The 70,539-nt window shown below is 48.5% G+C and overlaps 9 protein-coding genes across 9 annotated transcripts; 3 read left to right on the top strand and 6 right to left on the bottom strand.

The window, feature by feature from the left end:
• Positions 1-219: 219 nt before the first annotated feature.
• Positions 220-1,185, bottom strand: PtA15_5A590 (uncharacterized protein; the record flags this gene model as incomplete). The annotated part of the gene is made up of 1 exon (XM_053169368.1): positions 220-1,185. One exon carries the CDS (start codon positions 1,183-1,185, stop codon positions 220-222), a length of 966 nt encoding a protein of 321 aa, XP_053020572.1.
• Positions 1,186-5,005: 3,820 nt separating this feature from the next.
• Positions 5,006-5,506, top strand: PtA15_5A591 (uncharacterized protein; the record flags this gene model as incomplete). Its single annotated transcript, XM_053169369.1, has 3 exons — positions 5,006-5,045; positions 5,123-5,144; positions 5,239-5,506. 3 exons carry the CDS (start codon positions 5,006-5,008, stop codon positions 5,504-5,506), a joined length of 330 nt encoding a protein of 109 aa, XP_053020573.1.
• A 3,649-nt stretch (positions 5,507-9,155) lies between these two features.
• Positions 9,156-14,739, bottom strand: PtA15_5A592 (uncharacterized protein; the record flags this gene model as incomplete). Its single annotated transcript, XM_053169370.1, has 4 exons — positions 9,156-9,917; positions 9,996-10,067; positions 10,160-10,444; positions 14,716-14,739. 4 exons carry the CDS (start codon positions 14,737-14,739, stop codon positions 9,156-9,158), a joined length of 1,143 nt encoding a protein of 380 aa, XP_053020574.1.
• Positions 14,740-33,330: 18,591 nt separating this feature from the next.
• PtA15_5A594 (uncharacterized protein) lies at positions 33,331-33,948 on the top strand (the record flags this gene model as incomplete). Its single annotated transcript, XM_053169371.1, has 3 exons — positions 33,331-33,420; positions 33,501-33,580; positions 33,687-33,948. 3 exons carry the CDS (start codon positions 33,331-33,333, stop codon positions 33,946-33,948), a joined length of 432 nt encoding a protein of 143 aa, XP_053020575.1.
• Positions 33,949-36,955: 3,007 nt separating this feature from the next.
• PtA15_5A595 (uncharacterized protein) lies at positions 36,956-41,224 on the bottom strand (the record flags this gene model as incomplete). Its single annotated transcript, XM_053169372.1, has 11 exons — positions 36,956-37,018; positions 37,148-37,467; positions 37,557-37,685; positions 37,783-38,036; positions 38,118-38,587; positions 38,679-38,771; positions 38,855-39,019; positions 39,100-40,033; positions 40,108-40,661; positions 40,759-41,079; positions 41,168-41,224. The coding sequence occupies 11 exons, from the start codon at positions 41,222-41,224 to the stop codon at positions 36,956-36,958; spliced, it is 3,360 nt and encodes a 1,119-aa protein (XP_053020576.1).
• Positions 41,225-42,037: 813 nt separating this feature from the next.
• Positions 42,038-42,813, bottom strand: PtA15_5A596 (uncharacterized protein; the record flags this gene model as incomplete). The annotated part of the gene is made up of 4 exons (XM_053169373.1): positions 42,038-42,156; positions 42,268-42,558; positions 42,632-42,734; positions 42,808-42,813. 4 exons carry the CDS (start codon positions 42,811-42,813, stop codon positions 42,038-42,040), a joined length of 519 nt encoding a protein of 172 aa, XP_053020577.1.
• Positions 42,814-43,293: 480 nt separating this feature from the next.
• Positions 43,294-43,873, bottom strand: PtA15_5A597 (uncharacterized protein; the record flags this gene model as incomplete). Its single annotated transcript, XM_053169374.1, has 3 exons — positions 43,294-43,438; positions 43,537-43,729; positions 43,774-43,873. 3 exons carry the CDS (start codon positions 43,871-43,873, stop codon positions 43,294-43,296), a joined length of 438 nt encoding a protein of 145 aa, XP_053020578.1.
• A 1,652-nt stretch (positions 43,874-45,525) lies between these two features.
• Positions 45,526-47,597, bottom strand: PtA15_5A598 (uncharacterized protein; the record flags this gene model as incomplete). The annotated part of the gene is made up of 10 exons (XM_053169375.1): positions 45,526-45,768; positions 45,848-45,935; positions 45,997-46,163; positions 46,251-46,446; positions 46,535-46,808; positions 46,894-46,949; positions 47,019-47,092; positions 47,176-47,264; positions 47,381-47,492; positions 47,571-47,597. 10 exons carry the CDS (start codon positions 47,595-47,597, stop codon positions 45,526-45,528), a joined length of 1,326 nt encoding a protein of 441 aa, XP_053020579.1.
• A 76-nt stretch (positions 47,598-47,673) lies between these two features.
• PtA15_5A599 (uncharacterized protein) lies at positions 47,674-50,040 on the top strand (the record flags this gene model as incomplete). Its single annotated transcript, XM_053169376.1, has 5 exons — positions 47,674-47,751; positions 47,967-48,509; positions 48,580-49,075; positions 49,214-49,601; positions 49,872-50,040. The coding sequence occupies 5 exons, from the start codon at positions 47,674-47,676 to the stop codon at positions 50,038-50,040; spliced, it is 1,674 nt and encodes a 557-aa protein (XP_053020580.1).
• Between the last annotated feature and the right edge of the window lie 20,499 nt (positions 50,041-70,539).

Here is a 70,539-nt window from a genome sequence, read left to right on the forward strand (position 1 = left end):
GGGACTGAGCAGCACAGGAAACAGGAAACAAAGATCTACGCGAGCAATGAGATTGACATCACCTCAGCAAAAGTACAAAGTTGCGAGTTCCTAGATAGACCCCACTGCTTATAATGGCTGCTCATTCCCCCCTCCCTCGATTGCAGATGTTCCCACTTCATACCATCTCCCCCACCTTGTGCCCATTTATCGCATCCATCTCTATCGCCTCACGACCATCTATCGCACCTGTACCCTTGCAGCTAGAACCTTTGCCTCCTCAAGTAACCCAACCACTTCATAGCATCGCTCTTTGAAAGACGCTACCGAAAGCTCGTTTGAATTCGCCACAAACGCCTTCGAGTGCTTGTCGACCTTTAGCAACCCAAGTGTCTTCTTCAGTGCAGCCAGCGCGACTCCCTGCATCTCACTGATAATGACCCAAAGCTCCGCATTACTCAAGCGCAAAGTATCTCCCATCCCCAAAAAAACCGGCGGCAGCGTGTGGGGATGACCCTGTGACCGCTCTTCAACCAGGCGCAGAAGGGTATTGCATATGAGTTGAAAGTGATTCATTGTCGCCGGTGGTGTGACATCGGCCATTGCCTGTCTTGCCTTCTTCGTCTTCATCCCTTCAATCGCTTGTTTGAGAATCATCATCAAAGAGTTAAGTGCCTTTCCAACATTGCCGCTGAAATGAGGTTTCTTGGCGATAGCTGGACTGACGTTGGGGCTGGATGAGTGTGATAGGACATTGATGGAGTAAGCACCGTTACTGGTACCGGCCGTTGGCATTTCAATCTGTGGAGGACAAAGGTTCGGGTGCGATGTGCTGAAAGCAGGGATGGATGGCGCGTCAAAGCAGCCACGCTTCGAAACAATCGACTCTCGAGGTGAAAATACGAGAGAATTTCGTCTCTTGGGTCTCGGTCGCCCATTTGATACGACTTCAACGTCCGTATCACTCTCAACATAGATTGGATCGATGGGGTGTTGGTTACTAGGTGCCTCCTCGACAACCAACATGCGGTACTCTCGGGCCAGGTAATACATGTGTAAGCAACCACTGCCAACCCGAGTGAAATGGTCGCAGGTACAGTTCAGCAGTTGCGCTTTTGAAAGTCCGACTGCCGGCTTGAAGTTAACGTGATAAAACTGGGAGCCCGGGGCCGAAAAAGAAGAGACAACAAACTGTGCTTTGTACATTAGGAACTGTTGTATCAATCCATGTGCCGTTGTGGAACTCCGTCCGGTGCAGGCCGGCGGCAGTTAGTGGGAGGGATTGGGAAATTAGTTGAGATTTTAGCCCTCCGAAGTGGGATGGTCGAATGAGCTGTAGAGATCGGAAAGCGGTTGTTGAAATGTTTTACGACGGCGGTGAGAGCGCGTCGGCGGTTGTGTTGTAAGATGGAGCCAAGCAAACAGTTGGCTGAGAAGGAAGTGATCTTAGAGAGTTCAAGGAGGTGGGGAGGAATCCGTGAGGAGATCGGAGAACTCAATTTTGGGAAAGAGCGCCAAAGGATCAGGAAGGTTTGAACTGAGTTGATCGGAAGGATTGAACTGGGAGACTCCGAAGATATTGTCGCAGCCACAGTCTTTGAAAGGATCAGGGATAAGGATTGGTCAAGAATACAACGAGCTATTGATCGGAAAAATTTTTGATTCCCTCACTTGGATCAGAAAGGTCATGCCCCCCCCCTCCTTCGCCTAAGTTCTAACAGAACTTAGACTCCAGAGAGGCGCAGCAAGCTGCGGACCATCCATCATGCTCCGCGCGCACCCACACCCAACAAAGACAGCACAACTAAAAAAAAGGAAAAAAGGAAACAAACCGCTCGCCAAGGAAGAAAAAAAACAAAACCAACCCCACACCTTCATGCCCTACCAACGCGCGCAAACAGAAAGAAAAATAATGAGCCGCATCAAGCAAGAAAGAAGAAAAAAGAAAGAAAGAAAGAAAGATAGCACAAGAATCTTCAGAAACACAACCCAAGGAAGAAAAGAAAAGGGGGAGCCGCCACCAAATGGGAAAGAAAACCACGCCTGAGTGAGCTTGAAGACTGAGCCAGATCCTAGTCCCCTGCGCTGCCAGTACCATGCCGCGCACCACACCGTGCAATGCCAAAAAATACTCACATGTTCTGGGTGCCGGTGGATTTCGGCACCAATCAATGCCAAGTGTTCTTTGGAATACCCATCTGCGCGATCCTTCGACTTTTGCTGGTATAAATTGGCGCGTTGTCTTAGAAACCCGGTATCCACCTGGTAGAACTCACGACTGAAATATGGCTCGATGATGTCACAAAAGATTTGGGTTAGCTCATTGATTCGACGACGTTCGGGTGGCGGAATGAATTTTGACTTGAGTATAAGGTGCCATGCTTCCGTGTAGTTGTTGGTATGCATGTTCTGATGAGCGGTCTTTGGATGAAATAGATGATATTCAGTTTTGTTATGTTGTTGAATTGTGAGGGAAAATCAATTGCGCACCGTTCTGTAAAACATGGACCATTGCTTGATGTTTGTGGACCATTGTTTGTCCACATACTCAGCAAACGATTCGTCAATAGCCCGCCATTTACTCAGGAACACCATTGCTCGGCTTTTCGGGTACGTTGATGCATACATCAGCTTTTGGAAGTCGGTTACTGCCTCGGCCGCACAAACACCCAAGTAGATTCTCGCGTTTGCCTTTACCGCATTGATGACGTGGAAGATGCACCAATAGTGCCTTGGTGCTTCGTCCATAAGGTCACTAAAGGTTGAGGAGACTGCCGACTTGATTGCCAATGCGCAATCACTCATGACGGAATGAGGAACCAGCCCGGAGGTCCGCCTTAGCCATGTGAGAATCTGCTCTATTGGCTCACTAAATGGAAGAATGGGGAGGGTGGATGATCAGTTTTCTGGCCATAATGGCGACGACAAGGAGTAGGAAAATGACACTGACATTGCAAGCGATCCCGTGAAAGCCCAGCATACGGGCAAGCCTTTGCCGGTGACTGGATTGCGAATCATCACCGTATACAAACTCGCCTTCCGACCACCAGAAAGGAAGTGGCTTTTGACTGTATTGTGAGTTGCATCAACAAAAATCATAGTGGTCCCATGTGCAAGCATCATCTCGCGTTGCCACGGGGATTGAATCGCAAAGGTAAACATGTCGGAATCGGTGAGTGCCGGGGCAAAGGTGTGCCATCCAGCTCCGTCGAGGTACGATTTCCAGAGGGCCAGCGAGTTGAAGACATTTGGGTCCCGTCTTGCGGGAGCAATGAGGCGGGTGCGAATGAGGTTGTGGACAAGATCATACATGATGCGACGCCCCTCTGGAGCAGCATAAACACTCTTGCATAACTGATAACATACAATGGATTTGCATCAGTAAATTGTTCAGCATCTTGGTTGTACAAATGGAAGTTAGAATTACAGCATCAATATCCGGGGATGTCAGGAGCTTCTGAATTCCTTTCCACCCAATTCCTGAATCAACACGCTCAACAACCCAGTTGTGCACAGCCTCAGGGATGCGGGTGGCCTGCATGTCTTTGAGAGTGTTAATGTCGTGGCTGTGCTTCCAGTGCCACTCAACTCGCATTGTGTTGGTGGCGAGATGATGGGATATATTGAACCTGGCCTTGCAGCCACATTTTCTTCCGGAGGCTCCTTTGCGAGAATTAAGAGGTGCCACATGCAGGCCTTGGCGCGGACAGGCGTAAAATTGCTTGAAGTGGAACTCAGGTGGTCGGCCAGCTGAGCGAGTTGGAGAGGCAGCCGCGGCTGCAATAGCTTTATAGTTGTCATATCCGTGCTGGTATGTCCATCTAACCGTAGCTTGCATTGCTTTGACAAAGTCATACGCATCGGCTTGTGAATGGCCTGGTATCAAAAAACAGTAAGGGTTTTGAGGGAACGAAGGGCTTGCTCCACCTAACCAAAAAACCATTCGCATGGCCGAGGGGTGGACTTTGATGCCGTGCGGAGCTGGGATTTCTGAGGTGGTAGGTTTGGGGACAACGTCTTCAATATCGGCGATAAAAGGGTACGTCTTAGACATGATTTGGGGGCTGGTGAGATGGATCAAAGTGAAGGCGGCTGAAGTAGGGGGGGCGAGGTAGACTGGAGGGGAGACTGCTTGGGAAATCAGAGCTTGACAGCAAGGTGAAATTGCTTGGGAAATATTTATATGGATTGAAGCGCTGAGAGGGGGTTGACAAAAGGTTGAGCAAATCTGGTGGTGGTATTGAGTTGAGGGGAGGAGATATGGGGAGGAGTGTGAAGTTATGAAGATTGACAAGTACTTGTGTTAACGGAGTTGAATTTTATGCAAAGAAGTACAAAGCTTGAAGTCACTGATATTTTGCAAGCAGATAGCAGAGAAAAGAAAGATGTGATGGGAGGCGCCGGGCCTGACAGGAAAGTTACGAGTTGAAAATGGCTGGGGATGGATTATTTGATGAAGGAGCGGGCCCTTATATGAGTCTCTATGAATGCAAGCCTCTCCTTGGGAAGCTCTCACTTGCAAAGTAATTAGTGATAAAATGTCAAAATGCGCACGGGTGGACACGGCGTGGATGCTCATCATCCTAACCCAATCAGTATGAGCAGCTGTGTGACGTGCCATTGATCTCGCAGTTCCAGTAGCTATGGAGATTTCCTCCAAATGGGGAATTGTGTAGGTCGAATTCAACCCTCGGTACAAAGCTGTAAAAATTTTACGGGTTTCAAACAAGAGGTGCATGGAAAACTGTTATGAGGGCTCGTCAGTTGCTATAGAAAATACCAGGAGAGACGGCAAATCTTTGCCTGGCGGCTCCGGTTTCTGGAGTGGGTCCCTTGGTGCATGAAGCATTAGTGGCAAAGCAGATCATGGGGAGGGCCCAAGAAAGTTTATAATAGGAGCTCCCAATCCCCGGTTTGGTTCCACATCCTCATCACCCACCGCCCTTCAGCCTACAGATCACACCCAGTCATCTAACACATCCCTACAACAGTCCTTCATTTCAACCAGAAAAACTCGCCCGCCACGATGTTGTCCACCGTCTACGTTGCCTTCCTCTTTGCTGCCAGTGCGTCTAAACTTCCTTTCCGAAGCCTTTCACCACCTCCAAAAACTGACCCACTCTGCTTCTCCTCCGTCTCGCAGCTGCCCTTGCCACACCTGTCCGGTAAGTCCCCGCCGCACTTGCCGGTCTACCTGGCCTTGCGTACTGACCCTTGCCTTCTCCGCAACAGACACACACCCTGAACGTACTTTAACAGCCACTTGCAGGAAGCTGGACAAGCGGGTGAAAACCATTACCTCCAGGCCACGTCCAACCCATTGGGCAGCACCCTCAACCGCGGCGACTCCTCGAACTCCGCCTACAGCCGCCAAACCGGCACCACGTACGGCAGTGGCTACAACAATGGTTTACTCGCTTACCCCGGTGGGATTTTACCCCAGGCCGGCCCGGGTGCCACGTTCGACAGCGTTGGCACGGGCTACAACCCCACCGTCGGCAACAACGGGCCCTTCTACAAGAAATAGAGACGGTCTTCTGCTCTTTGTTTTGCCTCATGATCCCTATCTGATCCTTCACGCCTGTGTCGCTTTTTCGTGTACTTGGGCAGCTGTGCATCCTGCTCGCGTTTCTACATAGACTGGTTTTCGTTTTGTTTGGCTCCCTGATGATGTGCTTCATTCGCAATCTCACGTTACTTTCGTTTGTCCACCAAGTCGCCAAAAAAACAGGAGTACACTAGAGGAAATCGCGGCGTATCCGCCGCGAGCTTTGGGAAAGGGAAAGAAATGGGAATTGGTCCTGAGTGGAATGTACAATGCAATCTTTGGGAGAGCGCATAGGGTTGAGAATATTATGTACAAAGTGAAGAATGATGATTATAAGAGACAATGGGGAAGTTTGATCATTGGATGGGGACATGAGATTCACCGTGTGTGCCTACCTTTGGTTGGCTAGTAAGGTTCCGTCGCCTGCCCATCTGAGGATATCGAGATTGACAACGTTAGTCGCAGATGGGGCATCCATAGGCTCACAAACCATCCCAATCAACAAACCCGCGACGGGCGTTACCCGGGACAGGGCAACGTACAGTTGCCCGTGACTGAAAACCAGCCGTGGTAAATAGCGCCGCGCGATCAGTGATAGGAAAAGGGGTGAGGGTATGGATGAGAGCAACTGGGGTCAATTTGGCTCCAGGTCTTGGGCCCCCAAAGAAATAAATCATATAACATAGCATTGAAGGCCCATATTGTATATACATGTGCAAAGAATCCTGATCTCTGGTTCACTCAAGCTTGTGCTGGGTGAGTTGTGCGCCTCCTGATCACATCAAGGTTAAAAACATTGATTTTGAAATTGGGCTGTGTTGGCTGTGTGACAATCCCTATTGAGAGAGCCATGATGGATGTTACCTGGGAGAGGGCAACATACAGTTGGCCATGGCTGAAAACAGAGTATGGGTGGTACACCATGAACTTTACGCAAGTGATTGGCCCTGGGACTTGTTGATTGTGAGCGCAAATGCTATTGCAACCGGGAATCAGAACCAACTGAACAATACACCATTAGAGGCATTAGCTTTGTGGATAAGTTTGATCTTGGGGATGGTGCACGTAGAGCTGACATGCAATCTGGTAAGTATGGTACACTTCAGCCCACCAGGGGCAATCTCATCTATCAATAGTCTAGTCCCGCTCCCAGGTCAAGGTTGTGGAGCAGGATTATGGGCATGGCAAACTTGATTTGGAGGGTTGATTCTGGCAGGCCGGGGATCAAGAACATACCACAGGAAAAAAACAATGATCACTTGTCTGCAGGTGACACAGCAAAGTAAAAAGGGGCCTTTTTACCATTTCATGTCACTTGTAGGCAAGTGATTTTTTTTTTTTTTGCCTGGTGATGTGGGGGACTTCTGCTGTCACTGCTTCCTCTTCATTGATCACATTCATATTGGTGGCCATGGCGTCAATTGAGAGGAACTCCACAAATCTCCCGGGCAGGTGCCGGGAACAAACATCATTGATGGTTGAGCAACACCAAAATCACATGTGAGCCGTAATATTTGACGTTGGTGGCTCAATCTCGGGAGTGCAGAGGTGAACTGGGGTACATGGTGGTTATAAAATGATTGGGAACAGCTGTCTCAGTCAGGCTTGCATATACGTCTCCAAAGTCCAGTGTCTGGGGGGTATGATATTTGTGCTGCCTGGTACTGTTTCCAATGGTCAGTAGCCAGCGGTAGAATGAAGCATTCAGCTCTGTCAGTGCAGAGTCTGAACCACCACTCAGCCTCAATTTCTTGGTCAAGGAGAACTTGATAACATGGGCCCATAGAGATGAGGTGACCATGAAGGCTGTCTCCAGGTCAAAGATAGTCCCATTTTGCACAACCAATAGCATCTGTTGGAAATCCCCCCCTGCAAAATACGACTAACTTGCCACCAAAAGTTTGGCCATCTTGCATAAGATCTTGAAGAAAGCGGTCTGCAACCACCTCAACAGCATGTCATGTTGCATTGAAACCTTGTCTCATATGATCAATTCACACCTGCCTCTTTCAATACCTAAGCGCATTGAGGCCAAAGGGCCAACATGAAGGTGCTGGTTGAGTGGATTACTATTGGAAATTTGAGCCGGGAGTGGGCAGTGGCACCATTGACTGACATTAAGGAAGCAGCATCTGAGGATGAAACCACTACTGCGGGGATGTGCATGGCTTTCAGGGAATGGATAACAGTATTCATTGTGTAGATTTTGCCACACCCACCGGGCTCATCCACATATAGCATGCTGGCAGCATTTGCTTCCGCCAAATGCACTGCTAAGTCAACAATGATCCATTTTTTATGGTTCAGGGTTTGTCACATTTTTTGGAATAGGTCTGCACACTCCCCTCACTGGAGATCTTCTTCATGCATAGTGTTTTCAATAATTGCCCCTCCCCAGCAGCAGGGGTATGGAGTCCAACTGGCAAGAGTTTTTTCCACTCTTCTGAGGCTTCCTTGCCAGTAGGTAGTAGCAGAGCAAGATGTGAAGTTGATCTGAGGGGTTTTTGACCTGGTAGACCATTTGGAGTTGGTGCAGCAGGTCATCCAAGAGCTCAACAGCAATGTGGTTGAACAATTCTTGAGGGTTTGAGAGTGGGCTGTGGATAAGTAGGATGCAGAAAAAATGATGTAGGGCTTTGCCCGTCTGCCAGCCTGCGGTTTTGTGCCAGCATTGGCAGCAATGCAAGTCTGAGGACCTCTGCTGTTTTCCAGTAAGTGTCATAGGTCCCTCCATTGATTGTGTCCATGTCTTTGAAGCTAGTGATACCTTGTCAGTGTAACAGTAGCAGACAAAGGTAATATTTCTGGCCTTTATTGACAGTGGGAAAATATACCGGGCCCATCATTTTTGTGTCTTTTCCTTGCTTCAAACCTGTTGATACCTTTGACGTGGAATGTTGCAGGACCTTGTGATGGATTCCCCTGCTTGCCCGGAAGGCTTCCTCTTGGGCATAAAAATTACACCTGCTTGCCAAGGTCTGGGAATCATCTTGGGCAAGCGGGTACATGTACATATTACTTGGGGATTGTTCCGCTGGCGCATGATTCCAAGGAAGATTCCTCCAAGCAGTTAAAAATGGTAACTGCTTTCTGGGGGGGCTTTCCAAACGGGTACTCCTTTGTACTTGGCGGGATGGATTTTGTTCCATTCCCCCCATGACTTGTACCTGCTTGTTGAGGAAGATTTCTCAGCAAGGCGTACCTGAATGTAGCCTAAACAAAGATAAATGAATCTGGTTGCTGATTTGCGAAGAATGGGAAAAAAAAAAATGTACAACAAAAAAAAAGGCAATGAAGAAAAAAAAGATGTAATAACCATAACAACTGACAAATGAAATGAACGTAACCGTGACCAACAATCTGCAATAGCTACACTACGTAACAGAACAACTGTAACCAGGAGCAGTGAGCAGCGGGAGAGATAAGACCGACAACAACCGTAACCATACAAATGTAAGAATAAAAATGTACAAAGTCCGTGGTACCTTGATAGCTTGCCACACTTCTAAGGACAGACGCCTCCTCCCGTCCTATCCCCCATGGCCCATTTCCCCTGCATCCTTGCATGTATCGACCCGTCACATTGTACCTCACAGCTAATTTCACCTTCAATTAATGACCCATCACCTTATCGTACTTGCACCCTGGGCGCCAAAACTCCCGCCTCCTCGATAATACCCACAATCTCGTAACAACGTTCCTTGAATAAGTCCGTTGATGGTTCTGTCGAGCTTGCTACAAATGCCTTTGAATTCTTCGCTATCCGCAACAGCCCGTCCAACTGAGTCAATGCTTGCCGACCTACATCCTGAAGCTCTCCTACCAGGACAGCGACTTCCAAACCACTTATCCGACCGGTATTTTCAACACCCGGAAAAGACGGTGTAGTCGTGTGACGACGCCCAGGCAGCTGTTCCTCGACTGATTGTAACAGAGTATGCGATGTTACTTGAAACCAATTCATAATGGAAGCCGACAACCTATTAACCATCTCGAGTCGAGCCTTTTTCTTTTTTAGTGCGTTGATCGCACGCTTGAGAGCCACGGTTGCAGATTTGAGGCTGGCTGCTATGATCTCGTGAGGGGCCTGTGGTTCATTAGTTGGTACTGACGGTGCAGCTGTGCTGTCGGCCTCAGGCGCGATAGGTCTGACACCAGTGGGTAGGAAAGCCGGGTGAGCGGAGGTGAATTCAGTTGTGGGGAGGCGGATCCTCTTGAGGTCGCCAGTGTCACCCGGTGAAAAGGCCTCCGAGTTGGATCGCTTAAGTGTTGCTGGTAAGTTCGTGCTCGATTGATTGATAACTTCGATATCAGTCGCTGTTGATTTCAATAACAGCCTGTGTGTTTGAAGTCGTGTAAGGATGTGGCTGGTGGCTACTGGGGGCTCGCTCTACCACGAGATACCCGTGCTCTCGTGCCAAGTAGTACATGTGGATGCATGCACTACCACACCTGGAGAAATAGCCACAGTCGCAGGCAACCAATCGTCCTTCTGTGAGACCCATCGGCGGCACGAGTTCAACACGGTAGCCCCGCAGGCCTGGATTGGAAAATGAGTCAATCCAAAACTTCATAATCCAGTCAGTTAAACTCATACTATGTACGATCGATCGGCAACAATACTGAACTCACGTAATCATTGTGCTTGACAACCTTGACCCCGATTTGCTGCAAAAAGCCTTTGGTAAAACCCTTTGCGCGATCCTTGGGACGCTGTTGGAACTTGTTGGTGCGTTGTTTGAGGAAACCGGTGTTCACCTGGCGATCCTCCCTTCGGTACCAAGGCTCGACATTGTCGCAGAATACCTGAGTAAGCTCATCAATTCGGAGTCGTTCGGCGGGCAAAAGGTACTTCGTTTTCAATGTTTTGTGCCAGGCTTCCGTATAGTTATTTGTATTAGTCCCTTGATAGGCAGTCTGCAAGAGAAACAAAAAAGTTAACACTTGAACACATGTCATCAGAAAAAAAAAAAGACTTACAGTCCGATAGTACAATGACCAGTATTTTATGTTGCTGTACCATTGGTCGTCCACATAGTCCGCAAAGGCGGCCTTGATTTGCCCCCATTTGCTCAAGAAGAGCATCATGCGGCCCCTCGGGTAGTTAGCGGCATACAACATTGCTCGGAAGTCGGCGACGGCCTCAGGCGCTCGTTTTCCCAAGTGTATTATCGCGTTAGTCCGCAAAGCCTTCATAACGTGGAACAAGCACCAGTAGTGTCTCGGTGCTAGTTCCCCGAGGTCACCATATGCAAGCTGGACTGCCTTCTTGATTGCGAGCGCACAATCACTCATGACGACGTGGGGTACAAGTCCAGACGAACGCCGTAGCCACGATAGGATCTGTTCAACCGGCTCGCTGGAAATGCAAAGGTGATCAGTAAATTGTGTCGATGTTGCAGAGAGATATTTGAAGCGAACCACTTACATTGCAAGGGAGCCAGTGAAAGCCCAGCAGACAGGGAGGCCTTTGCCTGTGACAGGGTTGCGTATCATCACGGTGTATAAGCTAGCTTTTCGCCCTTGAGAAAGGAAATGATTCTTCACCGGGTTATGTGTTGCATCAATGAAGAGCATTGTTATCCCGTGTTCCAACATCATTTTCCGTTGCCAAGGGGATTGAATGAGAAACAAGAAACCGTCCGAGTCGGCGAGCATCGGAGAAAAAGTGTGCCAGCCAATGTGGTTCAGGTGAACTTACCAGAGAGCTAGAGAGACAAACACATCAGGATTCCGTCGAGCGAGTACAGTCCTGCGGCTTTTAATGAGGTTGTGGACTAAGTTGTAAAGAACACCGTCTCCCTCTGCCACCGCCACGCCAGTGTCACAAAGCTGGGTAGTTGGAAAGGGCAATAGTCAGCACTGCAACGTCTGCAAACAATCATGTGAATCAAATCACTTACAGTGTCGATGTCGGGGGATGTCAAAAGCTTTTCAATTTCTTTCCATCCAAGACCCTGGTCAACACGTTCAACTATCCAGTCGTGCACAGCTTTTGGAAGGCGGTTGTGCTGCATATCGTCTTTGGTGTTCAATTCATGCGAATGCTTCCAATACCAATCGATCCTCAGGGTATCAGTGGCGATGTGATGTGTAATCTCAAATCTGGCGTTGCATCCGCATTTCCAACTGGAGGCTGCTTTGCGGGATTTGATCGGAGCTTTGTGGTAGCCACGTCGGGGACAGGCAAAGTAGAGCTTAAAATAGTACTTGAACGGTGGGCCGCGTTTCTTTGGCTGGTTTGCAGTTGGGGGCTCGGGTACAACGTTGTGAAAGCAGTTTTGCATGGTCCAGCGAACTGTGGCCTTCATGGCTTCGGCAAAATAGTGGGCATCCCCCATGTTACGGCCAGGAATTGTAAAGCAAAAGGGGTAGCTATCAAAAGCGGGGGCAGCGCCACCAATCCAACGGACCATTCGCAAACTACATGGGGGAATTTTGGTGCCGTGCGGGACTGGAACCACGGAGGTGGCCGACTCGGGCACAACATCGTCAATGTCAGCAATAAGAGGATAGTTTTTGGCAGTTGGCTTTGAGGTGTGGGTCATTCCAGCTGAAAAGAGTTTGGCAGCTTCAGCAGATCAAAACGTCCAAGCTGTATAGGTGGCTTGATGAGATTGAGCGGTAAGAGATATGTAGGCTAGTTAGGTCGGGTAAGTTGAGGTGGGAGGGAGGAATGGTGGGCGGGTGGTGACAGGGATGCGGTGGGGGAGGAGGAGGGCGGCGGAGGCAGAGGATAGCGGATCTGAAGGAAAGCAGTGGGATATCAGGGGATGGGGTAGTGGAAGATAGCAAGTATGTTGAAGTGCGTCAAAGTAATGTAAACAATTGGTGAATCAGCTGAAACAATGAAAATAAACCTTGAGAAGCAATTGGGAAAAGGTTATATGGTCTTGGGTCAAGTTATGTTGATAAGGCAAGGTTATGACACATAAAGGTGATGGACAGAGTAATTAATTTGACGGATAGAAGAAAGATGTGAGGGAAAGAGGTAAGATGATGGCTCCGGGCCGTCAAGAAAGTAAGCTGTATGATTGAGGAGAAAGTATATTGTATTGGTGACCACAGCAGTCCCCTATATGTGTGGGGGTCTACTTGCGCGGTCTCCTTGGGAGGGTCAGACTTGGAAAGTTTTTCTCAAGTCGGAGGTCCGCGGCTAGGGATCGTGGGATGGTCTTCATGATTATCATTACACACATGCCCAAACAGGAAATACAAAAATTCTGGTTACAGCATACATATTTAATCTCTTATGTACACGTGCTGTTTTTTTGCATCTGGTGACCATGGGGATGGGGGAATTGTTTAGGCTGGATTCATCCCAGCCTCAGCAAGCAGGTGCAAGGTCCTCGGACATGAGGAATCCTCCCGGGCGAGTGGGGATCCGCTTGCCGGGGATTATTCCAACAGAGATTCCTCCCCAGCAAGCAGTGAAAAGACCCGCTCGCCGGAGCAGCCTCCTCCTTGGCGATGTTCTCGCCGTTGAGGACACCTTTCCACAGAGCAGCTACCCAGCACCTGCTTGCCAAGCAGGATTTTATTTGCTAAGCTGTTGTATGCACCAGCACGCCGGTGAAGAATCATGCTTGGTCGCTTGGCTCTGAGGGCCGGTGTCTTTAATGTATGGGCTCATCCTGGCTCTCTGGCTAGGGACAGTTGAAACTACGTGGTGTCAGACGCTTCGTGAATGACATTCCGCATAAGGTGGTGCGTGTGTTTCCTTTGTGGAAAAGCGCCGGGCTGAGATCGGCAGCCTGTGAATAAGTGCGAGCAGATGAGCGGACTCGCGGTCACTATCCAGATTGGGGGTCCTGGGGCTGATCGTGGCATGACTTCATCGGAGATGACCCCATGTTACCACTCCTGTGGGAGGACCGGGATAGAGCAGCTGCGCTGATTTTCTGATTTGCTTAAATAGGGCTCTTATTTTCACCACAAAATACCCCCGGTCTGCCAAGGATGCGGCGCATCAGCGAGAGCCTTCCTACCCATCTAGACTTGTTTGTGCGCATTGGCGTCTGAACCCAGAGCAACAGCTCAGTCCAAAACTTCTTCGAGCACCAGGCCTCGAGGGGCCGAGCATCAGCTCTACCCCGCCCCGCGGCTTCGCCGCAGAATTGCTGCTCCAACGGAGTGGGCGGCTTCGCCGCAAAATTGCTCCTCCTGCTGAGTGGGCGGCTCCGCCGCCAAACGCGGCTTCGCCGCGACCCAACTTGCGGCCCCAAGGGGCCAGGTTCTTGAAGAAACAGCAAGAGTAAATACTCCCCAGTAGCACTGAATTAAGGCGGTGTGTGTGTTTCCTGTGTGGAAAAGCGCCGGGCTGGAACCGGCAGCCCGTGACTTAGTGTGAGCAGATGGGCGGACTCGCGGTCACGACCCAGATTGAGAGTCCTGGGGTTTATCAAAGCATGACCTCATCGGAGATGGCCCCATGTTACCATTCCTGTGGGAGGACCGGGATACAGCAGCTGCGCGGATTTTCTGATTGGCTTAAATGGGGCTCTTACTTTCCCCACAAAATACCCCGGGTCTGCTAAGGCTGCAGCGCATCAGCGTAAGCCTGACTTGTTTGTGCGCATTGGCGTCTGAACCCAGAGCATCAGCTCAGTCCCAAACTTCTTCAAGCACCAGCCCTCAAGGGGCCGAGCATCAGCTCTACCCCGCCCAGCGGCTTCGCCGCAAAATTGCTGCTCTAACTGAGTGGGCGGCTTCGCCGCAAAATTGCTGCTCCAAATGAGTGGGCCGCTTCGCCGCAAAATTGCTCCTCCAAATGACTGGGCGGCTTCGCCGCAACCTAACTTGCGGCCCCAAGGGGCCAGGTTCTTGAAGAAACAGCAAGAGTTAATAATAATAATAATCAGGACCACCGTAAGCTCGCCATCTATTGTGGAACCAACTTTTTTCATCGTGCATCACTAACGATTCCCTGGGCACCTCCTGTAGTTTTGCGCTCCCCAGAGTCAGGTTCCCCGCGAATGGCATTGAGGAGTCTCCCAACAAGTCCACCATCTCTCCTTTTACTCCCAGCCCCTCAGCAAGCTTGCCTGGCCAGGAGATATCCATCCGATCCAACGGCAACCTCAGCTGAACTATCCCCTTCCTTCCCTCTGCCCCGGCCCCTGTCCAAATTGCTTCAACTTCTTAACTTCCTCATGAATACATTCTCACTCGGTAGTATGCCAGCTGACATCGGATGATGATAGTCCCTGCATGAGATCACAAATTTGTAACTCGTCTTTTGCTTACACAGAACTACATCTTTGTTTGGAAGTAAATATTTGCGTGTGACCTTTTTTATTTGAACTTCATGGCACACTAGTACCATGGCTGGGCGTGTTCCCCATGAGACTGGCTAAATTAGGTGAGCAGAAACCCGTTATCTGGGCAGGATTTGCTGAGCTCGGAGGTCAAACAAGCTCGACCCAAGCCCGATGCGCCGGGTGGCATACCTCACCGTTTTGTAGATATTTGAAAAGGTTTCTGAGTTGCCATCCGAAACCCCAGATCTTGGAGGATGGAGATTCAAGTCCGCGCCCAAGAGCTCAAAACTGAGGTGCACTTTGGGAAGCCGGGATGAGACACACATCCGTTGTCGCGAATGGATTGACCGAGCTCGGATATCCGAAAAGCTCTACCCGGGCCTGATGCGCCGGGTGACATCCTTTTCATTGTCCGTTGATGTTGCAAAGAATCAACTTCAACAGTACTTTATAATTCTCATTTGCCTCAATTCATCCCTCACTGTCACAATCAACCCTCTTGCCCCATCCCAATTCTGGTTGATTTGATATCCAATCAAGAATCCTTTAGCAAGATGTTTTTGCAAGCTTCTTGTTTCCCCTGATATTGATAGGTATCTGATATCCGTTTGCTTGGCTACAGGCCAATCCATTCATCCCTTATGTCGATCCGCCATTGTGTGACACTTCCATCGTACATCCGGCTTCCGGAGTCAGCTTCAGAAGCTTTTTTCAGCGTCAGCGCAGCGAAATTGCCGCTGCGAAAAAATTGGCCTGCGCAAAGCGCAGCAATTTTTTTTCTGCTTTCGCTACAATATAGCTAACTTAACACAAGTCCCTTTGTTTCGGCGGGCAAGCGGCTAGACCTAAAGCACCCGGGCTGCGCGGGCGCCCTCTGAAAGAGGGACTTGTAAATTAGGGGGGCTCACACTGCAAAAAAGCAATGCTGATTTTGTCTGCTCATGCACCTGTTAGTACGGTTTATGCATGGCAGATTGCTTCCAAAGGGGAGCTGCCCAGCCAAACCTTTTTGCTTTCTCAGGATTCTCAAAAGCTGCATCTGCTGGTTTTGGTGGCTGATTTCGAAATCAGCCTTACATGAACCCCCCTATTATTCCCTCTTTTTGGCTGAGACTGTATCAGTTTGACCCATTTGGCTGGGAGCTTTTTTCAAACAGATGTACTTTGCGCACTGCAGGGGGTGTCCACTCAACATCCCCGCCACAGTGCGCGGAAGCTCAAAACGCTTTGTGCATTGCAGATAATAAACCATGAAATTCTCATATTTTTTTTCTGCTAGCCGGCAGAGGGGATTTTTCTTGCCCCTCCTCTATTTACTTGGGGTATTTGGACCCCCCAGCATGACATAAAAAAAGGATGATAAAAAAATACAAAAAATAAGCAGAGCACCTCCCCCGGGATTTTCAACCTGCTAAAAAGCCATGGATTGGGTACACAGCCCCTCAAAAACAGAGTTCAAGGGGCAGAAGTACATACCCCATGACTTGACCGTGTGATTCCCAGCACAGGCTAGTCCCAGAGCGGAGTACAGGTACTTTGGATTGGTACCTGAGGCTCTGATTGCTCTGTATCCCATCCATGTTTGGTTCAATCCTGCATTGTGCACCCAACCAGGTCCAATCTCCGAGAATCCAAAGTACCAGCCATTCAAAAATGCCTTAGGAGAACTTGATGGGGTTTTTGTCCCTGCGCATGTACCTTTAGATCAACAAGCCAACTATCAAACACGGAAACACATCATTGCTCAAAACTTCCTCGCCATGGTCAATTTTAACTTTGAATTTGTTTATGTGCTGGTGGGTTGGGAGGGTAGTGCTCACAATACTTGTGTATTTACCAATGCGGCCTCAAAAGCCTTGAATCTACCTGGAAACAAATACTTTCTGGCTGATGCAGGATATGGACTCCAAAAGGGATTGATGTCACCCTACTGAGCGACACAATATCATCTTAAAGAGCAAGCTATTGCAGGCCTCCAACCGGAAACCAAGAAGGAACTGTACAATAGAGATGGCCAGTGGGTACCCGGAACCTGCCACTGCCCTATGAGTACCCGTCTGCAGGTGCTGTGTACGGTTTTGGGTATGCAATTTGGGCCAGAAAATCACCGGGTACCCGGGTACCAAACAGGTACCCGCCATTGTCAGCCACAGTTGTGCACTCCTGTCAGGCACGGTGATGCCAAGAGTGACTCTCTTCTAGCTACACCGGTGACTGCGCAGCGGTGCGGTGTGGCGCGCGGCAAAAAGCGCGGTAAAAAATATGAAATAACTAGGATATGTTATTTCTAATAGACCCAAAAGGGGGTTTAACAGAGGGGCCAGGAGCGCCTGGGGTATTTAAGTGCCCTCCGAAGAATCTTACAGGGCCTGCGCACGGGATGCGCAGGGGTATTTTAAGTCCTGTGGCGTCTGGGGCCCAGTTAAGGGGGTTTTTGAACGTTTGGAACGTTCCCAGGAGATGGTGGGGGATAGAATCCCGAAATAAAAAGAGAAACAGTGGACTTACTCGGCGAGGAAGTCCACAACAAAAAGACAGACGACTCAAAAGAACCGAGATCGAAGAACGGACAGGCTGGCGAACTGGTTGGGTAGACAAGGGCGAGGCTGGCGGTGCTGCAAAATGGTTGGTATGAATCTGGGGAGGCTTTTACTCACTCAAAAGCCTCCCCTTAAATATTCTTGCGGCAACCGGTAGGGTCGTCATTCTATTTTCAAATTCTTCGCGGCTGCTTGGTCGCGGGAAAGACTATTTTTTGACAGGAGTGATCGTGAGTCTTTGTGCTTTCGTCGCTCCTGTTCAATTTATCTCTTACTATTGGAACTCTTCCTCGGTCTGAGGAAGAGTTCTATTCTTCAGACCATTCTTGGTTGTTCATCTTCGGCCGGGGGAGAAGCAGTAGTTAACTTCTCCTCCGGCCGTTTCAAATAGAACAATCCATCTTCGGCCGGGGGGGAAGCTGTAGTTTACTCCTCCTCCGGCCGTATCTCATAGAACTATCTAGTGTAGTTTGGTTTTATTTTTATAATGTCAAACCCGTTCTCTTGGCCTGAGAACTGGTTTCTTGAACTATGGCCACGTTTCTTCTCCGGCCGATTCTATTGGCAAGAGTTATGTTAACAGTCTTATCTTCTCATTTCCGCAGTCAAGCGGATGCATAATGAATTTTCTCCTGAGCGGCGCTCTGCGCCGCACTTGGTGTTCAATAAGTTATTTATTGTTACATGTAATACAATTGGTTAGCCGGGCTCTAACTTATTGTAGTAGCCCGGCTGACAACTCCAGTGGATGGCCGGCTATCAACATGATCCAACTCAATGGCCGGCCATCAACATCATCCCACTCAATGGCTGGCTATTGAGTGGGGTACACACCCTGCTTGATGAACGGTGTGGTAGAAGGAAGTGGTTCTCCGTCATATAATGACCACAGCACCATTCCCTCCGCAAGATTCCCAAGTGTATCAAGGGTTCTCCAAACTCGGAGGCGTATAATTACTCCTGGAAACTCCACTCAAGATGAAAGCCACAAGAAAAGAAATGAGAACAGTCAAGGAAGTAATCCAGTAAGAGCCAATCAACATATCAATAACGCCATAAATAATCACAATAACCTCCTCTGCATTTGTAATCATAAAGAAGAAGTAAAATGCGTAAAGAAAAAACATGATCCCCTCATGATGATGGGGGGTAGAAAAACTCCCCCCCCCCCCCCCCCTAATAAGTAAGTAAACAAAACTCCTCCTCCTTCCGTCGTACAAAGAAACGCTCCCGTGAGAAACCTCCCACATTGAACTAAACTACACAACAGCAATAGAATAAAACAGATTCTCCTCCCATCCCACGCACGCCGTCACCGCCTTACCCACGCCGTTCCCTGCGCTTCTGTTGCTCGCTGTAAACAGCCGCCAAACTCCGCCGCATCCATCATCCATGCCCCTGCCTAGCCTCCAGAGGCTTGGGATCCTACTCGCCGCCTCCGCCCCAGCTGCAGCGGCTTCCCCCAGCTCCGCGCCACCACTAGACAGCCTGCTCCGCTCCGCCTCATCCGACCGCCGCTCCGCGCTCAAGTAATGCGCCCCACCTCCACAACTCTAATCCGCACCGCGCCTAGGGAATCCGCAGCACTGCACCCCCAGAAACCCCGCCGGCGGCTCTGGTGCCCCGCGCCCGTATTTGTCACGACACCGGAAATCAAGCGGAGTACACGCCCTGCTTCATGACCGGAGATCAAGCAGGATACACATCTCACTCAATGGCCGGTGCACTTCATGACCAGCCATTGAGTGGGATGCGCACTCAATGACCATTGACCAGTCACCAAGGACACACCCTGCTTGATGAATGGTCATTGAGTGGGGTACACACCCTTGATGAACCAAGAGGGGTACACACCCTTGATGAACCGAGAGGGTAACACACCCTTGATGAACCGAGAGGGGTACACACCCTTGATGAACCAAGAGGGGTACACACCCTCAATGATGTTAAGATTTCAGCTCTACAAGTGGAGGCGACGAAAAGGGGGGGGGGGCTATCTTGAGTTGAACAGATAGGACCAAGGAGCAGGGTTGAGGTTGTTGAAGCTCAGACTCAATAGTTTTTATTTCATTTCCAAGGAGCAGACTTTAACCAAACAACTAGAGAGCCCCCCAGCAAGATCCAAAGGGGGGCCTAACAGCAATGACAGGGTACAGGTGACAGGACTGGACAGGTAACTGAACAGGTGACATGGACAGGACAGGAACAGGAACAGGAACAGGAACAGGGTACTGGACAGTTAACTGAACAGGTGACAACAAGACAGGAACTGGAACTGGGACAGGAACTGGGGAGAGGAACAGGAAAAAAAAGAAATTCAGCGGACTAAGAGCTCAGATTCTGACAAATGACCGGCCATTGTTGAGCGGAGTACACACCCCCACGTCCCATGCAATGACCGGACATTGAGTGGAGTGATCACAATGGCCGGCCACTGAGCGGTGTGGTAAGCCAATCCTGATCTACCCAGAAAACCAGCAACCATCAATCACAATGCTGTCACACCTCAAGAATAAATCCCATACCTCTGGCCCCCTTGTCAGCAAAGCCCAAGCCCCTCAACATCCCCACTCAATGGACATACCCTGGATAATAGTATTCCCTCTTCCCACACTCTCCCTCTCTTGGATAAACCCTCTTCCTAGTCTCAAACATCTACCCAGATCACATTTTACCCCCTTCTTCTAGTGTTTCCTTAGAACCATGTGCTCAAAGATGTATAAGCACCCTTGAAACCCTTCACCCTCCAAACCCAACATGATACACATTATGCTAGACATAGCCCCAAACCCCACCTAGATTATTACTTCCTGAAACACTTCATGAAACACCTGACTCCTCCTATCTTAGATCCTTAGATTACTTCTTCCTGAAACACTTCCTGAAACTCATAACTCCTCCTATCTTAGATCATAGAATATTCTACCCCTTTTATGTCTCACATATCCCCTCCTCCAACTAGGAAGATTGCACCATAGCCCCCAGAAGATGGCATCATCCCCACCCACTATTACACCATCATGTGACTCCTTGAACCACTACTCTGACCACATGGCTGTTTCATCCTATAGAAGTAGAATGTTCTATGCTTCCCTGCAGGTTATCCTTGTTTCCTCATGGCTCCTCTTTCTTGTGTATATAAACTGGGTTGTTTTCCTCTTCATTTATTCCCCATCAGATCCTGTCAAAGTAATTCAGATCACTGGTCACCATTCACTAGCCTAGCTTATGCCATTAAATCAGAGTGGACAAGCTTGATAAGTCTATGCCAAATATATCAGGTTGGACAGACTTTACATTACCTTTAACTTGCTATTAGATTAGTAGAAAGTAAACCCTTAGACAAACCTCAAGAATCCTCTATAGCCACACCTTTCCATAAGAGTCCACACTCTTATATTCTTTTTCTTGTTCCCAGAGAGGCAGCCCATTAAAGCACCATTCCCTCTCCAGCTCTATTCATCCCAAGAGTAGTTCCACAGCAGGGTGTGTACTCTGTTTGATGACCGGCCTACACCCCCACTCAATGGCTGGTCATCTGGTTGAGTGTGCATCCCACTCAATGGCTGGTCATCAAGTGGGATGTGTACCCCGCTCAATGTGCAGTCATTGAGAGGGGTGTGTACTTCACTTGATGACTGGCCATTGAGAGGGGTGCGTACATACCCCACTCAATCAGTAACTTGCAAAACAGTGGTGGTAGTGTACCTGCAGGTACCCGTTGGCGGGTGCCGTGTCCGGGTCCGGGTGTCCAAAATTGGAGAAATTCACAGCAAGTACCTGCACCCATTGCGGGTACCAGGACCCATTTGACCATCTCTACTGTACAACTTACGACATGCAACACTTTCAAACTGTGTTGAGTGAATATTTGGATGCTTGAAGAAAAAGTTTCCAATTCTCAAGGTCCCTCCAGAAATAGAGTTGAAAAAACAAGTCCGTCTCATCTATGCCCTTGTGATGCTTTGGAATTTCATGAGGCAACATGAATTGGTCAAAGGGATGTTCAATGATTACTCCAAGGCCAATGCAGCTGCCAACGCAGCATCTACAGCTGATCCTGATGAAACTCCACCAACAACGGCCCAGGAAGACACCTACATGAAGTTTAGGTGTGATCATTTGGGCTCAAGACAAAGCTCACCTTCAGACCTGTGCTTAGATCCATCTTCCAGGACTTGTTTTCTCACTTCTATTCATACTTGTTTCTTCAATCTTCCCACTCATATTGTGTCACCTGTTAACAAGCAAGAAAATTAAGCTTTAACTTTTGAACAGGATTGAAATAAGTTGATGGATTATAGACAGTGTGGTGCTCCATTGGCGTGACAATGCCAAAAGCACATTCCAGAGGTATTGAGACAGCATAGATACAGCTATCATTCATTATAAGAGGAGGAAGTTATATATAATACAAGCAGTGTATGTGTTGATGGGAGGAATGGATTCATTACAGATACAGACAGATGGATGAGGGATAGTGTTAGCACGGACAGAACGGCAGACTAGGATCATGTAGGATGGACGGCGTGATCAGGGATGGAATGGAGGACCATGACTAGGTAGGATGGCAGGGAGGTGGAAGGATGTTATCAATAGAAGAGGTGGAAGGTATTGGGAGCACATGTCTCAACCAGGAATGGAAGGGAGGATGGTGTGGTGTATCAAGTAAGGCAGTGTTATAAGGGTATATTACTTGTGTAAGGGTATATTATCTTTATAAGGGTGGTATATTACTTTATAAGGGTGGTATATTACTTTATAAGGGTCTAGGATTCAGTATGATGGGATATGGATGTAAGTATTAATTAGGGAGGAGGAAGAAGGAAGGATGGAGCAAGGTGGGAGGAGAGGCTTTGACCCCCAATATTCTGGATGGAAGAAGGCAACAGCTGGACATGCAGGCATATGGTAGGTTACGGAAGGTTGTTTGGGTCACCTAACAACACATGATATCATGCAGTGCAGCATATGCAGGCAGATAAGGTGTTCAAGGAGCCTGCCTGCAGAATCAATTACATCATTCTTTGGCAGGCAGTGCAACACATGCATATATTGCTGTGCAACTGATATCCCCTCCTGCAGAATCCATTACCTAATTGTTTGGCAGGCAGTGCAACACATGCATATCTTGCTGTGCAACTGATATCCCCTGCAGAAAATAGCCCTCACAAGGAGTTCCCCTGGAGCTAAATTCCCTCACCCTTCAATATATAAGGAGGCCTCTTTCCCCCCCTCATCAGATCTTTTCCCCATCAGCCTACAGAGGTTTGGTCACAGTGGTTAGTTTAGTTACAGTGGTAGTTTAGTGGTATTTTAGTGGTAGTGGTAGTGGTAGTGGTAGTGTTAAGTTTGAGTCAGTAGTAGTAGTAGTAGTCAGGAGCTCTAGTAGTAATTAAAGTGCCTTATCAAGAGATTGTTAAGGAAGAGATTATTACCAACTTAATCAACAACAATTATAACAAGTAGTAGTAGTGTAGTAGCAACCAGGAGCTCTAGTATTGATTAAAGTGCCTTATCAAGAGATTGCTTAAGGAAGAGATCATTACCAACCTTCTCATCAACAACCCAACATCAACAACAATTGTATTTTACATAATTGATCCCACTGGATTACATTATCCCTCCAGCATCAGAAGTTGTAACAGATCTGCAAGAATAGTGATTTGAGGAATCTAGGTCTGATAGAGATTACTATACAAAAGTAAGATCTATCTTGGAATCAGCCACATCTTTATAAATATTGATTACAAGACTCTTAGTTATTTGCATAGTACCATTAGAGGGGCAGGTCTTTCAAACCACCCGTAAGTTGTAATAGCCTTTCAACCTATTAGCAATTTATTTCCCCCTCAGAGGATATTTTCACCAAATAAACATTTAAGTGTCCCACAAGAGTCCCTACAACGGTCAAGCGGGTCCGGGTACCCGCAACAGGTGCAGGTACTTGCTATGAATTTCTCCCATTTTGTAAACCCGGACCCAGACACGGCACCCGCCAACGGGTACCGGCGGTACTTGAGGCGGGTACCACCACTGTTTTGCAAGTGACCTATTGAGTGGGGTATGTACGCACCCCTCTCAATGGCCAGTCATTGAGCGCAGTACACACCCCTCTCAATGAACGCACATTGAGCGGGGTACACATCCCACTTGATGACCAGCCATTGAGTGGGATGCGCACTCAACCCAATGACCAGCTATTGAGTGGGGGTGTAGGCCAGTCATTGAGTGGAGTAAACACCCTGCTCAGTGCTCAGTGGCCGGCCATTGTGATGACCCCACTTGATGTCCGGTCACTGCATGGGATGTGGGGGTGTGTACTCAGCTCAACAATGGCCGGTCATTGAGGGTGTGTACCCCTCTCAGGTCATCAAGGGTGTGTACCCCACTTGATGACCTTTCATCAAGCAGGGTGTGTACTTGGTGACCAGTCAATGGTCATCAAGTGCGCATCCCACTCAATGCCTGGTCATGGAGTGCACCGGCCATCGAGTCAGATGTGTATCCCGCTTGATGTCCGGTCATCAAGCAGGATGTGTAATTTGCTTGATTTCCGGTCATCAAGCAGGGTGTGGACCCCACTCAATAGCCGGCCATTGAGTGGGATGATGTTGATGGCCGGCCATTGAGCTGGATCATGTTGATAGACGGCCATCCACTGGAGTGCACAACTGCGGCTGACAATGGTGGGTACCTGTTTGGTACCCGGGTACCCGGTGATTTTCTGGCCCAAATTGCATACCCGTACCCATACACAGCACCTGCGGACGGGTACTCAAAGGGCAGTGGCGGGTTCCAGGTACCCACTAGCCATCTCTATTGTACAGTTCCTTCTTGGTTTCCGGTTGGAGGCCTGCAATAGCTTGCTCTTTAAGATGATATTGCGTCGCTCAGTAGGGTGACATCAATCCCTTTTGGAGTCCATATCCTGCATCAGCCAGAAAGTATTTGTTTCCAGGTAGCTTCAAGGCTTTTGAGGCCGCATTGGTAAATACACAAGTATTGTGAGCACTACCCTCCCAACCCACCAGCACATAAAAAAATTCAAAGTTAAAATTGACCATGGCGAGGGAGTTTTGAGCAATGATGTGTTTCCGTGTTTGATAGTTGGCTTGTTGATCTAAAGGTACATGCGCAGGGACAAAAACCCCATCAAGTTCTCCTAAGGCATTTTTGAATGGCTGGTACTTTGGATTCTCGGAGATTGGACCTGGTTGGGTGCACAATGCAGGATTGAACCAAACATGGATGGGATACAGAGCAACCAGGGCCTCAGGTACCAATCCAAAGTACCTGTACTCCGCTGCGGGACTAGCCTGTGCTGGGAATCACACGGTCAAGTCATGGGGTATGTACTTCTGCCCCTTGAACTCTGTTTTTGAGGGGCTGTGTACCCGATCCATGGCTTTTTAGCAGGTTGAAAATCCCGGGGGAGGTGCTCTGCTTATTTTTTGTATTTTTTATCATCCTTCTAAAATACATCCTCATCCAAGTGAGGGGGAATAATTTTCATTGCAGATCTTTTCAGTCAAAAAACCCATAACATCATACCATGCAACATAATTCTGAAATGTTGCAACTTTGGAGGACCAGTCAACTGGCTGATGAATCCTTGCAGCATATTTCTTCCATGCAGATTCCCTATATTAAACTGGAAAGAAAGTGGTTTGCCATCAACTTTCTATTCTTCAAGTATCAATCAGTGTCAGAGCAAGGAAAACCTGTGTAACATGCAATTTTCCTCCCATAAATATGAAATGTGAAAATACTGGAGTCAATTTCACCTACCATTTTTTACAAGGGATGAACCAGAAAACAATGTTGAATTGTGAATTTTGAAGAGTTGTCAATTTGGGAATATACACCTTGCCTAATACATGACTACACACTGTACAATTTTTGTAAAGTGAAATACAAATCAAAATGACGACATGGGACAAATTTGAGGCAACATCAAAATTCTTCCGTAGTCAAGCCCAACTGCTCCTCCTTGCAATCTTCAATTGGGAGAAAGCATACCGCCAGATCCCAACAACCAAGGATCAATGGTGCTACCTCATGGTCAAGGATTTCAACGGTGGAATCCTAATTGACACATGAATTGCCTTTGGCGGGGTAGCGGGATGCAGATTTTTTGGCAGACCGGCAGACGCGTGGAAGGAGCTCATGCAGAAAGAGTGTGACCTCATCAACATTTTCCAATGGTTCAATGACAATTTATTCATCAAGACCGCCCAATCAATGGTGGAAATGGATCATATAGTTGCACAATCAGAGCAGCTAGGTGTCAAAACAAACACAAGAAGATTCTCCCCCTTCAAAGAGGAGCAGAAGTACATTGGCTTTTTCTGGAATGCCACAAATAAGACCGTCTGGCTCCCAGACAATAAGAAGTATCAGAGGGTACAACAAGGGAAAGCGTTCCTCATCCCCAAAACCAAGTTCACCTTCACACAGGTCAAACAGCTGGCAGGTTGACTAAATCACGTCTCATACATCCTCCCACAGTTACAATGCTATCTCAAAAGCCTGTACCAATGGATGAATGGTTGGATCCACCAGAGGATGGACCGCACGCTCCCGGAACTTGGAAGACACCAAAGTTGACCTCAATTACTGGCTATTGACGCTCCTCCAATATAAGGAGACCAGGATGATCCAAAACCCTGACCCAATTGAAATTGGGTGGGTGGGCAACACCTCCACCAACTTTGGAATCAGAATCCTTGTTGGTAAGAGGTGGGCCCAATTTCAACTGGCCCAAGGCTGGGACAAATGACCAAAACCAAAAAGGGACATAGCATGGCTGGAGACGGTTGCAATTTGCCTCGGCCTCCTCCTCCTCAAAGAACTAGGAATCCGGCTGGGGAAAACACTGATAGTATGGACAGACAACACCACCACCAAGAAAGTGATCTGACAGCGGAAATCCAAACACCCAGCTGTCAACAAGGAATGAAAGATCATCCAAAAGATGCTGGTTGACATGGAGATAGATATGTTTTCCCAACACGTCACATCAGAGGAAAACCGGGCTGACGCTCTGTCACATGGAGACAGATCCAGACACAGAAAACAGTTGCAGGTGGCAGTGGTAGTTCCGTGGGACCTGGAGCCAAGACTGTTTCAAGTGTAGATTTCATCCCGGGCTTGCCCGCATGTTTCATCCTATCCATATTTTTCCCTCTTGTTGCTCCCCCATCATCCATGCAATAAAATCCCCCTCTTTCCGTGCCACACTCTCAAAAAGATAACTATCAGAGAGCAAGCCCACCTCCAAGCATGTCATCCGCGGGGAAGCTAGCGGGTCTGACAACCCTTTCCAGAAGAGGATCTCCCTCCAGAGAACTCACAACTCAAGGAAAACATTTCCTCCTTGGCTATCAGTGGAACACCCTGGCATGCTACAACTCCACAATCAAGAAGTATCTCAAATTCACTGAGAGTACCAACTGGATCCCATTCCAGCTCCCTCTGTTAGCCAAAGATATATACAGCTTCTGCTGTTAGGCTGGCAGGACCTTTGACTGCCAAGCCACCCACAAGCTATCTTCTGTTACCTTAACAAAGTACCTGGCCGGGATCCAGATGTGAAACACAATGCACAACACACCTTAGAGCATCTCCAACGGTCCAGGGGGCAGTTGCCCTGCGTTCCCCGGCCCGCGAGCACATGTCACAGCAGTCGCGGCTCAGCTCCAATTATGGACTGGCAGTTCAAGCCGCAATCCAACAGACAGATCACTCCTCCAGCACCACCCACCACCCTCGTTCCGGTCATCAATAGGAGTATGGCATACTCCCCTCAATGACCGGAACGTTCTGGTCATCGTGAGGCATGTACATCGATGACCAGAACATTCTGGTCATTGGGACGCAGTATCTCGATGACCGGAGCAAACAAAGGAAAAACTCCTCTCAATAACCCAAGCGGACCAGTTATTGAGAGGGGTCATCTTATATTATACTCCTCTTCAATGACCGGAGAGAACCGTCCAGTCATTGAGCGGAGTTGTTTATTACTCCTCTCAATGACTGGAGAGGAAGGACCACACAGGTATATCGATGACCGGAGCAAACCCGGTCATCAAGAGGAGGAAACACTCCTCTCAATTACCCAAGCGGCCCAGTCATCAAGGGGAGTTATCTTAAATTGTACTCTTCTCGATGACAGGAACGGGCCCGGTCATTGAGGATGTACAAGTGTTTACTCCTCTCAATGAACGGAGAGAACCGGTCATTGAGGTGATTGTTTACCCCTCTTGATGACTGGCCGAGAGAACCAGTAATCAAGAGGAGTACATATTTGCTCCGCTCAGTGACCGGAACAGACCCGGTTATCGAGAGGAGTCTTGACGTTGATCCAATGCAGACATTTTTTTTCTGTCTTGGGGAGCTTCAAGTAGGAGTTGGGGTGTGCTGTGGACCATCTTTGCTGATGAAGTCGAGTGGATGAAGGTGTGTGGTCAATTGCGGCTGGGAGGCGACCCGCAGAAGTCAGCAGGTGATCGCGGGTTTGACTGCCCCCGGCAGTGTTCCCAGGGTCGTTCTGCGGGTCCGTTAGCGCGCAAGAAAGGAACCCGGGCAGCCAAAGTTTGCCCCCAAACGCCCAGTTGCGGCTCCGTTAGAGATGCTCTTACCGGCACAAGACAAAGAACAAGGTCACCACTCTTTTAAGGTCCTCTGCTTACATGAACACAGACCAGTCCTCAAGGCCCAAGAAAAGTGCAGTCCTCATCCAACAATTGGTGATGCTCACCTCTGCTTGGATAAAGGGGACCAAGTTCCAAAAGGCACTCCTAGAATTATGCCTTGTGGCGTTCATGGGTCTGGCCCGTCTTGGAGAGCTTACCTACAACAACAGATTGGGACCCCTCCGCCAGTCAGTGTCTGTCCTAGTAAGCAATGTTCAGATCAAGGAGGTTGGCGTCAAGAGGAGAGCAACCATAGCCATTTGCAGAGCCAAAACAGCCGGCCCTGGCGTAACCCAAGAACTCCACCTCTCATCAGTGAAACTTATGATCTGCCCAATCCTGGCACTCAAAAGACATATCTGGAATGCTGCCAGCCAAGACACCTTGTTGTTTGGGTACTGGGAGGCGGGATCAAGAGTCCACATCACTGTGTCTACCACATGCCAAGCCTTGACTCAATTCTGGAACAACGACGGCTGCACCAGTATCTCCAGACACTCCTTCAGGGTGGGAGGAACTTCTTTCTTCAGTACGTAAGGAGGACCTTTGCTGGCTTGGATGGTGGGAATTGGACTGCTTCAAACTGTACATCAGAGAATACACCAACAAAGAAAGCTCTGACACCAGCAGTTTTCTCAAAGAGCTCCAGAAGTGCTGATCAGCTAGCCCCCTCCATTCCTCCTGGGAGTAATGCAGCTGTATCCCCCCCTTTTTTTCTTTCCCACCTGTTTGGGCAGGAGCAGAATCTGCTTAGGCACATGGCTCTGAGCTCTCCCAAGCCAGAGTGATGGGTCTAGTGCCTTTGCCCTCACACCCTCCGGGTACTTTCTGCTCTGGGAGGATCTGGTCCACTGCCTTCTCATCCCTCAGGAACTTCTCCCTGTCAAGTCCCCCCTCCCGGGGGACTTCAACAAAGAGAAGCACCACAAGAGCGCAGCACAAAGGATTGGGGACTAATCCTCCCCCGACCCACACACAAGAGTCTGGGGAAGTCACTTACTGACTTCCAGGACTCTCACCAGTGAGCAGACGGCTGTGCCAGCACATCTACACCACGGGTTCATTTTTTGAGATGCAGTGTGCTGGCTCAACTGTGGAGTCTGAAAAAGGGTGGACTTGAGTCTGCTTGACCTGTCTGCCCTTTATCTGACAGTGGAGGTTGGTCAAGGGCAGCAATGAGTCATGTGTACGTTGGTCTGACCCATCTGACCCAAGTGTAATGCCAACCCTGCTGACCATTACATTGGCATTGCACTTGGGTTGACCGGGGTAATCCAACTTACCCAACCAACATGAGGTGGCCTCAGTAGGCAGGCCAACAACCTCATCTGGTTGGGCCAGCCTGAGGGACTTGTTGGCTTGACCAGTTGGTCAAGTGCAAGTCCACCAGGACTTGCCAGCCGGCCAGGGCTTACCCAGCTGAGGAAGCCAACGTCAAGCCAACCAAAAAAAAAAATCAAATAGGTTCTCTGTGCCTGTTTCCATGTAAGGAAAAAGGCTAAATAGGAGAGAAATCACAAAAAAAATAAAAACAAAAGTGAGGTCTTGAGAAGAATGAGAGTGTCTGCTTTGCTCATAATACTCAGTAAACCCTGGATTCAAGAGATATAGTGCATATCACTGTGTTCTACTTTTAAAAAGTCTGCCATGGTCTAGTGGCCATCATTGATGTCTGGACTCAAGTGCTGATCAAGATGAGCTGGTCATCATGGGTTCAAGCCCCAGGGAAAAAGTACTTTTTGCAAGTTGCCCTCAGGTCTCTTGACCCAATCCTGACTGCGGCACCTACGGCAGACCAACATTGGATGCAGGGCTGACAGCAGTGCACCAACGTCAAACCGGTGTGGGGAGTTTGCTTGACCGTGGGCTGACAGAGTGGTTTGACACCAACCCTACGCTGGCAGTCAAGCCAACTGCGGGTGCCATCTTTTCCCGCCCAAATATCTGACGGGACGCGGGAGGGTTGGCCCAACCCCAATTTTTGTGTTGAGACACAGTCAACTGCACTCTGTGGTGTAGACTAAGAGAGAGCGTTGTAAAGCTCAAAAGTGTTTCTGAGAACCTTTTGCTGAGTGCAGAAAGGGATGTATGAGGAAACCTCTGCCTTTCCTGGTTCACTAGACACTAAAACAAGCCCACCAATCTCAGATTGGCAGGTTTAATTTAGTGATATTAGAGTGTTATCAAAAAGATAACTGTTGTTATAAAGTGGGTGCAATGAAGTTGCTAAAATGTGTTATGAGTGAGGAGTCTGGACTTCAACCAGGTGATAGTTGGTCAAAGAGGACCCCTCAGAGGTTTGTGTTATGTAATGTGAGTGTTGTGTAGATTTGTTATTTTGTGTGTAAGTGTTTTGTAATGTGTGTAAAACCAAAATTTAGGGTGACTGATATATTGTGGAGTGAGCAGTTGTGTACTTTGTTATAGGGGAAACTGAGTGCAGGTAGTCTGCTGGGGGGCAAAGTTACAACAGGGGAGGAGAGCCTCCTTTTATAGACAACAGTGAGGGATTTTAGCTCCAGAGGAGCTCCACATGAGAGATTTTAGCTAGGTACATGAGGGTTTTTGGCTAGTACACATGCTGAATGGGTGAATGTGATTGGTCAGGACAGTACAGGTGATTATGGGTTATGACATGCAGGCTGAATCAGGAGGTGTGATTGGTCAGGACAGAATGTTAGTGTAGTCATGCTGTAACCAGGTCACCTGCTGTCATTATGCAACAAAAATCCACTAGCGCATGCAGCTAGTGCATGCAGCTATCACATGCATTTAGCACCTGCATGTGTACACTGTATGTATGTAAGTAATGATGCAGCTATGTGTAAATATGTATGTAGCTATTTATGTAACTGGGTATGTAACTAAGTGTTGTAAATGTGGATTGTGTAACTGTTTGGGGTTGTAAGGGGTATTGTGAGTGTATAAGAGTATGTAACTTCTGAGTGTTCTGTAAGGCAAGACTAGGGGTGAATTTGTCCCTAGAGACTGAATTTTGAGGAATATTAAGTGATTGATAAGAGGAAAAGGGAGATTAAGAGTAAAACTAATAGAAATAAGAAAGAAAAGCAGAAAATTTTGATTTTGGTATATGGGATACCATAAAGCATACCACAGTGTTAGCGTCAACCAAGGCGCAGCAGTGCGTTGAGCCACACGCAACCGGCAAGGGACCACATGCCGGAAACCCCCTGCCAGACCTCCCTGCGGCATGTAGGTAGGAATTGTCAAGACTCGGGCTTGGGCCCAGAGCACAGGTCGCGCAAGGAACAGAACCCTAACCCCGCAAGGGGGATTGGTGAGTCCGCGCTTCCCTCAGGCACATGCATATGCATGATGCTCCCAGGCAGAAGGATTAAGCTAACGCTAATCCTCTGCTCCCAACTAGCCACGTCATCAAACGACGAAGTGCCTCAGCGATACCAGCAAACTCAACCATCAACAAGGTAAGAGAATTGCGGTATCGTCACAGCTAGGTCAAGCAGTGCTGACAGGAACTCTTCTCTGTTACAGCACGCTTGCTACCGACGCCAACCCAGACCGCAAAGGTCCCAGCCTCAGCGACAGAATAACTGAACCCACCACAGGTGGTAAGTACTTCGCTGTAGAGCCTAACAAACTCAAGCAGAGATCTTACCGTGAGCTTAATGATGAAGCAGATACCATCAGCTCCGGAAGTCTCGCGAGTCGAATCGGCCCGTGTTGAGCGCTCTGCCGTTCGATCTTAACTGAATCAAACAGACGCTTCCGTCCGAATCACGAACACATGATTCCAGCTGCATTGCCCATACCAGAGTTGGTCAAGATCCGCTCTTAGGTACCTTTTATTTCTCTCTTTGTATTTCTTTCTCTAAGTCTCTGGATATGCCAGATAGACCTCTCTAATCAAGAAATACAATGCTCTTAGTTCTGTGAATCTCTACAGGAATGGAGGGTCCGGTTAGGACAGACAACAGATTCTAGCCACTTTGGTGGTTGATCTTACTTGCACTGCAACTGCTGCTGGGGGCCCAAGCGTTTGTACAACAAACAGATTGGTTTGACTGCATCAAATTTGGTCTACATGGATTGAAAGGCCAAGGTGAGCATGATAAGTTGTATGAGAATTTGGGTTGAACTTGTGAAGTCCCTCTTCTGCGGGGGGGCAGGCAGCCCACAGAGGAGAATGGTGTGGACCTCCTCATCCAATTTTCAAAGGAAAATATTGAAAATTGGACCAGCAGGAATTTTTGCAAGATCACAAAAATCTGAAAATCTGACTCTTCAAGATTGAACTGAAGTTGATTCTTGGCTTCTCAATCAGCATTCCTCCTTCATAAAAGTCCTCCAAAAATTTTCTATTCATTGTCTTTAGCAAAAAGCTTGGACCTTTTCCGCCTTGACTTGGTATTTGTTTAAGACATACTGTCTTTTTTTTGCTGGGTTTTATCCTGACATCTGTCAGACAAGGCCAAAGCCAAAAATCACCCCCAGAGCCACCATTCTCCAGTACATGATCTTGGAGTACAGCTAGTGAGAATCTGAGTTCATATTTGGAACCAGGGCAACTTGTAGACCCTATAGCCCACCCATAACAATTATCACCCACTCCCCTCTGCCCCAACGGATGGGCCAACCAACAACCCAGCCGCTTTCTGATCTGAGAGGGAGCATGGCAGCTGTGGGATGTCCAAGGCAGAAACTGATTTCAAATAGCTAGAGGACTAGTGATATATCCATACAAAAAGCGGACAGAGGTCCAAGCTTTTTGTTAAAGACAATACCATCCTGGGATGACAGTCTTGTCCTCTATTGATTACATAAGGAATGGTTTGTTTTAAAGAAGAAAAAAAAAGTCATGTTGGACTAAAATTGGCTTGTAAAAAATCCTACACATACAATTTTTGAAAAATTCAAAATCCTTCTTGATGGGGATGAAGACCCCCATCTTGGGCACACCCTGCCCAACACTATTATCCACTGGGTGGTTGTGTGTATTTTACATGATTTTTACAAACAAAAAGGACCTCAGAAGCCCAACCGTGAGACGCGAGCATGCGCGTTTTAGACACAAGGCTCTCCCGCACTTCGTGCGGTCGACGGAGAGGCTGTACAAGCTCGCATTTGGGTGAGTGCATACCTTTCCTGCTCTGCAGTTGAGACAGGCCTTGTTCCGGTGCTTGCGGTTGGTGGTCATGCTGGTCCGCGGAGAAGGCCGACTCGCGAGCAGAGGCCGGCCCGGTGGTCGGGTTCAGGTGCGGGGGATTAGCAGTTTACAGTGTCCTCAGGCGAGGGCCGAGCATTCTTGGAAAACTTTCGGTATTGCAATGGCCAGCAACACGAATAACCCGACTGACAGTAACGGCCTCCAAAAAGACAAGCAGGCCAATCAAGTGCGGTTCGAGGAAGACTTGGAAGTTGAGTATCCTCTCCTTTCGAGTTCAAACAGGGACAGCACAATCAGAAACTGATGACAATGCTGCGCGCTGCTTTGTAGTTTGTGCAATCCCTCGCCAACCCCCATTTCGTCCAAGAGTTAACATTAAATGGGGCCCTTCGCTCTGAGACAATGATCAAGTGAGTCCCCCATCTCCACCATTCACTTTTTAATCTGCCGACAAGTATACTCCTCAAAAATTTTATCCTGTGGTTATCACATTGACCTGTGTATGACCTTGAGAAGTTATTTGGAATATCTCAAATACTTCCATCAGCCGGATTATGCCAGATTCGTCCGATACCCAAACGCATTGAAGATTCTTGATCTCCTCAACAGCTCGGAGCAGTTCCGAACGATGATCGAAACCCAGGAACATGCCCAACTGTTGACTGACAAGTTTATCCAAAACTGGATCTCACTCAGCGGCCGCTTGAATAAGATCGGTCCTGCGGTTGTCAAAGAAGTGACTGGGGAGACCCCAGGAGAACATTTTCCTCAGCTCTAAATTATTAGCCTCTGATTGATCCTTTTTCTCCCACTTTCTTCGCCTCTTTGACATTGGAGGACTTCCCTTCGATTTACACAGCTGTGCAAAGTCAGATCTGACACATGTAAAGTCAGATCTGACTCACCTTGTAATTTTTAGCTTTAGAAGCTTTTCCGCAGGCTTGAGATGCCAGAATACCTGCCAGATTTACAACCCCAGGTATTCCAGCAACTCGGGCCTCATCCCTCATTGTTAAACCGGTCATCGAGAGTACACAGCCCTCTCGATGACCGGTATAGACCGGTCATCGAGAGGACACAGCCCACTCGATGACCGGCCTGTACCTTGAGAGGACACATCCCTCTCGATGGCCGGTACAGACCGGTCATCGAGAGTACAGACCCCTCTCGATCGCCGGTACGGACCGGTCATTGAGAGGGTACAGTGTCCTCTCGATGCCCGGTACAGATGTGTCCTCTGTACCAGTCATCGAGAGGACACATGCCTCTCGATGACCGGTGGGTAGGACATCAAGAGGACACAACGCGGGTCATCGAGAGGACTCAAGCCTCTCGATGGCCGGTACAGATGTACCCCCTCGATGACCGGCACAGATCTGCCAGAGGGTGGTGCCCTCTCTCTCGATGGCCGGTCTGTACCGGCCATCGAGAGGGATGTGTCCTCTCGAGGTACAGGCCGGTCATCGAGTGGGCTATGTCCTCGCGATGACCGGTCTATACCGGCCATCGAGAGGGTGTACTCTCGATGGCCGGTCTCGACCGGGCATCTAGAGGGTTGCGTCGACCCTCTCGATGACCGGTCTGTACCAGCCATCGAGAGGGATGTTCTGGTTTGATCTAGCCGCTGAAAAGTGCGTGTAAAACCAGGGTGTAAAAATCTGGCTTTACAAGTGCCAAATCTAACTTTACACGGCCGTGTAAATCGAAGGGAAGTCCTCCATTGAACAAACCCAACAGGTTCATGCAATATTAAGGCACTCAGTCCAAGTCCCAACGAGAACTCTGCGTACTCATAGATCGAGGTGTGGCATAGTTTACACGGTGACTGCAATAATGAGTTGAATATACTTTTGCTAGCAGTCAATGTATTTCTGAATAGGACAATCGCAATAAGGAAAAGAAATGAGGTAACAAGCGCAAGCTATGGATGACGAGGAGCACTAGATTACATTTGTGTTGTGTGTGATTTATTCAAGTACAAAGTTGATAAGATGAGGCTGCAGCACCATTTCATGTGGCCTGCTGTCGTTACGAGTCTTGCAGCTGACCTGCACAAGGAACAAAGATCAAGTTGTTGGTTAGCAGATCGTCGATCGTCAAGGAACTGTAAGAAAGGGGGTCGTTTGCGAATGGTAATCGTCAGGGACTACGCTATAGCGTATATATATTAATTGAGCGAGCCCAGGGATGTTTTCAGCGAGTGAACGCTTGACTGGTGCCAGTATATCATTCATCATTCCGATTCCAATTCGAACGAGAGGAGGGAAGAAGAGTGAGTTGAAACACTGACCTGCTACGTACTACTTCTTTCGACGGCGTCGTTGTGGGCTATCTGCGCCACCAACCTCTGACCGTGCTTTTTATAGGTGTGGAATACATCGGTAAGCTTGTGGGTACGTTTCTGCGCAAACGCAGCATCGCAGTAAACCTTCCGAAACGACCGCTCTGCCGCGCAGGTCATGATGCTCCGGGAAAAGAAATGCCATATCAGCCAAATTATTGAAAAATCGTTCTGGCGGGCCACCCAAAGTTAAACCCTCATCGTCAAAATAACAAAGCAGGAATGGTCTCATACTGGGCCCAGGATGATCTTCCTGAGGTCCTCAGTCTCAGATAGAATAGAGGACTTCCCTTCGCCCAAATGGCTAGATTTAGCAGGAGGCGCTAAACCTTGTTTGCTGGTGAAAACTGTTAGAATGCGGGGTGGACAAACTCACACAATAGTCCTTGAGCACAAGTTCCTCAAGGAGGGCCGCTACAAATCTGATATGCTTCTGCTTCCATGTCACATTTTTCCCAACACAATGGAGGACTTCCCATTGGCTCTTACTGGCTGGTGAAAATTGATTGATGTGGAGTTTTCACCAGCAAACAAGTTTTAGCGGCCTCCTCTAAATCAAGCCTTTTGGGTGACGGGAAGTCCCACATTGGGCCTTGACCAGCAAATTTTTAATTACAATCAACTGCATTTGACATCATTTTTTGCCAAAAGTCCAATTCCCATGGCCATTTTAAGGCATTATAAGCTTCCTATTTTATCAATCAGCAACATCATTTCTAGTGGGGGACATAAAACACCCAACCGGGCTAATTGATAGATGTTGATGATTGCTTGTCTTTTAGAGAATTGGCCTATTCTATTGTGGGGCTCCACTTCTGTTTTTGAGATTACTAATATTTAAGCTAAGAGGAGCATGTGAGTGTTGAGTGTTTCACAAAGTAAAATCACTGATTCAAGCTCTAATATGTATGGATGAAAAAAAACTTAGGTTGGGTATCTTGGCTAAACTGTTACTTTTCTAGCCAAATTTGGGTGGTTAAATGAAGCCTGAGGTGCATCCAGATCAATGCTGACCTGGATTGTACACAAACAATAAAATTGTTGACCAGGGTTTCGTTGAGACTTGGATTATGATTTTGAGGGTCTCTTGCGACCTCAGGATATTTTTTTATTCTTGGAGCAAAGCAGTTCTACATACTAGACACCACAACAAGTAGGACAGTCCAGTCACTAGACCGTCAGTTGATCTATCTCTCTTCCTAATGAAATAATAATAATCACTTTACATGCATTCCTTTCAGTCTACTCAATCGGAAAATGTGCGGATTAGAATCATTGTAAAGTTTGCCATGTGTATCAAGAAAATATATAGGAAACATCAAGATTTAGATGTAAATGCGTGTGGAAGGGGATTGTTCAATCTAATGTCCAGGGCTTTCGCCGTTGGTAGAGATAATGATTGAAATGCGTTTGTCGAAGAAAAGAAAAACTATATTCAAGATCCTTATCGCTTCATAGTTCTCTGTTTTTCTGCATGTTGAACAATTTTCTTCTCAACAAACATTCCCTACAGAAAGATATTCCATTGTTAGTGTTTGAAAAATAGGTGATATGAGGCAAAGACTCTTTGATGTTTTTCTTTGACTTATTGAAAATATGACATCAAAGTGATGAAAGAAAGAAAAAGGTAATTTACTTTACGCTTTCTAACTTGATCCATATACTTTCTGGCTAAGTTTTCTTTATCAGCAATCGAGCCAAAGTCTTCTAATTCTTCCTCAGTGTTAGGGATCCAGAATGGATCCTGATCAAACAAGATTTCAAATCCGTCAAAGATCAGTTGAGGTAGAGCGATCCCCGATGTTTTCTTCATCAATTCATCATTGAAACCGAAGGATTCGATGATCGGCAATTTCGCCCCAATCGTATAGAACGTCGTCCCATCTTTGATCTCTTCGGATTTGATGATCCCTTTTCTTCGGGCGATTACTCCATACACTTTTCCTAACACTTCGGCTAGAAATCATCATCATCATCAAGCAATTCAATATTGGCGGTGATCTGATTGACTAGGAGCGCAACTATTTTCGCTCAGTTTTACTTACTGGTTGCTTGAATCTCACAAGTATACATTGCCAACATTAATCGAGGGGACCAATCAAGGAAGGCACTTCTGAAAGCTTCCTGTGCCGATGAAATCAATTCTCCCGTAAGTTGCGACCATTTCGAGCGAACTGCATGTCCCAGGCCACGATGACAAAGATAATCATCCAAATCAGTATGTAGCAAGACCCAAAGATCGAGCATGCAAGATAGCTGAGGATAACTGACTGGTTTCCACCGATGCCGGTAGATCATTACTATCAATGTCTAATGCCTCGATTGAGAAACACATTCCTGACATCGGCTCAGCGCATAAAGGTCCTTTGAAGGTAGCCAGTTGGAAGGCGGTTTCGATGGAATCATCAAAGTCCCTGATCGATATCAACTGGGTTGAATCACTCTCGATTGTGTGATCTGACTTGGACCCTTCCTCCAGGTCTTTTACCACCGGCCGAGAATTGGATTTGTCAGGCTTTCTTAACCTGCACAAAGGAATGACATGGTGGTTGCCCGAAATTCAGTTTGAAGCTTCCAGGATTTTCAGAATCCTTGAATTAACTCACGATCGTATTGATCCGGGAAGTTTGTCTAATAGCAGATTTGGGCCACTCCTTTTGGGCCCAAAGGCCCAAATCGAATCTACCAATTTTGTGACATCGATCTCGTTTCCAGGCGCATTCGTAGAACTTTTGCAAACGTCTTCCAGACCGGCCCAAAAGGCAGAATCATAATCATTCGAAGCTTGTCCAATATCGGCGTTCTGCTCATCCTGAGCCTCGTTCATCAAAGCTTCTGAATCCTTGTTGTTTGAGGAAAGTTCAGCACCCGCCGAGTCGGACATACTGGTCATTGGATTAAGCTTGCGCTCCTGACGCAAGGAAATCTTTCTCATCATGTCGGGATGCTTGGCTAAATAATTCGTGATCGTTTCAGGCAAGGGGATAGCGCGAACAGTAAACGAAATCAAGCCGCCCAATACAGAGCCACTGATCGTGCCTCGAGGTTGGTCTTTAGTCTTAGGGGGGTGGCATGTCTTGATATTGGCAAGCGGTGAAATCCACGCCTCAAAAAGATCAGTATTTTGTTTATTCTGCGATTTGATGAGACACTTAGAGCTTACCAACGCCACGAACAGCAGTCTCACGAAACGGTACGATCGGTTTGGAAGCTTGAATCCGGATTTTTGCAAACCTTTCCCTCAGATCTCTTAAGCATCGCTGATCCCCTCAAAAGAAGGAAAAAAATAGTCAGCCTTGCGTGACTCAAACTTGCCCCCACGGCTCTTAGAAAAAAGACTTACCTCTAGATGCAGTTCACCCGCGGTTAAGATAACATGCTCACCGGTGTCTTGAATCAGAGTTTCGACACAGGGATCAGACTGATTCAGCAGTTTTAATCCTTCTACTAGTTTAGGCATGTCTGAAGGTTGTTTGGGTTCGAGTGAAACACGGACGATCGGTGCGGACTGCAAGCAAAAATTTCCATTAGGACCATCCAAGAAAAATGCGATGTGTGCCCAGGATACCAGGATTTCAGAGCGCTTACCGTAAGTTGGACCCCGGCCAAGTTGATTAGCTCAGACAATTGAATATTCGCCTCATCGTCATTTCCCTTGGAAGCCGGTGGCCCACACAGCGTCGCGTTCCTCAGAACCTTACCAGCAAGACCACCGATACCAAACACGTGTCCAGCTCTGACTTCTGATGTCTCGACCAAAGACCTTCCCATGATGATGTAAAGGTTTTCGATGGTTACTGACTTGAAATGAGCAGCGCTAGCTTCTGTAGAATTTTTCGAATTGTACTTGGGTAGGACGCATGTTAATTTCTGGTTGACTTTGACTGTACCGGAGTATATTCGAGCAAATCCTATCAGAGCTTCTCCTTCTTCAGGGGGAGGTTCCTCCGCCACATTTGCCGGTTCTTCTGGCTGAGTCAATTCTCCATCAGGAGGAGGAGTAGGGCTTGTCGATGGCAATTCAGAACGTGGTTCAGGAACGGGAGCAGCCTCATCGACGATTTTTGCTGAAGCTGTGATGTCCAGGGGGACAGCGTCATGAGTAGCTTGGGTGCGAACCCGAGCAGCTCTGCCCATTTCCCTCATTTCTTCAGCGGTGAGCTGTTTCCGCTGAAACTGGGGCAATTCGCTGATTGGTACGGCAAACATCTTACTGACATAAATGACAATATGGCTGGAATCGTCTGATTTGCCTGCGTAGAGGTCGCGTTCGATGTTGCTGTGAGGGAGAGCTTGGGTCAAGTCCGGAAGGTAAGGATATAGCATTTTCGGGAGCCGTGTAGATTGAGAGGTGATCGGATCAGGAACTTTGGCAACGATCGTGCGAAAGGTGGTGTTTGATATCGGAAGCCACTGCGAACAAATCGCGAGCAACAGATTTTTGGAGTCCTTCGACCTGAGATCTTGAAGTCTAATCTTCAGACCCAGACTCTGGATAATCTTTTCAGTTTTCATAGCATCCCTGGGAAAAAAAACAAAAGTGTCAGTACCTAAGTCTCTGGCGTAAATATTCAAATATGGATGGTTGAGACTGACGGATTGAGGACGACAGAATCGTAAACCGCCCATAGGTTATCAAGTACGAACTGAACAAACATTGGTTTGAGTGTACCTTTTTGGCTGGCTTGCTTCTTGTTTAAAACCTTTTTGGACTTGGGATCGAAAAAGAAATCGCCCCATAGACACTTTTCAAGTTTGGCTTGCTCGATACCGAGTTTTTTTGACCACATGGCGGCAAAGCTAGCGATATTGAAAGACCAATTGTCGATTGCAGATGAGAAGATCACGTCGCCCTTGGTTGGATCGAAGTAGATATCCTTATCGTCGGTCTCTGTGAATTGTTTATCGGGGATTGAGCTGGATTGCAGTTCTGATTTTTCAGCCGCCTCTCTCCACCTGAGATCTTGTTCCATCCGATCGGTAAAAAAGAATGATCCCATGATTGCATTCACCTGTTCGACTAATCTAACTAGATGATAGTAGGCCTCAGTAGGTGATAACCTTAGTTCGACAATCAGACGATCAACTTTGTTAATTACGAGAATAGGTTTTAGTTGTTCGTTCCAAACCTGCCGAAGTACCGAGATGGTCTGGGAGAATCAAGTAAAAGATGAGGAATTAGGAACTGGAGGAGACTTTTTCAGCTTGATGCAAATAATTTGAACGATGTCATACTTGCGTGCAAACTCCTTCGACCACGTCAACCAAGACCAAAGCGCCATCACACAAACGACTAGCAGTTGAAACTTCGGTTGTGAAATCGACATGACCGGGTGTATCGATGAGATTGATCCTGAATTGTTCCAGTTGTTCTACGCCATCGCCATCCAACCGAAGAGTGGCATATGAAAGAGAGACGACACTTGATTTCATCGTAATCCCACGTTCCTGTTCGTCCGGTCGCGAGTCCAAGTAACGCAGCTTGCCGGCCATCTTGGGGGTAATTATGTTATTCGCAGCCAGGAGAGAGTCTGCATAGCTGGACTTGCCATGGTCCACATGAGCTAACTGGAAGCAAAAAGAAACGTAAAATCAGCTGTTGTTATATACCTTAGGATTGGAGGTCATCACAGATAGTAGGTATGAACGAACTCACGATGCAGACGTTCCTGATCCGATGATGAGGGATGGCCGAGGCTGAAGTTGACGCCATCGTTGGTGGTTGCTCGAGAGAATAATTCCCTTCGGAGAAAACCCAAGGAACTCCCAGGGCAAAGATAAAAGTGCATTACATGTATGCATATACAAAATTATCCCATTCGAAACTGCATTCATTTCTAGAACACGAAAATGAGATGCTCTTTTTCGTTAAGATCAAATTCAAAAAGTTCATTCATGGGTCACTTGAGTCTTGGCCAACCAAAATGAAGCTGTCAAGTTTGGAGGGGTTAAACTCTCCTTCCAAGATCAACAGTGATCATAATCAGTTTGGTTACTAAATAGCTACAGCATCAAAAAACAAATTCATACCATCCCGAAACATTCATATACAGTGACGGTCTGGTAAGATCATCTCTCCAGCATATACACAGCTTTGTCATACTTGTAGAAAAAAACGTAATTCTTCTGTTTTTTAATCATGGAGAAACATTCAATACATTCAATCATAAATTCACAGGCAAGGCGATCTAAGTACAAGGAAGTAGTATTTGAGAAAAAGATGCATATAAAGCAGCATGGAATACTCCGAAAAGGCCAGGCTAAAAGTGTTCAGTGAGAATCAGCGCAGGGTTTTGTTTTTTTGCTGAGGGAGTCTGTTTCTTTGCTTCTCTTGGTTTTAAGACAAGCTTTTCCCCATGAATTTCCTCCTACGAAATCGTGGTAGAACAGAAGTAATGTTTGATGGTGGTTGGTACGGGAGTTTTCATTAGAGAGATGTTCCGAGGTACGATGTGTTCAGAAAAAAAGAAAGGTCAACAGGTCAGTAAATAAAGCATCTGTTTCCCATTTAGTTTGTCAGTTGTGCTTACTTCTGGAAACACATCCACCATTTACTAGGTTTTCCATCGGGCGTATTGTAAACTTTTTCGATCAATCGGATCGAACATTCTTGCCTGATCTGAGTGAGATATTGTTTCAGAAGATCTACAGGTCGTTTGATCACGACAGAGTCAGAACGATGGATGTGGTGAGTGATACGTTTTGAAATCGAATAGAAAAAGCTACTACAAGAGGATGACAGGGAAAGTGACTAACCAGCCTCGAATTTATCCTTAGGAGGGGCATAGATACCGTTCATAGGGAAGCCTGGTTCGCCGGGTAAGTAAAAGTTATCCAAGCTGTAGGTCAAGAGTTGTTTGCTAGCCTCGTTCTTATTATTCTGGTGAGGTTTGAGTTGGCTGATCCGATTGAGACAGTCTGAGATGAAGAGGATCAAGTAGATCAACACTCGGTCTGCGAATCCCTTGATCTCGAAGTTCCTGAATAAACAGTTCGATTTGAATAGGTCTAGGGCTTCGTCCACGATATCCATGTCGCTCGTGTTGGCTGTGGGTAGACGTAGAACAACTGATCGATCAATATTTCTTCCCTTTATCATTAGTGGTTTCATGAAACTGACCTAGAGGTGGTGCTGGTCCACGAATCTTGGAACGAACAGGTAGGATGACCATGTTGGCGACTGGTCGATAATCGGTTGCATCGTTATAAGTCGAATGGTAGGCCTGGAAATCCCAATCGCAGGGGTCTGGATCAGTACCCCCAGGCTTGAAAGGTTGGAGTCAGCGCTCAACTCACGGGCATTGTGGGTCGAGTTGGGATATGTGTATGATGTTGAGGTGGAGGTGGAGGCTGATGACGCGGTTGAGCGGACAGCAGGCAAAATGTCCAACACCCCGAGACTGTACAATCACCCGACAACCTCACATCTCAAGGACATCGAACTGGAAGCTTGTTTGACCTCCGAGCTCAGCAAATCCTGCCCAGATAACGGGTTTCTGCTCACCTAATTTAGCCAGTCTCATGGGGAACACGCCCAGCCATGGTACTAGTGTGCCATGAAGTTCAAATAAAAATGATCACAGGCAAATGTGTACTTCCAAACAAAGATGTAGTTCTGTGTAAGCAAAAGACGAGTTACAAATTTGTGATCTCATGCGGGGACTATCATCATCCGATGTCAGCTGGCATACTACCGAGTGATAATGTATTCATGAGGAAGTTAAGAAGTTGAAGCAGTTTGAACACAACAGGGGCCGGGGCAGAGGGAAGGAAGGGGATAGTTCAGCTGAGGTTGCCGTTGGATCGAATGGATGTCTCCTGGCCAGGTAAGCGTGCTGAGGGGCTGGGAGTAAAAGGAAAGATGGTGGACTCGTTGGGGGGTTCCTTGATGCCATTCGCGGGGAACCTGACTCTGGGGAGCGCAAAACTACAGGAGGTGCCCAGGGAATCGTGAGCAATGCACGATGAAAAAAGTTGGTTCCACAATAGATGGCGAGCTTACGGTGGTCATGGTCTGTCTCTAACAGTTCTGGGGATCGGGGCAGCTGTGGGTGGGATTCGGTCTGCCTGCTGGGGGTGTTCCAGCTGGTGCGACGATGGCGCCCATGAGAGACGCGACCGTCATCACAAACATGAACATCTTCATCTTGTGTGGTGGATTGAGGTGGATGGTGGTTTGATGGATAAGGTTTGGCGGTTGAGTGGAGGGTTTGCTGTTCTGGGATCAGTGGATGGGCGGGTGATGGCTCCCTTTATAAATACGTTCCAATATCAAATTGGTCCTGGCGGCGGAGGCAAGGAAGGTGGCCAGACGGCCAGTGGCCTGTGTCCGGACACCGCCGCAACAGGCCGCAACGGCCATCCTGCCAGAAAGACAAGTACTGTACATAAGGGATGGACCATGGTCACACGCGGTTGTTTGTAATGGCCGTGTTAAAACACGAAGGACAGGATGTCTTGGAAGGTCACACTCTCACAAAAACATGGGAAAGTCCCATGTCTACGGTAAGTCATGACAGTATGACTTACCCTGTGTTGTAGTGCGGAGACGTAATATGACATTACGTCCCATACTACAGTGGTCGACGTAAGTCATGGTGTCATGACTTACCATAGACATGGGACTATCCCATGTTACTCGACTCGACTGCTGTTTGTATTTACATAATCCATGTATATAAATACAAACCTTGTTCTCTCTTTTTGTGTATTCTCATTTTCCATTCTCTGTCTTCATTTCACTCGTAATACACATAGTCCCACTGTCAAGCTCCAATACCCTGGACATTTAGGATGCAACGTAATGACACATTACGTAACAGACTACAACATTGTTGATGGGTGCCAATCACCAGGGTGTCGATGAGCAGTGCTGGTGACGGCCGGCACCGCCCATCCCGGGAAGCCCAACGGTGCCGGCCATTGGGAGAGCTGCGTCGCGCTTTTCCTCCATTGAGTTTTGGGACAGCAAGAGTTTTTACACATGCCCGACCGAGCTCGTGCGCTCTTGTTGGCCGGTGCCAATCACCAGTGTGTCGATGAGCAGTGCTGGCGACGACCGGCACCGCCCATTTGCTGCTTCAGTTGACGGACCTCTGCTGTCTGTGTTGTAGCCTGTTACATAATGTACCATTACGTTACATCCTACACTGTCAGGGTAAGTCATACTGTCATGACTTACCACAGACACGGGACTTTCCTATGCTTTTCCTCGACTTGACAGCGCTACTCCATTCCATACATACATATATATATATAGCCTATGTTTCCACACTTGTTGTATTTCTCATTCATTCTCATTGTTCATTACTTTGAAATACATCTTTCCCATTGTCAGGCTCTATTAGTCTGCACTGATGCCCGTGAGGAAACGCAAAACTTGGAACCAAATTCCGCCGGTACTTGAAGATGATCTCTCAGCAAGTCCCTCTTTGTGGAGGGGGGGGACGCCGTCCCGCAGGGACCCTCCGCCTCCACCGGAGGTCGCTTCGCTCCCCCGCAGGGCGACGGGGCCGCCCATGAACCCTAGTTGCATTTAACCAGAAAAAGTAACTCATTCGAGTACAAGGGAAAAGAAAACATAAAGGTGTTGCATTGCCAAGAGGCAGAAGGAAGGGAACAAATAGAGGGCCTCTGCAAGCCTCCATCGCGGATCCAGTGGGGGCCACAGGCTTCCCACGCGGTGGTCTTGCGGTTGAGCTTTTGTGGCTCTTGCAGGAGTTTGTGGGTTACGGGTGGACTAGGAATGAGCGGACCAGAGAAGAAACCCTCTTTCCAGTGGAGCTAAACTCAAAGATCGAGTACTGCAAAAAAAAAAAAAACATGAGCTAAAGAGACAAAGAGCAACTGGAATTCTAAGTAGGAGGACTGGATTGGGCCTATTTCCGGGGACGAGTACGAATAAGATATTTGTATAAAAGATAAGAGTACAAAATGATGGAAAGCGCTGCACCTTGAGCGACAGAAAGACGAGACAAGATATGGGTACAAATGGAAGCGACGAGTAAGACAAGATCAAGCCCCATCGGCCCCAGATTCATTGGTGAACTCCAGATGTCGCTTGATATCTTCCTCTCTAACTGTTGGCGAAGTATTACGTAGAGCTCGGAGGAAATCAGGCAGAGTGAGGGCAGGCTCGAGCAGCTCTGTAGCCTCGACTTCGTTCCAGCTCTTCTCGATTGCCGACGGATCTCCGGGCGAACAGGGTGTCAATTTCTTGACCGAAATCGTTGCGTCTTCTGTGCTCGGAACCATCACCTACAGCCACGCAAGATAGTCAGAAAGATTATGGCTTTTGAGTCAAAAGGCTGAGCTCGCCGACCGGGCGGGGACTTACGGGTCTGAAATGGGTGGCACTTAATACTTTCCTCACTGGTTGCATCAGCGCGTCTCGGACGACGACTGCAATATCTGATCCAGAGTAGCTGGCGAAGAGCGAGGAGTCAGTGTGTGACTTTAAAGGCAGCGGAGACCAAAGTGCCTCACCCTTGCGATTGTGATGCCAGTTCACGATAATCCTGTTGTGTCAACGTGCAGGGCGTTGTGCCTACGTTCAGTTCAAAGATTCGCTTCCTAGCTTCCGGATCAGGCAGGGGTATGAATATCCGCTTTTCGAACCGCCGCTGGATGGCAATATCTAACTGCCAAGGGATCTATCCTCGGCATTGATCAAGCCGGCAATGTCGATCAGCACGGGGGAGGCCCACAAGGGCATAGACTTGAGTCAAAAGCCGACAGACGTTGGTGGCTCCGAGGACCAAGACCCCCTCGGCATCATTCCCGACACCGTTCATTTGGACCAGGAATTCGGTCTTGATTCTCCGAGCCGCCTCCGATTCGCCCTCGCCTCTCGTCCCACACAGCGAATCGACTTCGTCGATAAAAATGATTGCGGGCTTGTTTTCTCGGGCCATTGTAAACAGCTGCTTGACCAAGCTATTCGAATTATAAATGTGAGTGTCACTCGGTTCATGGAGATCTAGTGGTAAGAAATCGTTGCTTAGAGAGGTAAACCAAAACGCACCGCTCACTTTCGCCCATCCATTTGCTAACCAGATCACTACTGCTAACTGAAAAGAAAGTGCTCTTTGCTTCTGTCGCGACTGCCTTGGCCAGATAGCTCTTTCCTGTACCAGGGGGACCATACATCAGAATGCCCCTCCACGGAGTTCGTTTGCCGGTGAACAGATGGGGGAACTTGATGGGTAAGATCACCGCTTCTTTCAGAGATTCTTTCGCTCCTTCCAGCCCAGCCACATCGTCCCAACTGACGTTCGGTGTTTCCGCCAGGATCGCACCTGACGGAGGGTTTCAAGATCAGAGTCTTTGGATTCACCACCTACCGCCACATATATACATATATAAGCCTCGATTGCGGCTTACTTGAAAGAGCTCCTCTTAGCTTTTTCGTGTCCGCGTCATCTCCATCTGCGTTGGCTCTGGACCACAAGCAGGTGACGAGAATCAGCTTCTTGATCACCACATGGGGAAAACAAAGTTGGCCTCACCCGGAGCCTCCTTCGCCATTAGTACCTTTTCCATTAGCACCCACAGCTTGTCGGCCACGCTTGTCGTCTGGTGTCTTGAGATGGAATGCAATCGAGATACGTAAGCCTTTAAGTTTCTGCTTGAGTGTTGATGAAGCTAGCATGGGGGTTGCTTTACCTGGACGTGTGTTTTGAGTTTCTCGGCTCTGTCTAGGTATTCTTCCATCTTACTGCGAATGAGATCTTTCAGTTTCGGGTTTTTCTCATCTGCATCATATTTGTTGGGAACAAGAGGATGGTCAGTTAATCCGGAAGAACACGCGAGAGACCGCGGAAAAGAAAGGAGAGCGTTGAATGATGGGCGACGAAAGGCGGCGACGAACATTTGTAGGCCATGTGGAAGTAATCGAGGGCGTTCTTGTACAGCTTCAAGCTTTCCTCCCAGTTCTGTTTGACGTCTTCATCAATAGCCTGTCGAACGATCTCGCATGCTCTCTATCCAGACCGGGAAGAAACGCAGGTGTGAGTTCCGGAGGCCTGTGCAAGGTTGAACAGAAGAATCGGTGGGCTGACATCTAAGAAATTGCTCTGTCCTGACATCGTGGCTGGCTTTGGTTCGTGGGTGGTGGCCGTGGCCGGTTGGTTCGTGAGGGAGAGTCTTGAATCTGTGCCCCGAATGCCGCACCCCGGGCCACCCCGGGTGTTTCCCCGGGGAGTCCCTCTCGAGCCGCCCACGATCGGAACGCCGGCCGCCGCCAGCAGCCGCGGACCATGGCCGACGCACAGGACAGCCAGCCCAGCCCAGCCGACTTCTTCTACCAGCAGCAGCTCTACTGCCAGCCATACTACAGCCCCATCTACTACTACCCCGCCAGCTACCCCACCTACTGCCTCGGCCTGGAGGAGCAGCAGCAGCAGCACCCCTTCTACGACCCATTCTCACCAGGCTTCACCTTCACCTATCCCCAGCAGAACCACACGTTTTTCTACGACCACGAACGACTCCCAGATGAGATCCACCAAGCATCCCAGCTGTCCCAGCTCTCGACCGTCCCCGAGTACCAGTACTCGAGCCAGGCGAAACAGGTCCTCGGGACGAGCACCCGCGACAAGGCGCTCCACCCGCTGGACATCAGACGGTGCTTCAACTGTGGAGAGCCCAGCCATACCCTCCTCGGCTGTCCCGCCAAGCGCAACGAGCCGCTCATCCGCCTCACCAAGCAGATCTTCCAGGCCCACAACAGCCCGGCCGGCCAGGAAGACGCGAACCGCGACGATGGCCATGCTCAGCCCCTGGACATCAATCGCAGCTTGAAGGACATCGGCTCACAGGAATCCATCCAGCAGGCACTCGACCGCCGCAGAGCCCTCGCCTCAACCCTCCGCCCCGGCAAGATCTCGCCCCCCCTCAGAGAAGCCGTCTTCTGGGAACCCTTCCGCGGCCTGCCCGACGAGAACCATTTGGACCCTTATCGCCCGATGCCATGGTTTCAAGCCATGGAAAAATGGGGTGTATGTCCCCAACTCAGACTTTTTTGAATACAAAAAAACATTAACCATGTGTGTTGTGACCCTTTCACAGTATCCGCCGGGTTATGCAATCCCATTAAACGCTCAACGTAATCCATTCAAAATGGTCATCGCACGTATCGACGAATCAAATAAAGATCACGCCTGGGAATCCGCCGAAATCCTCGAGATGCATCGGGGGCGCTCGCCCGGAGCAGAAGAGCGGAGCGATGATGACGAAGGAGACGAGGAAGAGGTCCTCAGACTACTGGTGCCCGGCTACGAGGCTCTCAGCAAACTGCCGGTCCCCCTGCCTCCACCAGCCCCTCCTATCGACAACGCCGCCTTCGCCCACCCCGCCCTCCTGCCTCCTCTACCCAACAGTCCTCCGCCTCCATCCCCACCACCCCCGCCGCCGGCCAACCTCCCCCTCAAACGGCTCGTCAAATACAGGGGCGGCAACTTCTCGAGCGACCGGCTGCCGGTCTACAACGGCCAGATGATCTCTACCCAATCCTATCTCGACTATCACGCCGGCCACTCTTTCTCCTTCAAAGACCCTTCAAGCCGTCCCCAAAATCACTCAAAACGGAAAACCCCGCCCTGGAAGAACCCACACTTGAGCCATCAACACCACCACCACCACCACCACCACCAGCAGCAGCAGCCACAGACACAGTATTATCAGTATCCGAAGTATTATCCAGACCACAGCTCATCAGTCCAGCGCAGTCTTTCAAATTCATCCGGCTCCCAGACCTCCTCGACAACCTCCTCACCCACCTCCAAGCTGCCCCACTCACCGAGCTCGACCAGCCAGGATTTATCAGCGATCCCGAACGGCCAGAGGCGGGGCAAGGAGGGCGCCAGCAAGCCGACGAAGAACCCCAGCAAGATCATCAAGCAGAGGTGGAAGGACGCCGCGCTCACCTTCGCCGCCACCAAGGCCCACCCTAACCCCTCCCCCCTCGTCATCCTCCCCCCCGAGACCCATCTCCACCCCGCACCAAAACCCACCCTCGACCTGCTCCCGACCCCCTCCTCCCTCTCCGCTCCGAGGAAAGCGTCCCCCTCGAGAAAAGCCCCGCCCTCGAAGTACTACTTCGATAGCGACCAGCCACCCGCCTCTCTCGACCGCTCCTTCCTCTCTAATGACCATCGCCTCAACTACGACGACGACGACGACGAGCACGACAACGACGAGCACGCGTCTGTCGTCGACGATCGCCACGACGCGCTCGACCCCCACGCTCACCACCGCCGCGCTTCCCCCCGTCCGTCGTCCTCGGCCGCCGTCCCCCATCGCCATCCTGCCTCCGCCCATCCTCGCAAACGGCTAAGGAGCACCAACTATGCTCTCCTCAGAATCAACCGCAATGCCCATCCTCGCCCCTCTGAATCCTCCCTCGGCTCGCATCATGCCGCCGCCGGCCCTCACATGCGCGGCAGGAAACGCAAACGCAAACTCTTCAATGAGGGCTCCGGGCCTCCCATCCGTCCATCCGCCCTTCCCAACCCTAATCACATTCCCTGAACCCCTCTCTTGAATTAATCCTCTTCATCTTTCCTCTCTCTTCTCTTCTCTCCATCTCGTCTCATGTGTCCAAACAACCCCCCCGAACCCACCCTCTTTGTTCGGCCCTTTTGCGATTGATCTTGTTGTTCTTGCTGTCCAGTTGAGCGAAAGCGTTCGTGTGTGTGTGTTGAGGCTTGCTGTTGTACTTTTTTTCTTTATTAGTTTGGCGTGGAGGAGCGGGATAGGAGAAGGCGGGCTTTCGCGGGAGCCGGCAGACGGAGGACGCGTGGCTCAGGGGCGCGGGAGACGAGATGGGCGGCGGGGGTCGCTGGAGACGACGCGAGGGAAAGGGAACGGACGAAGAATATGTACCCGGCTCCCAGCACGTCCTCCCGTTCTTTCAGCCGCCTCGATGGTCGCTGCGGACACTCATTGGCTCCAACCACCCACCAGACGCCGCTCACGAAAGGCTTCCTCATCACGAGAAGACGTGCCATGGCATGTACGGGCGACTGCACCACCATCGACACGGACTGTGATGGTTTTCTTTCTTTCTTTTCTCGAGAAAAGACCTGGCCGGTCTTCAGTCGTGTACATCCTGGTGCTTTTTTTCAGAGGAGGACAGCTGTTGTCACATCCAGCAGCGTGTTCGTAAGAGTTTTAGACATGTGATTGGAATGCGGTTGGGTGATCCGGCGGGCAAAATGTCCACGGAGGAAGGAGAGAAGAAGGCACTCTGGTTGACACTTGACCTAACTTAACCAAGTCCCCCCTATGCGGGGCTGAGTGGTGAACGAAGTGCCGCCGACCGCAGGGAGGGACTTAGGACTAAAGTGGGGGTCGTGGCGCGTAGGCCATTGCGGGAATGGGTGGTTCAACTTACACAGGCTGTAGCCCACTCGGTTTGCGAGCTACATATGAGGCCCCGGCTAACTTAACACAAGTCCCCCCTGGTGGGAGCGCTGTGGCTGGCGGCGAAGCCGCCCCTCCCGCAGGGAGGGACTTGTGCATTATCCCAAATTTTACGCGGGAGCAGAAAGTTCATTTGGCTGAGAGGTTTTTAAAATTTTTATAGCTCCTCCCCCAGCCTCTCCACCAATATGCCCTATCTGTACCCTATGCTACTTTTCTTTCTCTACATTTTGGTCTACTCAGATTTTTTCTATCTCAATCTGCTGACCTTTTCAAAAGATCAAAAATGCACAAGTCTTCCAAATGAGGCTCCACTTGTTTGGGACTCCAGGAGTTGTTTTTCTGGCTACAAGATAGATAAGTGGCTCAAATTGATTGCAAGAACAGAGCCTACAGCTCTGTGTATTCAGTTTTTCCATATTGGTTGGGATTTTTAGTGTAGCAGATCCTTTCTGCTCCTGCTTAAATCAAGACATAACTCATAAGCCTCTCCTGCGGAGAGCCCTCCGGGCGGGGTCCCCTGGACCCTCCGTTCAAGAGGCTTAGTTAAGCTAGAGGCCCCGGGCATCGATAGATACCCTGGCATCATGGCTATTGTTCTGTCTGCTCCGAATTCTGATACATCTCGTCAAACAAAAAAGAAACAATGAAGAAGCCAGACAAAATCTGGGTGTGCTCGGACCCCCGGACTCAAGCACCGCGCCAGATGAGGGTCGTTCTGGCTTGCCTTGACTCATTTCAAAAATCCACCAAAAATAGTCCGGTGGGTTGATTGATGGGGGGAGAGCTCTAAAAATTGGCACCATGGAGGAGCTTCTAAGTTCCGGTAGCTGGAATGGCCAGCGTTGAAACTACAGGCTGCAAAACTCGAAGACTGCATTTCTGCCACTTTTTGGTGGGTGGCCTACGCGCCACGACCCCCACATTAGGCCTAAGTCCCCCCTGCGGGAGGGGTGGCTTCGCCACCAGCCAAACTTAAGCTCCACCCAAATGAGCTACCACCCGAACCACCACCCGAACTCCGAACTCCGACCTCCCGCATAGGGAGGGACTTTGATAAGTTAGACACTTGACCAGAAACCAATCACCAAACACGCAGATGTGTGGGCCACTTCTCTACTGGCCTTGGTCTTCATTTCCGGGACCACCCAAGCTGTCCCCATATCTCCATGTTTCTCCTGTGGGGAGTCCGAACTTAGTCAGTCCCTCTTCTGAGGGGCGGGCAGGGGCCCCTGGAGGGACTTGGGACTAAGCGGCAAAATTTGGCGTGAGTCCTGAGTACAGCTTTCACCCATTTGGCTGGTGTGAAAGTTTGGCACCACTTTTCTATAGCATCCTGGTGGCCAAATGGGCCGCCCAGGTGCCAAATTGAAGGTCTGCATCTGGCCTTCAAGACTACGTAGGCCACATGTTGATGCCTTGAATGGCCTTAAAGCTACAAGGATGTAAAGTCATGGAATCATGATTCCAGGATTGATCTTACACCATACTGTTGGGTTTTCATTTTCCTTCTGCCTCATTTTCCGTGACTGTCTCTTAATCACTTCTTATGCCCGCTCTTCACTTGTAGTTTCTCTGGTCATACTATCCTGTCTTCTCAGCCAAGTGACATCGATCCTGCCTGTATTTGCCTGCTAGTTTTCCATATGTCTCACTCGTGTGCGCGCTCTTTTTGTGATAGCTTGTATGTCACCTTTCTCTCATCCTAAGATTCCATCAGGTTCCATTCCTTTCTATTCATTTTCTTCTCATATTCATTGTGTCTCAACCATATGTCAGCCCTGTGTATCTAGTCTATTTTAGCCTAGCCTAGCACAGAGCAATAACATCATCGGTTCTTCTCCTCCTCAATCCGTGCCGTACCTTGAGCCGCATCCGGTGAGCTCCACATCCTCACTGCCCTCCTTCTCGAGCTTCACAGCTCTTCTTTGTGCCTTGGCTTTGAGTCTTCGTGTCCTGAATCTAAATTCTAACACGATTAACAGTCGAACTCCGCTCCAACTTTTCTCATCAATCAATTCTCAACATGTCATCTGAAGCTCTCATTTGAGAAACCAAGATCCTTCTCACCAACAAGAACTATCCTCTTTGGCTACTTCCAATCAAAGCCAAACTTCACAAGGCAAAGTCACTCAATGTCGTCACCGGTGCGATCCCAATGCCTGATGCGGAAAAAGACAAGGACAACTTTAAACTCTACGTCAAATACAACAAAGATGCCTACTCCAATATTGTTTAACTGCTCAGTCAAGAAGTTCTCGCCTTCATCAGTTCTTCCTTACCCAAAACCAATAAATTCAACGGTCTCAAGTTATGGATTCTTCTCAAATCCAAGTTTGCTGGCGACAATCTCACTGCGAAAACGACCGCGCTCAAGCAATTCCTCGCTGTCAACTTTGATTCCTTTATCTCGTTTATGCCATCAATCCGATTGGCCAACCAGAAGATCAATCTCTCTTGTCTTGTCCTGGACAATCAAGTACAAACCATCCTCATGCTTGACAAGTTACCTCAAGAGTTCCACTCCTTCAAGACCAACATTTTGATGAATTTTGAAACGATTCCCTTCGATCAGGTCCTCAAGAAGCTTGAAGACTACGCCGCTCAAAACCAATTGAATTCAAAAACGTTGATAGGACCTGCTCCTCAAACCTCTCTTCACACTCAAGCATCCGGTCCGATCTGCCCTCACTTCAAGAAACCCGGACACCAAGCAACCAACTGCTGGGTCAAGTTCCCTGAGAAAGCTCCTGGTCTGAAGACCGAATCCTCTCATTTGACCGTTGACTCTCAACAATCCTCCGACTCTTCACATGGTTCCGCACTCCAGACGGCAATCAATACAACATCAATGATGTTAAGTTCAAGAACGTCCAGTATCATTGAACTTTATTCTCAGTTTTTTGATTGATTGACAACCCATGCACTCTCTCTCATTGATGCTCCCCAATCAACTCCCCTTCTGTTCACCTCTTCTTTACTCCTTTTCACATATTCCAACCTCTCATCACCTTGCTACTACGTTCAATCTCTCTGCAATTTTGACTTTTTTCAATCCCAGGTTATTCGGCATCAGGAACGGGGGGTGTTGGGTTTTCATTTTCCTTCTGCCTCATTTTCCGTGAATGTCTCTTTATCACTTCTTATGCCTGCTCTTCACTTGTAGTTTCTCTGGTCATACTATCCTGTCTTCTCAGCCAAGTGACATTGATCTTGCCTGTCACCAGGGGGGAATCTGTGGCACTCTCCAGGGAGTGCCAGGCTGTAACTTTATCAGTCAAATGGTCTGAATTCATTTCAATGTCAGTGTGCAACTTTTGTTTGATTGTTTTTATAACTCATTAGAAACTATTTCATGTTAGTATGATGATTTGATATGTTGAATAGTTTGAACTCAAAATTCACTCCTCATGGATTTTTGTTCAACTGTAGTCTATGTTACTCATAAGTCTAGATTTTATTGTCTTTCATATTGTGATTTGGCAGAGCATGACAATGACTGAGGTTCAATTCCCTCTCCATAAGCATTGAGTTTTTTCTGTTGACCAAGAGCATCTGCAATAATTATGTTCAAATGGGTATGTTGTGTGTTTAAGCCAACTGGTGATCACTCATCCAAGCCATTTTGAGATGAAGTGTATACACAGTTTTATCTGCAAGTCACAATAGTCTCTTATCTTCTTTTTTCTGGCAGGGTTGGCTTTGTCCAACAATTTTGCTGCATAGTCTATGTTTAGTTGGAGGCACAGGAACCAGCCTATTGGGAAGTAAAGCCCCTGCCAATGATTCTTTTGTACCGGTTTTTTGAGGAGAGTAAAAACTCCTCTGGAAGACCTGTTAGTACCCGCTGGATTTGTAACTCCCCTTGATGACTGGTAAAGTTGGTCATTGAGGGGAGTAAAATTTAAAACTCCTCCTGGTGACTGGTCTGTATCAGTCTTTGGGAGGAGTTGTAACTCCCCTTGATGACCGGTACAGTCATTGAGGGGAGACTTGGAGTGACAACTCCTCCTGATTACTGGTTTGTACCTGTCATCCATCAGGGTTAATGTAACTCCCCTTGGTGACCAGTATGACCGGCCATCAAGGGTAAGATCATCAGGGGTAATGTAACTCCCCTTGATGACCAGTACTGACCTATCAAGGGGAAGTTGCACCTCCTATCTGGTCATCAAGGAGTGGTGACTCCCTTTGATGTCCATCTGTACTGGTCATTGAGGGGAGTTACACCTCCTCTTGAGGACCGGTCTTGGCTGGCCCTTGTAAGTCTTGCAGCTCCTCTCGATGACCGGACAGACAAGTCATTGAGGCAAGGTTTAACCCTTCTCAACGACCAGTCTGTGCTGGTCATTGAGGGGAGTAACAACTACTCCCGATGACCAGTACAGATCAGTCATCAGGAGGAGTTGTACATCCTCTTGATGACCTACTATACCAGTCATCGAGAGGAGTTACAACTCATCCCGATGACCAGTATGGTTGTTCATTGATAGGAGTTGCTACTCCCTTTGATGACCAGTACAGGATTTGATCGAGGGGAGTTACAACTCTTCCGGATGACCGGTCAGCAAGAGGAGTTGTAACTCCCTTCAATGAAATCCAGTACTGGTCATTGGGGAGTTACACATTTTCTTGATGACCAATTGGGGCCGGTCGTCGAGCAGAGTGACAGTTCCTCTTGATGACCGGTTGGTTCTGGTCATTGAGCAGAGTGTCAGCTCCTCTCGATGGCCAGCTGTACTAGTCATCGAGGGGAGTAACACCTCCTCTCAATGACCCACTTTACCGCTCATCAGGATGAGTTCTAACTCCCCTTGATGAACGGTACCAACCCGTCATCAAGAGGAGCTTCCACTCCGCTCGATGACCAGCACCAGTACCCGTCATTGACAGGAGCTACCCTCTTGATAACTAGCACCTGTACTGGCCTTTTATTACCGTTACAGCTGGTCATTGAGATTTTTTATTCCCCTTGATGACCAGGTGTGATTATTACAAGGTCATGCCCTGATGTTCGGCCAAGCATCAGGGTGTACACCAGTTTGCAACAGACCATTGTGTCCACCCTAATGTTCGGCCGAACATCAGGGGAGACATGTCACACAAGTGACAGGGAAATGATGCCCCTTAACACCCCTTGCAGGCTGTTTTACTCCAGCACTCCTCCCCAGTGAGAAGCGGACTGAGCACAGTGCGCTCCAAGCCCCAGGCTAACCTGGAATTTGTATGAGCAGTTGGTACCAGATTCAGCACCTGTTTGATCATGGCGCAAAGGGACTGGTGGAGCAAGGACTCTAGTGATAATATTATATGTCCATAATCCAGGGCCCACAGCCACAATCTTCCACCATCATACTTCACAGATCAACCTGGCTCCAGGAAGAATTCACCATTGGGCCTACCCCAACCACGCAGGAGGTCTTGAGATTCCATTGAATAAAAATTATTAAACATTGGGCTCTGTGAGGTTCAATTCAACCTCCCTGAAATTCTAATACACGCACTGGTCCAAATTTCAGTCTACTGCAGGACTTATCTGGCTATACTTTGGGATCTTATCTCACGGGATTTTGCAGAAGAATCATGGTTGTCCTATCTAGTATCCGCAATTTGTGACAGTAGCCCATGACACAATCCCAGAGCCTACTAAAACTTCAAATGAAATTCAAGTTTTTTTGCACTGGAGTCTTGAATTGGCAAAGGTGACAATCTGTTTTTCCACCATATTCAGTTACAGATCAGATCAGCTTTAGTTGAAAATCACATCCATGTGGGTTCAAGCTTGAGTTGCACATGCTCCAGCAGTTGAAATCAGTCTGGGTTACTCAAGAAACATATGGTTTGGCACTCCCTGGAGAGTGCCACAGATTCCCCCCTGGTGTGTATTTGCCTGCTAGTTTTCCATATGTCTCACTCGTGTGCGCGCTCTGTTTGTGATAGCTTGTATGTCACCTTTCTCTCATCCTAAGATTCCATCAGGTTCCATTCCTTTCTATTCATTTTCTTCTCATATTCATTGTGTCTCAACCACATGTCAGCCCTGTGTATCTAGTCCATTTTAGCCTAGCCTAGCACAGAGCAATAACATCATCGGTTCTTCTCCTCCTCAATCCGTGCCGTACCTTGAGCCGCATCCGGTGAGCTCCACATCCTCACTGCCCTCCTTCTCGAGCTTCACAGCTCTTCTTTGTGCCTTGGCTTTGAGTCTTTGTGTCCTGAATCTAAATTCTAACACATACTATATATTGGATAAGTACATGAAAGTTTCAATTACTTCTAATAAGTACATGAAGTATGTTTATCGTTTGAATTGAACAATGAACTACATTTGGTATGCAGGCCACACATAAAATGTGTACAGGAGTTGAAAAAAACACGCTCTGCTTGCTGGGACAAGCTTGGCATGGTTTTTAAAAGCATCTCCAGCAGCTTTACAAGGGGCTTGATGGATGGTGGATGGCTGGCTGCCTGCGCAAGAAGCTAGGCTTCAAGGCCATGCCACTCATGGGCCTATCCCGGCAGTGGTTGATGTGTAACAAAGGATTTAATGAAATTTGGGTGTTGGCCGAGCCCCGGGCCCGTCAGGATTCACGCCAAACCTTGCCGCTTGGGGGCAAGTCTCTCTGTGAGACAGAGACCCTGCGGGGCCCTCCTCCAGAGAGGCTTTGTTAAGCTCGTGGGGAGTCGCGGGTCAGATTTGGCCCGGGGCAATGATAGTCGACTCCCGTGCAGTATTGCTTGATAACCCGTCATCCCCTGGATAACGCGTTGCTTGACTAGTGACGGCCTCAATAAAAGAGGCCTGTTGCTTTTTGGGGGCTCATGTTGGCCCGCGCCAAGTCCATGTCTGTCGCGCCCAAGCTGTACATTTTTTGGAGGATGCGTGGTATGGGGATTTATTTCCTCATACCCATGCAGCCTCCTAGGGTAGCCCAAACGTTCCACCACAGTGGTTGGCTCCAAGCTACCCAATGTGTGGGTCAAGTTCATGAGGAAACCTCTCAAGCTGGTCCAAGCCGTCTCCAATCATCCATCGTCTGCACACGTTCCGGGGAGACCCTTGCTGCGGCCGCAGCTGCTGGCAGGTCTCCCCGTAGGCTCCGGTGGTCCCTACTTGTCAGTAGGTTTTCACCAGGGCCAGTGTCCGGGTCTCGGCGAAGAGCCTCAAGCATTATAGCCATCTTCGTTTTGATGATAGTCATTATACCCCCCATAGTCGGAATTGTGCCTGTCTTGACCCCATCTATCTCCTAAACCGCGTCCGCAATAGCCGCCTTTGCCACGGCCTGAGCTAGATTCTTGCTTGCTTACGTCCTCGTTGGCTCCTCCTTTAGGGTTCTTTGGTCGAGGCTTGCCAGTATTCGGATCAAAACCGAACTTCTCGCCGCCAATTGCGTAGGGATTATCGGTCTCGTCATTTTCGTTGAGAGTTAACGTAATTCTCCAGGCTTCTCTCTTAACGTCATCTCTAAACATTGAAATATCAACTGCAGAAACCTCCCCGGTATCCGTCGTGACTTGATAAGAGAAGGCATTCTGCCTAACAATCATGTCATATCTGAAACCAGTCATGAAACCTTTGGCCGAGATTATCTTGTTGACATTTTCTTTATGTAATAATATCCATTCCGCAAATTCTGGATAGTTGTAAAGGTCTCTGAATGTTAGATAGAAATTTCTGTGATTAGTCGTCCATTTGCTAAAGGTTTGTGACCACTTGTTCGGATACTCGTAACCAATATAATTTCCATCTTTCTTGTCTCCTCTCGTCCTCCTGTTTGTATAGAACTGAATGGCATCTCTTTGCCAATTCTTGTCAAAGATTGTCAACGGGATAGGACCTCTGAACTCCCTGATATTGCGGTTGAAGTAAGGTGTAAAACCGACGTCAAAATGTTTTGAAAGTGATCCCTTGATGAAAACAATCGTTGTCTTATTGACCGTACGTTTGGTGGTATTTAAAGATGGATTCACAGCATCGCTCGAGCTTGATCTGAGAGTCTCCGGTCTATCTGGTGCATCTAAGGATGAATTTTCCTTAATTCTAGCATAGATCCGTAAAAAAAAATCGGCGGACTTCTTGTCGCCTCTCGCCAGAGCCTCTGTCGCTTTATCCCATATGGCTTGCTTGTCTGAATTCTTGAAGGAGAGTTCTGGCGTAGTGGGCGCAATTGACAAAGTCGTGACCTGAAGAGCGCCTTCTGGCTTGATTATCTTGGGGACACCAGATAATAAGTTGCAATATCTAGACACAGTATCCTGTCCTTGTTGAACCACTTTTGTAGGGTTAGGATTTGGGATTTCTAAAGATGACATCGAGCAAATTACGATTCATGAGTATTATATTTTGACCACGTCTCAGCAACTTAGAGAGTAGTTACATGCGTCTCATCAACTCAGAGAGCTTTACTAACCTTTAAAACTATCGTCACTATTGGTTTCGTGGGAAGGAGCTTTATCTTTCTTAATTCTGGCTGACTTCCCATCTTCAGAAAAGCCCGTAAATAACATAATATATTATCAGATAACCATCCACTTAGGTATCAATGCAGATTCAACGCAATACAAACAGTGAGAACTAACAACTTAAGTTCTCCTGCCCGGCCTCTCTTGATTCCACCATTGTATCCGGAGTCGGTCCTCCAGCTGGTCCTCCGGTAGTCTTGACGCCTTCTACAGTTCCTTGTGGCATCATAATCGCGGTCTCGGGTGACTTGTTGAGTTTCTTGGCTACCCTTTTTACCATTTCTTCTACCATGACCTTTGCGTTAAATGACTTTCGGTTGTTCGCATGAGAGACTGTCGTTCGTGAAACGCGTGAGAGACTGTCGTTTGTTGAAAAAAGACTGAAACAACTCTAAATATCAAAAAAAGATCTGTCGACAATAGGCCAAGGAGAGCTGATGAGGATGGTGCGAGATGAGTAGCGGTATGGGGCAAGAGGAGTCTGGTGCAGGGTTATGAGGGTTCTTGAGATGGGCGCACAAGCCTAGTCTCAAAGTTAAACCTAATCCCTCATAAACAGACTCTAAGAGCATCCGCATTGGTGCGGGTGTAACTCGAGGAGTAACAGATCTGCTTACTCCCGGATTAGCGCTAATCCCGGCTGGCAGCCGCATCGTTGCGGGATAAAAAGCTGTGTAAGTATGTGGTATGCACCTACAGCTTATGTAAGCTGTGTTTGGTGCATACTTTTGGGTGGGGAGGAGTGTCTGCATGCAGCGCTTACTCCCAGGATTAGCGAGGAGTAACTTTACTCCCGCTTACTCCAAATCGTACTCCCGGGAGGAGTTTAGTCCGATTAAATCGGACCCAATGCGGTTGCCAAGGAGGATCAGTTACGCTAATCCTCTCTTAATCCGCAACCGATGCGGATGCTCTAAATCCTTGGCCCAGCCAGGGCTCCCTCATTCGCGTGCTTGGACCTCGGCGACCTACCCCTGCGGGTCCGGTCACTGTCTATGAAAGGCTGATAGCACTTTCCTCCAGCGCGGCGGCGGCTCTTGGCGCCGAGTGGTCTCCTCTGCAAGACAGCTTTGAGCGCATAGCAGGTTTCTTAGGAGGGCCTAATGTGAGCCCCAACTCCTCTTCTATTTCTCTGCTACCTGCTTTTTTTTATTTACACCTTATCTTCTTTGTGATTTGTTTCACTCTTCTCTCCTTCTTCCCTTGCCTTCCCCCCCCCCCCCCCCTCTCTTTTTTTTTTTTTTAGGGAGGGAGGGTGGTTGAGAAAATTTCTGAGGCAAGAAGTACGAAAATAGTGAAGGAAGGACGCTGGACAAGTGGACAAACCTTTGGGCAAGCTGCTGGCTTAAATAGCCATGAGACTGCCTGTGACCACTTCCTTGAACGGAACTTCCTTCACAAGGGCTGTTGCTGGCAAGTTTGAAATGAGCCGTGCTTGTCTGTCGTAACTCTGGCGGTTCCGTGAGTGCGCGTATCTTGCTCTTGTGGAAAGGATCTGGCCTCCAGTTGCCTTTGGTCATACTTCTCAGCCAACGGTTTCGGACGGCGCTGTTCATGGACCTCGGCCACCTCTGCTGCGCGCCGGTAACCCCCAATAAATGGTCCCGTGACGGGGTCCGGCTGCTCTGACGATCTTCCCGGAGCCAGCAGTCCATCACGACATGCCCAAGAGACTTCCAACGCTGCTGAGAACGTGAGGAACGAAGTTGCGTGTGTGTGGGCTGTAATTTAACCTGGAGGGCTGCCCGCTGGATACCCCGTGCAGCGCCGAGCTTGGCAAAGCCTCTCCGAGCAGGCGATGGGTCCGGCGGTCCAGCCGATCTCCGGACAAACGGGCACCAGCCAACGATGGACACAGGCGCAGCGGCTGGACCACATCATCCCATGCCAGCTTTAAGCAGACGTCCCTCCGGCTCTGGCTTCGCTCATATCCCTTCCTCCTCCACTGTTGCCAATCATCATGCAACGCTCGCTTCCCCAGCCGCAATCAAGCCTTTTCTTGTGCAATAATCTAATTGAGGGAGTTCATTAGTTGAGTCAGATGAGTCTTCTACCCACATACACACAGCAACGCTATGTGAGTCTCCAGTACAGGCCACACGCACCACCTCACTCCGCACGTTCTCAACAGTTTTCAAAGACCCTTTGAGCATGCCTCATTCCATCACCTCTGAGATCTTACAATTTGCCTCTTTTGTACTCACTCCATGATAGATTTCACAATACTAAGAATGCATTTCGTGATTAGATGGGTCTATCTGGCATGTCCAGAGACTGAGAGAAGAAAAGAAATGCAAGAAACAAGATTTACCTAAGAGCGGAACTATGCCGGCTCTGGTATGAGAAAAAGAACAAAGGAATTGTTTGTTGGGATGACTGCGGAGCAGCTGGAATCACGAGGTCGTGATTTGGACAGAGATGTCTGTTTAAGGCAGCTGCGTGAGCAGTCAGTGCTTGATCTTCCTTCATGGGAGACTGGTAAGAAATGGTTTTCTTACTGAAGATCAAACGGCAGAGCGCTTAACACGAGCCGATTCGACTGACAAGACTTCCGGGGCTGATGGTATCTGTTTCATCATTGCGCTCACGGTAAGTTCACTGTTCTGTGTTCTATAGGCTCTGCAGCGAGGTACTTACCACCTGAGGTGGGTTGAGTTATCCTATTGCTGAGGCTGGAACCTTTAGGTTCTGAGTTGGCGTCGGTAGCAAGCGTGCTGTAAAGAAGAACAAGTTCTGTCAGCACTGCTTGTCCTAGCTAGGACGATACAACAGACTTCATACCTTGAATTTGGTAGAGCTTGTTTGTATCGCTTAGGCACTTCGTCTTGTGTCGACGTGGCTAGAGAGGAGCGGAGGATTAGCGTTAGCATAATCCAACCGCCTGGGAGCAACATGCATATGCATGTGCCTGAGGGTTGCGTGGACTCACCGATCCCCCTCGCGGGGTTAGGGTTGAGTTCCTTCCGCTTCCTTTGCTCTGGGACAGGACCCGAGTCTTGACAGCCCACCGTGCTTCGAGCTGGTAAGGTTGAAGCAATTTCCGACGAGGGTTTGATCCCAATGACGTCAAGAGCTCTGCGAATGGTAACTCGGCCAACAGGTTTTGTGAGGAAGTCTGCGGCGTTCGCATCTGTGCGAATGTAGTTGAGGTGGATAAGACTTCGGTGAACGAGCTCCCTGACGAAGTGCAGACGGATTGACATATGTTTGGTCCGGAAACTGTTTTGAGATGTTTCGCTATTTGCTAGGTCTATGGCTCCCCTGTTGTCGACGTGAACTTGAATGTTCCGAGGTTCCTCCCTGGTCTTCACTTCAGAGATGAGATTCGACAGCCAAGCCAGTTCTCTCCCGAGGTACGAAAGTGCCTTGTACTCGGCCTCAGTCGTGGACAGGGAGACTGTAGCCTGCTTTGACGACTTCCAGGCGAGAAGATGAGAGCCTGACAATATTGCAAAGCCTGTGGCTGAACGACGAGTGTCGGGGCAGTTACCCCAATCCGCGTCCACAAAGGCCTTGAGGGTCGAGTCGGAGTGTTTCAGATACGTCAAGCCAAGAGTTTTGGTGCCCGAAAGGTATCGGTATACCTGGACTGCCGCTTGATAGTGATTGATCCCAGGAGACTCCAGGTACTGCGACAGCGAGCTCACTGCGTAGGCAATGTCAGGCCTAGTTAAGACACTTAGATAATTAAGTGAGCCGATAAGCGCGCGGTAGCTGATACCAGTTTTCCGAAATTCACTTATTTCCTGCGCAGTAGCTCGCCTCAAGTAGGCTTTGGGGTTCAGAGGACAGGTGGCCGGGTGTAACTTGTCAAAGCCGAACTCTTCAAGTTTCCTCTCAATGAATTGCGCTTGGTTGATGTGAAGTCCGTTGGCGGATCGCTTGATATTCATTCCCAGCAAGAAGTTAGCCTCGCCCATGTATTTGATTTTAAATTCCGCCTCCATTTCTTCTTTGAAGATGAGCGGCTTCTTGCTGATAATCACAAGATCGTCCACATGAGCGTAGACAAGGGTGTCTTCCTTGCCGGCGACCCCCCAGCGATAGAAAACGCATGGGTCTGCAACTGAGATAGCAAACCCAAGTTTCTTCAGGTAAGTTGACAGACGCTTGTACCAAACTAGAGGTGCTTGGCAGAGTCTGTATATTGCTTTCTTCAGTTCCAGAACCGTCCCCGGCGGGTAATCCAAGCCTGGCGGCGGCAACAAAGTAACTTTGTCATCCAGCGGGCAAGTCAAGAACGCACTCCTCACATCGAGCTGGTGGATTTCTAGGTCGTTGACTACTGCGAATGAGAGAAGTAGGCGAAGAGAGCAGGGTCTTCCTGTTGGAGCATACCTGGCATCGAAGTTGACGCCATGCGTCTGCCTGAAGCCTTGCGCACAGATGCGCGCCTTGAATTCAATGACCTGATTGTCAGGTCCTAGCTTCTTGCGGAACGCCCAGGTGGCAGGAATAGGCGCGTCCTCCGGAGTTCGAAGACGTTGAAGCCAGACTTGGTGCTGAATCATATTAGCCACTTCCTTGAGCTCAGCTTCCTTCCAGCGGAGTGACTCGGCTGATTGCATTGCCTGCCGGTGATTTTGCGGCTCAATGCTGGCAGTCGTGTGCAGAAGTTGACGGCGGCTGTAGTTCCTGATGTTAGCCGGATCAATGTCGCTTGTGATTAGCGTTGGGTGTCGCGGTCCTATAACCTTGATTGTGCGGGTTGATCTAGGCGGTTCCGGTGGCAGATGAGAATGATTGGCTTGATCTTGCTGACGATGCTCATGCTCGTCTTGGCCATCTTCATCATCAAGTCTAGGGCCCGGAGGTAGCTCATCCAGTATCCTGGCTATGTCGTCCTCCTCCTCCTGAATTTCTTGATCTTGACGGTGCTGCTCGTCAGTGTCGTCCTCCTCAGAGAAGGGAAGAGGATCGGTTTCAGTGAAGCTAGGAAGCTTCTCCAGACCATACACGTTGAGGCTCTTTTTCATGGCAGGACAATCCGGAAAGGTTAGCTCATCGAAATGAACATGCTTAGATGTGACGAATGATTTGTCCGCAGGTCGATAGATCCTATACGACGAGAACTGATTGTCGTAGCCAACCATAATCCCGTCCCAAGAGATGGAGTCGAATTTTGCATGACGATTTGCCTTTGGCTTCACTATCCATGCACGACAACCAAAGGGCCGAAAGAACCGCATGTTCGGTTTGATTCGGAACATAATCTCCATTGGCGATGCTCGGCTTTTGGCAAGAGAGGGGAGGCAATTTGTTGTTGCAGTAGCAGTTTTTACCGCCTCACCCCACCACTCCGGCGCCATATTGGCTTGCATCATAAGAGTTTGAGTCATCTCAATAACCGTCCGATTCGCACGCTCTGCAAAGCAGTTATGTTGAGGAGTGTATGGCGGGGAGATTACATGCTGTATACCAGCGTCCTTGAGAATCTTGCCAAGAGCTTTGCTCACGAATTCACCGCCACCATCTGAAACCAGTTTCTTGATGGAGTTACCGGTCTGCTTTTCGAAAAACGCCTTGAATTGCAGGATGGCGCTTGGTGCATCACTTTTAAGCTTGAGGATCTCAGTATGAATGTATCCGGATTGTTGATTGACCAAAGTGAGGAAATATCGGGCACCACCATTAGTAGCTGGAGTGATTGGGCCAACTAGATCGGCGTGAACCGCTTCCAGAGCGGTAACGGTAGTCTTGAAATGACTGTTGAAAGGGAGGCGTGTGATTTTTCCCTTCATGCAAGCATCACAGGCTTTTGTGGCCTCTGGAGGGAACGTCACGTCGAGCATGGTTTCAATTCGCTTTTTGCTAGCGTGTCCCATTCTCCAATGCCACAGTTCAAAGTCATTCGGTTTGCCGGGTGCTTTGGTCTCAGTCAGATGAGTGACAGGCCGGTCCTGAAGATCTTGTAGTCCAATTAACTCAAAGATTGAGTTGCTTGTATCGATCATGAGTGCCAACAGATCATCGATTTTTACCTCAAAGCCGCAAGGTGCCGGAGAAATGATCGCAGAGTTTTCCATCAACTGCGCGAAAGAGAGCAAGCATCTAGTAAGATTGGGGACGTAAAGAGCGTCCTTCAAGACAACTGTGGCTCCATTATCGAATCTTAGAGTCGCTGAGCCCTTAGCAACGGCGAATAGCTCATTCTTGTCCCACTTGTTACCGGTGGCGATACTGATGCGAACCGGTGAGGTCGTGTCGAACATGTCAATTGAATTAAGCATGTGATGGCTGGCTCCAGAGTCCAGCACCATGCGCAGTTTTTCTTTGGTCTGCTTAAGTCCGGTCACATATCCGAAGGTGGGGCGCACTATGTTGGCCGATGTTGATTGTTCTGGGGCAGCAGTGGTGACCAGTCCGGTAGGGTTGGGCGCTGTTTTTGCTTTCTTGTACATTCCTGGGTGTAAAGTCAAGCAATTCTCCTCCGTATGCGAGGTTGCAAGAGGATTGTGTTGCTTATTGGTGCAGGGATGCGGATTAAAACGGCGTTTGCGCTGGTTGTTGTTGCTTCCCGATCCTCTTTGCGTTTGCGTGGAGAGAGCCGTTGAGAAGCTGGCTTCCGATGGCTTGTCGCGATTCATCGTGGCGGACACTGCGTCGTGATGTGCGATATCACGAAGTTTAGCTATGATTTGCTTTGGATGCGAGAGCATATCAGCGTTACTAATGAGAGTTTCCATTAGAGAGGGTCGCTTTCGAGAGATTCTAGCGATAATGGTGCGGCTGAGAATGGTTCCGGGGACCTCCAAACCCATAGCGGCGAATTCGGCTAGCATTGATTCAAGTTGAGTGATATAACGGTTTATATCGTCCTTATATTGAATATCTTCCCACTTCCTCCACGCGTGGTAGATTGCCAGAACCAAGGCTGATGCATATTCGCCCTTCAGCTCTTTCCATAGAGTAAACGTGTCGTTGATATTGTCGTCAGTGATTATGTGGTTGTAGATGTCGTCCTCAATGTGACCGCTGATGACCGCGGCAGCTCGCACATATTCCAGTTTAGCTTCATCCGTGGCATTTGGAGGTAGCGGTTGTTCGATGCATTTGAGGAGACTCTTGACTGCCAGGTACGTCTTGACTTTTCGCTGCCAAATGGGAAAGTTCTTCCCGTCAAATGTCGGACATTTGAATAAGTCACAATCATTGCTGGTGTTGGTGGTTCCAGAGCTGTTTGCGTTTGACGAGGTGGCAGCGGGAGTTTGTCGGGTACCGGCCATGGCGTTCCGCTCTTAGTTGTGTTGGTGAGGTCGGGAGGTTCCAAGAGTCGAGACTGTAAATCTGATAGATTTCACAATACTAAGAATGCATTTCGTGATTAGATGGGTCTATCTGGCATGTCCAGAGACTGAGAGAAGAAAAGAAATGCAAGAAACAAGATTTACCTAAGAGCGGAACTATGCCGGCTCTGGTATGAGAAAAAGAACAAAGGAATTGTTTGTTGGGATGACTGCGGAGCAGCTGGAATCACGAGGTCGTGATTTGGACAGAGATGTCTGTTTAAGGCAGCTGCGTGAGCAGTCAGTGCTTGATCTTCCTTCATGGGAGACTGGTAAGAAATGGTTTTCTTACTGAAGATCGAACGGCAGAGCGCTTAACACGAGCCGATTCGACTGACAAGACTTCCGGGGCTGATGGTATCTGGTTTATCATTGCGCTCACGGTAAGTTCACTGTTCTGTGTTCTATAGGCTCTGCAGCGAGGTACTTACCACCTGAGGTGGGTTGAGTTATCCTATCGCTGAGGCTGGAACCTTTGGGTTCTGAGTTGGCGTCGGTAGCAAGCGTGCTGTAAAGAAGAACAAGTTCTGTCAGCACTGCTTGTCCTAGCTAGGACGATGCAACAGACTTGATACCTTGAATTTGGTAGAGCTTGTTTGTATCGCTTAGGCACTTTGTCTTGTGTCGACGTGGCTAGAGAGGAGCGGAGGATTAGCGTTAGCATAATCCAACCGCCTGGGAGCAACATGCATATGCATGTGCCTGAGGGTTGCGTGGACTCACCGATCCCCCTCGCGGGGTTAGGGTTGAGTTCCTTCCGCTTCCTTTGCTCTGGGACAGGACCCGAGTCTTGACACTCCAAACATCTGCTTATTGTGAAACTTAACGGCTACAGGCTTTAGCAAAGTAGCCAGCAAAACAATCGCTCGAGCACAGTACTTGGAGAGAATCAAACACAGCATCTACCCTCACGGAATTTCAACTGCGTTTTTCAGAGATTGAGGTTATTGCTGCTGGAGGCGAGCCAATATATTGAGGTTGGTATAACAAGTCAAGTGATGAAAACATTCTGCATAGTGGTTTGTGGCGGAGACCAGACGTGTGCAGATCTGTTCCTGAAAAGAAATGCGGGGTGATGCATTCCCCTGCTTGGAAGACTAGTATGAGCAACAATGGTTTTCCGCAGTACAATGTGATCTTCTACTCGTCGGTTCACTGGGATTGTACACTCCTGGAAGATTTGTAATAATTCAAAGAATTCCTCGACACCTGAATAAGATGATTTAAGAATTGATCTGAGTGACAAGCTCAGGGATGACAACGACTACGACTCTTGACTACACACCTGAATAAGATGATTTAAGAATTGATCTGAGTGACAAGCTCAGGGATGACAACAACTACAACTCTTGACTACACACCTGCGGCGATGCAGATTGATGTTTGGGGTTTGGTTGATTGGGTTATGGGAAGGACGCGCGAAAGACAATTAGCCTTTTTCTTCACTTAAGTTTGTTTTTGATATTGCGCGTGAAGAAAAAGAAAGAGACAAGAAATAACAAATGATAATGAAAAATAGTGATGATGGCGAACCTGAATAAGATGATTTAAGAATTGATCTGAGTGACAAGCTCAGGGATGACAACGACCACAACTCTTGACTACACACCTGGGATTTGACGAAACAGAAAAGAAAAGATTAACAAAGATAGGAAAAACAATTAAATAGTGGGAAAGATGGCAGGCATACCTGCGGCGATGCAGATTGATGTTTGGGGTTTGGTTGATTGGGTTATGGGAAGGACGCGCGAAAGACAATCTGAATGGGATGGATAGAGTGGAAGAAGATAATGAAGAGTAAAGAACGATATTTAGCTTGAGTTTGACTTCGGGTTGGATTTTGAGGATGGTACTTACTAGCCTTTTTCTTCACTTAAGTTTGTTTTTGATATTGCGCGTGAAGAAAAAGACTAGCAAGTGTGGCCGGGTGTGCTTCCTTTTGAGTGCGGGGGAATTTTCAACTAGGTTAGGTTTATACTCGGTATGTTGCGGATGCGAGTGAGAATTGGATGAGTCTTGAATATTCAAAATGATTTGCAGGCGGATATTCATAATCTAACAGTCCCCCTCAATTTGAACGGCATTCGACAATCCAATCATGCTCCGGAACTTCAAGAAAGAAGCTTTGCCAAGATTTTTAGTCAGAATGTCAGCTATCATGTTTGAGGTATATGCGTGCTTCATTTTGAACGTGTTCCCGTATCCAGTGATGTTCAATGGCGACATGCTTGACCCGGCCGTGATGAACCGGGTTTTGGGCTAGATGTATTGCGCTTAAGTTATCGCAAATTAATTCAAGCGGAGTAAGGATAGGCATACAAAGTTCCTTCATTAATTTGGAGAGCCAGAGGGCTTCTTGGCCCGCCTCAGTGATTGCCCGGTATTCAGCCTCCGTCGAGGAGAGAGCAACAGTCGGTTGAAGACGGCTACGCCAGCTTATGGCACCGTCCAAGAGCTTAAACACATAGCCTGTTGTGGAGCGCAGAGTCGATTTGTCCCCTGCCCAGTCCGCATCGCTGGCGACGGTGGGAAAAGTCCAGCTCGGATTAGCAGATAAGTCGGGTGATCGATCAGATTTGTATTGAATTGCCAGGTTGATTGTTGCCTTGAGGTATCGAAGCACGTGGATGAAAGAGTCCCAATGTTGCTGATTTGGTTTTTCAAGAAATCGTGACAGTACTCCTACCGCAAAGCTGATGTCCGGCCGGGTACAAATTGCGATGTACATTAGTGATCCGACCGCCTTACGGTATCTCTGGTTTTGACTCGTGAAGGCAAGCGAATCTTCATCTGTTGACTTGGTTAGTTTCACGTTGTATCCGAATGGGGTACTTGCGGGACGGCAACTAGTCATGTTAAACTTTTCAAGGACATGGCTGATCATACCTGCCTGATGAAGTGAATAATTCCCGTTGATGTCGCGTTCAATTTCAATCCCTACCGCGAATTTTGCTGTACCAAGATCTTCCATTGCCCATCTTTGCTTTATTTCACTCTTGACGCTCGATATTTCATCACCGGTTATAATCATATCATCAACGTGTAGGTAAATGATGCTTTGTTTTTCATTGCAACATCGAAAGAAGACACACGAGTCAGCTTCGGTTTTCTGGAAGCCGATTGTCTGAAGGTATCTCTCGACTTCAAGGTGCCATAGACGAGCGGATTGTTTTAATCCGTATATAGATTTGTGGAGCCGCCAAACTTTGTCCTTTCCGCCCTGTTCGAAACCTTCAGGTTGTTCGAGATAGATTTCCTCTTCAAGATCACTGTTAAGAAAAGCGGCGACGGCATCCATTTGTTCGATAGCCCAGTTCTTTTGAGCTGCCAGGGCAACGATTAGCCTGAGGGAAGCGGGTTTGCCGGTGGTAGAAAACGTCTGATCATAGTCGACACCCTCCTCCTGGGTATAGCCTTTTGCAACGAATCGGGCTTTGTATTTTGAAATGGATCCGTCAGGTAATGTCTTGACTTTGAAAACCCAACGGCCCTTGATCACCTTACGATTCTTGGTCGAAAATCCGACGGCTCTGCGCCCTGCTTCCGCGGCATGTTGGGCCTTCTGTGGTTGTCACATCCAGCAGCGTGTTCGTAAGAGTTTTAGACATGTGATTGGAATGCGGTTGGGTGATCCGGCGGGCAAAATGTCCACGGAGGAAGGAGAGAAGAAGGCACTCTGGTTGACACTTGACCAGAAACCAATCACCGAACACGCAGATGTGTGGGCCACTTCTCTACTGGCCTTGGTCTTCATTTCCGGGACCACCCAAGCTGTCCCCATATCTCCATGTTTCTCCTATGGGGAGTCGCGGGTCAGATTTGGCCCGGGGCAATGATAGTCGACTCCATTGCT

This window comes from Puccinia triticina, chromosome 5A (assembly GCF_026914185.1).
Source record: "Puccinia triticina chromosome 5A, complete sequence".
In the NCBI taxonomy this organism is placed as follows: domain Eukaryota; kingdom Fungi; phylum Basidiomycota; class Pucciniomycetes; order Pucciniales; family Pucciniaceae; genus Puccinia; species Puccinia triticina.